The following is a 71,695-nucleotide window of genomic DNA, read 5'->3' on the forward strand; positions in this document are numbered from 1 at the left end:
TAATATTTGCATTTTAAATATTAGTTATGTTGTCTATAGCACATCAATTTTTTATTTTTTTTATATTAATGGCCTGTATATCAAGAGAAATGACAAAAATGAAAAGGAATGTGTAATTAATTTTCATTTCAACAAAAATAGAGAAAATTAAATTATGATTTTTAGAATTTAGTGTGAATTGAATCCACATCATTTTATTAATTTTTTATTTTCTTTGATAAAATTAAATTATGATTTTTATTTTCTTTCAAAATTGCTTGGGTTTGGAAAAGTTTTCATGAAACCACGTGGGTTTGGACAAAAATTATGTTTTTGTAATTATTTTTATGTCCCACTGTACTGTAATTTTCCCTTTTTATTATTTTTATATTGTAACAGTGATAATGTTGAGTGACCCTTGAAATTGCATTTTTAACATGCAATTTCAAGGCGTCTCTCTGACTTACTCTAGCGACTTTAAAGTACACTGTTTGCAAAGCTAACTTGTTGCTTTTCAATTGTTACCCGTGACTTGCTTCATTGATTACAAAGTACATTGTTTGCAGTAGATTTGTGTGAAATTGAATCTTTATGATAGTGATTTAACCTAGTTCTACCTCAAACTCTGAAATCATATTCTCAACATGTGACTTCATTGATAACATTGAATTCTTATCAATGTCAAATCGTGAGTGTAAGCACAAAATAAATAACGTAAAATAAACAATTTTATTTAAAAATGTTGACAATATTATTTTTTCATCTATATAACTAAAAAAATTATTAATGAAAATTAAGTATGATGCAAATTAAAATAAGGAAACTTAATGTAATTGTATTAAAATTATAGCATTTACTATATTACGTTAAGGGAGTCCTTATCTTTTTTCAAAATTCACTTCAATATATAGGAAGGGGGAAAAAATGTTGAAATGAAAGGATTTTCAATCTGCCAAGTAATTGCTGAATTTCAATTTCAAATGTCATTTTCAGAATGCGTTTTATAATTGCGTAACTTTAAATTACATTTTCAAAATGCAAGTTTATACTGAAATTGCATGTTGAAAATGCAATTTCAATTTGCCACTCCAGTGCAACAGAAGCCATGTCAACTTGAAATCGCATTTTCAACATGCGATTTCAACTTGCCACATTAGCGCGTCGTAATCCATGTCGACCTAAAATCGCATTTTGAATAGGCGATTTCAAATTAACATTATATGTTGAAAATACAATTTCAAAAGTGAGTTAGTTTCTCAAATAGTTTGAAAAGTGGGTCAATTCTCTATATTGTTTTTTTAAGAATATTCAAAAAAAAAAAAACAACTCCATGTGTGTTAATTATTTTCTTTATGTACTATTTCTTATTGTGTTTTTTCAATATAATTTTTTATTTTGTTGCTACCATTTAGTTATTTTTGAGTAAATTGGTGAAAAGTTCGTTCCTATGGGGGTATGACTTATATGCTGATTTTTTTTTAAACTTATTACAAAAATACGTGTACAAAAATAAAGAGGTGATTTAACTCAAATAAGCCAATAAATCAATAAGTAGCTTATTTGTTGTTAAATGAGACCTAAGTCTATCATTTAATCTTTTTTGGTGATAAGGATACAAGTTGAAAAGTTGTTGAAAAATTGGTCGAAAAGTCAGCGATTGTTACTGGTAGTGAGTTGGGCAAATAGGTGATGTTGAACAAATAGGTAAGATAGATGACACATGTATACATTTGAATAGAGAGTTGGACAGATAGGTAACACGTGTATAAATTAGATACATTAGAATAGCTAAGTGACTTTTGAACAAACATATAGATGGTTAAGCTTTTGAGCAAATAACATGTCCTTTTGATTCAAAAAAATATAAGCTTAGGCCTATTGACCTAATAGATTTAGAAATAAATCTCAGACACTGAGTGTCTATTATTTTTTTAAAGAGTCTTAATTTAAAGTTTTAGTATACAACTAACACTAAAGTCTTATTTGAGAACCTTCAAAAAAAAAAAAAAAACCCAAAAAACTAAACCCATTCTTTTTTATTTATTTTTTACAGCTTTTTTTTTTTGTAAAAAAATTAATAAATCACCAAAAAAACCCCCCAAAATCTCCTACTAAACGTTTATATAAGTGTCAGCCGCATATGAGTGTGCCACCACGATATGATATTTGGTAAAAATTTTCTATCCTTATCATTGCTAAAAAACAATTCCCAAACTTCACATAACGACATTAATTTAAGGATAAATCATAAATATATCTTTTAAAATTTACTTAAATATGAATTTTTTTATGTAGTTTAAAAAATTATAAATGTTTCATTTTAAAATTGTTTTATTTAATAGAATTAACAAAAAAAAAAAAATTTCCTTACTGCTCTTGTAACTAGGAATGGCAACGGGGCGGGGCGGGGCGGGGCGGGGCCGGGGATCACCCTCCCCGTCCCCGATCCCCGATGGTGGAAACTCCCCCCGTCCCCGGTCCCGACCTCGACGGGGAGCTCATCACTACCCCTGTCCTCGCCCCTAAACGGGGATCGGGTTTCCCTGACCCCGAAAAGTCCCCGACCAAAAGAAAAAAAAAAAAATCAGTTCCATGATTTCTTCAAACTACAACAACAACAATTAAACAGATCTATCATCAACAACAACAACAATTATTAACAATGTTGTTCATCACCATTAACAATCTCATGAGCTCAAAAATTTCAGATCTAACAAATGTAAATAATAAAAAAAAATTCTGATCTAACAGATCTGTTGTTCATCACCATTAACAATTTGATGAGCTGAAAAAAAAAAAAAAAAAAAGATCTAACACACACACAGACAGATCATACATACAGACAGATCTAACACACATACAGACAGATCTAACACTGATCACCGTGGTAGTGATGGTGATGTCGCCGTTGGTGAGAGATGGGGGGTCGGGGCCAGCGGTGGTGGTGATGTCGCCGTCGGTGAGAGAGGGGGGGTCGGGGCTAGCGGTGGTGGTGATGTCGCCGTCGGTAAGAGAGGGGGGGTCGGGGCCAACGGTGGTAGTGATGTCGCCATTGGGGGGGTCGGGGCCAGCGGTGGTGGTGATGTCGCTGTCGGTGAGAGAGAGGGGGGGTCGGGGCTCGCTGTCGGTGAGAGAGAGGGGAATCGGGGCCAAAGAGAACAACGAGAGAGTGAGAGAGAGTTGAGATGAGAGTGAGAGTGAGAGTGAGAGTGAGAGAGAGATATATCAGAGAGTGAGTGTGAGAGCAACACAGATTTGGTATATTATATACGGGTTTGGTTTTTTTTATATATATATAAGGGGTATAAAAGTAATTTTACTTCAGGGATGGGGCTGGGGACAGGGATGGGGACGGGGACGGGGATCGGGCCGGGCCGGGGCCTAAACACTGATCACCGTCCCCGGCCTGAAACAGATCGGGGATTGATTTTTAGATACCGTCTTCTCCCCGTCAGGGGTATTTTTTGGGGAAAAACCGCTTAAATCGGGGTCGGGATCGAGGATCCCCGTCGGGTCGGTTTCAAATTGCCATTCCTACTTGTAACAATCCGACACTCTCATATGCTTAAATTTCTTCATTATATGTGTGTTTATGTGTTTGATGTGAAATTCCATGATCGAATGTGTTAATTCCATGTTTATAAATTTGTATCTGTCGGTTATGAGAAAATCTGTTAAAATTGTGACTTTCCGGCTAGAAATTGAAGGCCTTAGAGGCGCGATAAATTGAAATTGACTTTACAGTTATGATTAGCATGATTTTTAGGATATAATATAAAGTTTTGTAAAAATTTGATTCGTAATAAATTAATTTGATTTATAATTACCCTTATTTTGACTCAACAAGCTAAGTGATATAGGATATGTGCTTGAGCCTTGTGAAAAGAACTAAAACTTAGCCTCAGGATATTTTGTTGGAGAGCTTCCAGAGAGGAAAAGAGAGGAAGATGAGAGAATTCAATCTAGGAGATTAGAACTTAGGAATTGAAGGGGAAACCAAAGATCTAGCTCAAGGTAAGTGATAATCAACTCAACTACTTAGAATGTCTCTTCAATTGATGAGAGTCAAGACCTAAGATAAAATTAGGGTTTATGAGTTATGGCTTGTTTGAATGTATTCCATGAAATTGAGCATGTACTCTTTGGAGTTGGTTAGATTCTTGTGTTTTAGGTTGCCTTGAGTTAGATTGTGAGCCATTGCCTTGTTATCTTTAGTTTTTGGCATGCTTTGGACTCATGTATATATGTTTGTATATGTATATATATCTATATCATGAAAATTTGAATAGCATGAAGGCAATATGGAAATTAGAGTTGTATATGCCAAATTAAAATAAGTTGTGGTCTACTTGAGTTTAGGTTTCATGTTTATCATGCTCATGTATCATGTTTTTGAAGTGAAATTGCTTGGATTGAGCCTTGAAAGTGCATACGGAAAGCTTGAGAAATTGATGAATTTTTAGAATGAAAATTTCAACCCAGACCACTAGTGCGGCCGAGTCCACCTCATGAGCGGCCAACCCTGTTTTGGACAATTTTGATTCTGAAGTTTGCTCGCTCGTGCGGCCAAGGCCATCGTACGAGCAGCTAGGCCACTGCACGTGTGGCCAAGACCACCGCACGAGTAGGGTTGATTTTTTCGGTTTTGTTTTCTTTCCTTCTTCTGACTTCCAAGCCTCCAATTACATGGTTTCCAACTATTCTCATGTACATATGTATTGTACAACCACAAGAGAAAGTGAAAGAACGAATGGAACGGATTAAAATTCATTAAAGAAGCTCAGAAAAGAACTAAGTATTTATTAAGTTGTGTGTGTGCCAAGTGTAGGTTACTCGCTGGAAGGGACCATTACGCGATTGAATCACTGTGAGTAGTAGTAATGTAACATTATGTTGAAAGTTACGAATTTTATATTTTTGTCCATAAATGATATGGTTTATACAACTTGTGCTTTGGTTAAACTGGTTGAACACTTGACCACAATGACATATGAAATGGGCCCGAGGCTGTTTTGTTATTATTGGGTCTAAGGCTGTTCTGTTATTTTTGGGCCTGAGGCCATTCTGTTAGTATTGGGCCTGAGGCCGTTTTGTTATTATTAGGCCTGAGGCCGTTCCGAAATGTGTTGATTAAAAGGATATACATGCAATACGTACATATTCTTCAAGACACATGCTTATTTACATGCATTCATACGTTATTATTATTCACTGAGCCTGGCTCATTTCGTATTCATGTATGTTTTGTAGGTGGTCAGCTTGGAGGGCAGCCCTAGGTCAGCTTCAGGAGCCTTTTGTGGACATTTTTGTTAAGTCCTACATTAGAGTCTTTTGTCTCTTAAGGAGCTCAATGCCACATTTTTGTTAAGTTCTTGGTGGCTTTTGTTACACATTTAGTGATTATGTAACTTTTGAGGTTCTTAACTCCTTGTACATACACATTCTTGGATTGTATTTTTATTTGAATGGTGCATGTGAACTTCTCCGTCTACGAGATATGTAATGATCCTGGCATATAGACACTACTTAAGGGACGTTCTATTATTTAATTGCTTTCGCTTTAGGCCCTATTATTGAATAAATTATATTATTTGATGTTGTTTTGAGGCCTTTGTATGGGCCGGTCATGACCTAAACTTTTTGGGGCAGGTCTGGGTCGTGACAGTTGGTATCAGAGCACGAGTAAATATCTCACACACGTGTCCATTGAGCTATAAGGAGTTTAGAAAAGACTTAGGCTACATGCATGATGTTTCTCTCCGTTGTGAATTTCCTTTGAAAGATGACTAATGATCATTGTCTATATACACTTGTGCCTCTTTTTGTGTGTATTATAATCCTTTTATATGTAGATCATGGTGAGGACAAGAATGGATGATATGGAAGACTCTACCTCCGTAAGGCTTGATCGGTTGGAAAGGATAATTGCGCACATGACAGAAACTATGAGACAGCAACAGGAACAACAATAATAATAACCACCGCCGTCACCAGTGCCTATACCATCACTAGTGGTGCAAAACCATCAAGCCGAGGACCGAACCATTGCACTGACAAAAGAGTTCAAGAAGATGAAGCCACTGTCGTTTAAGAGGGGCATTGAACCAATAAAAGCCAAGGCATGGGTACTAGGTATAGAGAAGCTGTTTGAAGTCTTTCCTTGTACCGAGGCATAGAAAGTATAACTTGCAGCTTTTGCTCTCGAGGATGAAGCACAGAGGTGGTGGATGCTCCCTTGAAATGAACATCACCTGGGTTTAATTTTTGGAGCTTTTCTATGATAAGTATTTCCCACAGTGCATGCGGGATAAGAAAGCGATAGAATTTGAGACTTTAAGGCAAAAGAACAAGACGGTAGCAGAGTATGAAGCACAATTTTTAGAGTTAGCCCATTTCACACCACACATTGTAGATATGGACTACAAGAAAGCAAGAAAAATTGAAGGAGGACTCCGGAATGCTATCGTGGATCGGATTAATGTGCTGAAATTGCCTACTTATGTTGATGTGTTGGAAAAGCGATAGTAGCTGAAGGGAATATAGCTGCTCAAAATCAGATCTCTGAGTGGAAGGGGAAAAGACAGAATGCACAAGCACCAAGGCGACCGGTGGCATCGCAGAACAATAAACCGAACTTGGGCACCTTTAGTACTTCTGCCTCTACTCGGGAATCAACACCAGTTTGTCCGGACTGTAGGAGGAGACACCGTGGGACTTGTTATTGAGTAACTAGGGCTTGTTTCAAATGTGGAAAGACGAGACATTTAGTACGAGATTTCCCCTCAGAAAGACCGACATAATGGGAATAGAACTACTACAAGTTCAGCCGGTTCAACTCCAGCTCCAATAGCAACAAAGACTGCTGCCAAAGTTACTGGGACCATAAATGATGTAAGATAGGGACGAGTGTTTGCCCTTATTCCTGGTGATATGCAAAATACAGAGGTTGTGGTATCAGGTACATTTTTTATCGATGGTCACTCCGTTCATGAATTATTTGATTCGGGATCTACCCATTCTTTTGTGTTGGAAACCTTTGCTAGTAATTTGAAAAGACCTAAGGAATCGTTGCCTTATGTGTTATGTGTTTCTTCACCATCGGGGGGCTCCATGTTATGTACGTGTGTTTATCCTGCATGTGAGATCTTGATTGGGGATGTTCAATTATATGTTGACTTGTTGCCTCTTGATATGGATTATTTTGATATAATATTGGGAATGGATTGGCTAAGGAAATACCATGTGACTATTGAGTGTATGTCTAAGCAAGTCATTTTTCGCCCTCCGGAACAATCTGAATTTATTTTTACGAGACATGGGGTAATTCTACCACCGTACTTGATCTCGGCTATGAAAGTATGTAAGCTGTTGCAAAAAGGGTTGTCAGGGGTATTTGTGTAGTATTTTGAATAGACAACCAATGAATGTATGTGTTGATAATATTCTAATTGTTCATGAATTCCCAGATGTTTTTTCAAAAGCGTTGCCAGGAGAGCTAGTGGACGTGAAATTGAATTTGTAATTGATCTAGTGCCAGGAACTCATCCAATGTCAAAAACTCCGTATAGAATGTCACTGGCTGAAATGAAGGAATTGAAGGCACAACTGCAAGACTTGCTAGACAAAGGGTTCATTCGCCCGAGTACCTCTCCTTGGGGGGCACCGATTCTTTTCGTAAAGAAGAAAGATGGGACGCTGCGGTTATATGTTGACTACATGGAGCTCAATAAAGTAACTATAAAGAATAAGTGTCCCTTGCCTAGAATCGATGATTTATTTGATCAACTACAAGGTGCGCAAGTCTTTTCAAAAATAGATTTGAGGTTCGGATATCATCAATTAAAGGTGAAAGATGAAGACATTGAAAAGATTGCCTTCCGAACCAGATACGGGCATTACGAGTTTTTGGTTATGCCATTCGGGGTTACTAATGCACCGACGGCCTTTTATGGATTTGATGAACCGTGTTTTTAAACCTTATTTGGATGACTTTGTGGTTATGTATATTGACGACATACTCATTTATTCGAAAAGTACGGAAGCTCATGAGAACAATTTACGAGTAATTCTTCAAACATTGAGAGAGAGAGAAAATTATATGCGAAATTGAAGAAGTGTGAATTTTGGTAGCATGAAGTGATATTCTTAGGGCATGCTATTAATATGGAGGGTGTCTCTATTGATCCACACAAGATAGAAGCCATAGTGAATTGGCCCACTCCGACGAATGTGACAGAAGTTCATAGCTTCTTGGGTCTAGCAGGATACTATCAGAGGTTTGTTAGAGACTTTTCCAAGATAGCAATGTCGCTTACCGAATTGACCCATAAGGGTGTTCCATTTGAGTGGACTGAACAAAGAGAATCTGCTTTCCAAGAGTTGAAAACAAGGTTAACTGCAGCACCAGTTCTTGCTTTACCAACCGGTACCGAGGGGTTTGTTATCTACAATGACGCTTCTTACAAGGGATTGGGCTGTGTACTCATATAGAATGGAAGGGTCATTGCCTACGTTTCTCGCCAACTCAAGCCTCATGAAAAGAATTATCCCACACACGACTTAGAGCTAGCTGCCGTGGTGTACGCTTTGAAGATATGACGGCATTATGTGTATGGTACCACATGTGAGGTTTATGTCAACCATAAGAGCTTAAAGTACTTCTTTACCCAAAAAGAGTTAAACATGAGACAAAGACGATGGTTAGAGCTTATTAAAGATTATGACCTGCAAATCCATTATCACCCCGGCAAAGCTAATATAGTTACAGATGCTTTTAGTAGAAAAGTTATAGGGAACTTGGCAAGCTTGCTCATAGGGCAAAAGAGTTGCTATTTGAACTGGAAAGAATGGATATGGAAATCGTGCTACATGGTCAAGATGCAATATTAGCAGCAATGTCAGCTCAACTGGCACTTATTGAAGAAATCAAACAAAAACAAATGGAAGATAGGTTCCTAAAGAAAATTTGTGATGAAATAGAAACAAAGCCAAGGCCCAAGTTCATTCTTGAAAGTTTAGTGTTGAAATTTAAAGACAGATTGTGTATTCTGAATGTTCCAGAAATTAAGAGAAGGATTATGAAGGAAGCACATAAGTCTAAGTTTTCACTGCATCCCGGCAATAATAAAATGTAACAAGACCTGAAGCAAAATTTTTGGTGGCCAAGTATGAATAAGGAAATTGCAGAATTTGTTTCCAAATGTTTGTAATGTCAGCAAGTAAAAGTGGAGCACCAACGACCGGCGGGTTTACTTCAACCCCTCCCAATCCCAGAGTGGAAATGAGAACATTTGACTATGGATTTTATTGTTGGCTTACCCCGAACACCTTGAGGTATGAATTCCATATGGGTTATTGTTGATAAATTAACTAAATCTGCCCATTTCTTGGCCGTGAAAACTCAATATAATGCGGATAAACTTGCTACTGTGTATATGAATGAAATTGTGTGGCTACGTGGTGATCCAGTTTCAATTGTATCCAGTAGAGATGCAAAATTTGTATTTAGGCTTTGGCAGAGTTTACTGGATGCTATGGGAACATAATTAAAATTTAGTACGGCATTCCACCCCCAAACTGATGGTCAATCAGAGAGAACAAAACAAACATTAGAGGATGTGCTTCAGATGTGTTTGCATACAACAATAGTTTCCACTCAAGCATAGGAATGGCACCAGATGAAGCTTTGTACGGAAAGAAATGTCGCTCTCCAGTGTGTTGGACTGAAGTTGGTGATAGATCATTGTTTGGACTTGAAATTATACAATTGATGACAGAGAAGATTAAAATCATTCAGAAAAGATTGAAAACCGCCCAAAGTAGGCAAAAGATTTATGCAAATCACCTACGAAGAGATTTGGAATTTGAGGTTGGTAATTATGTTTTCGTGAAAGTCACTCTGATGAAAGGGCACACTAGCTTTGGCAAGAAAGGGAAATTAGCACACCGGTACATTGGTCCATTTCAAATTCTGGAAAGAGTGGGTCCAGTGGCTTATCGGGTTGCCCTTCCACCAAGTATGGACCAAATACATAATGTTTTTCATGTATCCATGTTACGGGGTTACCTCCAAGATCCGTCCCATATTATAGATTGCCATCAGATTGCTTTAGATGACAACTTGATCTATGAAGAGAAACCGACACAGATTTTGGATCGACAAGTGAAACAATTTCAGAACAAGGCAATACCAATGGTGAAAGTTGAATGGCATGAACACTACGGGAAAGAAGCAACTTAGGAAAGAGAAGAGGAAATGAAACAGCCACTACTACAAAAATAGTTAAAAATCACAATTTGACAAATGAAAATATCTCACTTTTATTGAAAGTGTGATAAAAAAAATTAGATTGATATTTTAATCACACTTGATTTCATTAAGTGTGATAATATTTATTTTTATGTCACTTTTCAATTAAGTGTGATTATATATATATATATGTATATATATTTTAATCACACCTTCTAATTAACATGTGATTAAAGATTATATAAGAAGGATTAAAAATATCTCACTTTTATTAGAAGTGTGATTAAAAAAACTAAAATGATTTTTAATCACATTTAATTTAATGAGTGAGATAATATTTTTTTTAATCACACGTTTTAAATAAGTGTGATTATATATTTTTATTTTACTTCTCTCACATACACACAATCAATTCCCAAATTAAACCCTAACACGCCCACCCCTCATCTTATCGTATTCAACATTTGTCTCACATGCATCTCTTGCTTCTCCACTACGCTGCACTCATCTCTTGCTCTGTCACTACGTTGATCACCATCGCCGTCACCTCTAGTAGCCTTGCCGGTCGCCACCATCGTTAGTAGCCTTGCCGATCACCGTTGCATCTTCTCTGCTCACTGATGTTTTGATAACAACTCTGTGAGTTCTGTTTTGTTTGTTTGTTTGTTTGTTTGTTTGTTTTAGTTTGCTTGTTTTTTCAGATATTGGTAGATTTTCCCTTTCTCTTTCTCATTTTGGTAGATTTTGCTTCTTATTTGCATTCCTATTAAATTCTATTTACTTTATGTGAGCCTTTTGATAATGGTTGGCCCCTGGTTTCACTCTCTCTTATTCTCTGTTTAGGGAATAAATTCTTCTTTTATTGTAAAGTAAAATTTTGAGTATGCTGGAGATGTCTAACACAAGTATTTGGCTCATTTGAGTCGAGTTTTTCCTACTATCAAAGCAGATCTACCAAAATGAAAAAATTACCTATTTCAATATGCCTAGAAAATTACTCATTTACAGTCTCTGTTTAGGGAAAAAATGCCCAGAAAATTACCCATTTCAGTGTGCTATCATTATGTCAAATTTAGCATGATGCTATCCATATCATTGTATTTTTAATATAAATTCAATAACTTAATTTAATTTTTTTTATAAAGATAACTGTTATATTAAATATTTAGAATTTGAAAGAATTCCATCGGCAAATACCTATTATTAAATTTTATTTAATGCAAGTATGAATAAAGCTAAATGAATTGAAGTTCTAGATATATGCAATCCCAGCCACCATTCTCAAGGTTCCTCTTTCAATGTCATTGGATACAATCCTGAGGCTGGAAGGTTAGTTTCACTTGACAAGGCTTACATTTTGTTCTTCCTTGTATATTATATATATATATATATATATTATTTTCCTTCAAATATGTCTTTGATTTGAACAAGTTGTCACCATTTGTACCAATATTTGTATCAACTACTCAGCAATTTAACTCAGTTTTTTCATAGATTAGTTATCCAGCAACTGCAATCTTCACTAGTACTTTCAAATAAACACCCATACCCAACACAAACTGTTAGATCACCAGTAGTGCCAAAAACATAAGTTGATAAGAAATGGGCCCAACATTGTATATCAAGCTATCCAATATAAACATCTTAATGTTGTATTAATCTCTATCATTGCCTTGTATCTTAGGTTCTTTCACCAGTTCCTTCTATTTTTTGAGGTACACTTAGTAGCAACATCCATGTTTCGTTTCTTAGCATCTATCTTCTACATCGTGGTTGCTTCTAACATAACTGGGAGTATGTTGATATTGTTTGTCTTTTTATTTAGTGGCTTCCTTATCCTAAAATGTAAGGCTTCGGTAACTCTTTTCCAATTTATTTTTTTATAGTTGTTTGGGAAGATGAACTTAAACCGAATTGGTTAAAGTGGGGATTTTGGCTTTCCCCGATGACATATGGTGAGATAGGCCTTGCTTTAAATGAATTTCTTGCTCCAAGATGGCAAAAGGTGAGTATCTAAAAGCCAGAGTTGTTGCTTTCTCTAACTAACACAATATTCAAGTTGCTTTTTGTGGCACTATACAAATTCTATGAGTTTCATGCTGATACAGCAGCTCACTAGCAAGGGCTAGATGAGGACCACTTCTAAAACAATAATGTTAGAACACTAATTATATAGGATATCATTCTTTATATCAGTTACCATTAGCAACAAAATCTCTCAGTTTATTGGTTAGACAACACGAATCCCATCCAGTTGATCATCCTCACAAGAACCACATTTCTTTAGCATGAACTCCACCTATTTTGACCAATGCTCTAATGCTTGGAATTTTTACCATGAACTTATCATTTTTCCAATACCTCATTGCTCATTTTTTATTTGCCCAAGCATAACCTCTGTACTTTGTACCTTCTCTTCCAGATATCATGGGATGTTCAGAATTCTAATTAAGTTGTCTAGTATTTTTTCCATAAAATTGTATTCATTTGGGCGCTGCACATCTTATTGATATGTCAATCCTTGTTGGCAATATGCTGCTTACTGTTTATTTTAGTTGGAGTTACGTGTCTCTTTCTGTCATTTTTCTTTCTTTTCCAGATAATATGATATTTTACCCTTTTATGGTAATCATAATTTGTAGATTAGATGCTTGTGATGATCTTTTAAGCTGTGTTTAGATCATGAATTTTGACAATGATTTAAAGAAAGAAAGGGAAATGGAGAAAAAATCTAAAAATATTTCATTGACATTTCACCCACATTTTCCCTTTTCCTTTCCAAATCCCTACCAAGATCCATGATCCAAACACAGCCTTAAAGTTTAATATATGAGTCGGTGCACAGACTTCTGGATCTATGATATTTAACAAACGTTTTGGGACTGATTGTTATTTAGCCAATAATGTTACTTACAGTTTATTTAGTAATCAAGTAAAATAGATGGCCATAATCTGCTTATTCATTCTATGCTCTTCATTATTTTGTCTAGGCATTGACAGCAAATACTACCATAGGGCAAGAAACACTTGAAAGCCGTGGATTGTGCTTTCACGAATACTTATTTTGGATATCACTTGGTGCTTTACTTGGGTTTATAATAATTTTCAACATTGGATTTACCTTGGCCTTGACGTTCTTAAACCGTAAGTTTATCTTTTGATTATATAAAGTCAACATAAGAATTGCAGAGTGACATATGCTTATTTCATTTTATAATGAATTCAGCTCTTGGTTCTCGTGCTATTATTTCAAATGAAAAGCTTTCCCAAATTTAAGGATCTGAAGATTCCTTCAGTGTTGCTAATGCAGAAGCAAAATCTACAAATTCTCCTAACTATACTACAAAATCTCATAAAAGGTCGTGTATTTTTAGATTTTTCTTCATTCTCTTATAATTATTGAAACCATTGCTTCACATGATTCTTTTCCTTTATTTATCGTCTTATAAGTTTATCCCTGTTTCATTTAATAAGGGTGGGTAATATTATTTTACAAGTCGAGTGGTTTTACCTTTTGAACCCCAACTCTGGTGTTTCAAAATGTGCAATACTATGTTGACATCCCTGCGGTAATCATATAAACAAATCTCTTATAAATATTATGTACCTGTTAAATATTTAGAACTAATTGGATCAAATTACATTGGTTAATTGTGCCATTTTTCTTTGATTTCTGGCAATGAGAGAAAGGGGGTTCACTCAGAAAAAACTCCAACTTCTTTGTGATATTACATGTGCATTTAGGCCTGGTGTTCTTACAGCATTGATGGGTGTCAGTGGAGCTGGGAAAACAACTCTTATAAATGTTCTTGCACGAAGAAAAGCTAGTGGCACTATTGAAGGAGATATTAGAATTTGAGGGTTTCCCAAGGTTCAGGAGACGTTTGCTACGATTTTGGGTTACTGTGAGCAAACCGACATACATTCTCCACAAATTACAAAAGAAGAATCAGTGGTTTCTTCTACTTGGCTGCGTTTGCATCCTGAAATTGATTCAAAAACTAAATTTGTATGACCTATATATAAGGAAGTTAAATTTACTCTTTAATCTACAACAATAGTTTAAACATTATTTTACTTTTGTTGCTACTGCACATCTTTACAGGAATTTGTGAAAGAAGTCCTTGAGATCATTGAGCTTGATGAAATCAAAGATTGCTTGGTTGGCATGCTTGGTGTTACTAAGCGGAGATAGTGGCTTACGATATCTGTGGAGCTTCTATTATTTTCATGGATGAACCTACAACTAGATTGGATGCAAGAGCAGCTGCAATTGTTATGCGAGCAGTGAAGAATGTGGCTGAAACAACAAGAATTTTGGTCTTGAGTATGACCTGGATCTCTTCAATATTGTTGCTGTTCTAGATTTTAACATGTAAGTCTCAACATATTCAATGTTTCTCATGTATATCATTTTCCTTAATATTTGATGTGCTTTGTGATTTTCCCCTTTTAAATGACTAATTATTTCATGCATTTGTTTCAGGCTAGCCATGGAAAGTAAGAGCTTGAATGAATGCTTCGTGAAATTTTTTTTGACTCTTTATTTCCATCTATCGTGCATTTCATTTGATTGGAGTTTGTCTGACTTGGTTATTGATACAGATTCCATTCTAAGCTTGTTTTGGCATCTCTAGAAACTGCTACAGATGCAAATTATGCTGCAATTTTAGGAGTTATTGGCCATGAGGTTTGTCATTTATCTTATAAGAAATAAGAAACTTAGATATTTGTTTTTAATTTGTATTAATTTGGGTCTTATTTCTGGTGTATATTGTAGTATTTTCTTGTGTATATTGTAGAACTCCAAAAGCACACTGATGAGGCTGCTGCCAAAGTTAATGTTGTACTAGCGAGAACTGAAGAACAAGGGCAGATGATCGAATCACTTCACACCTCTGTAAGCATTCCTTAAGACTTAGACTTGCACACAAGCACTGCTTGGGCTTATATCATTTCTAATACCATGTGATATATGTATATATATATATATATATAATATTGAAACAATAGTTGGCTTTTATTTCGGTTTTATGACTTTAAAATATCTGGCCATGCACTAAAGATTTTCATTTTGGATTTATTGATTCTATGCCTATGTCATATCTATATGGTAATCCAAACATTTATACTAGTAACGATCAAATAGTTATTCCTTTTCTATTGATGCAGGAGATGAAGAGTCAGTGTGATGAGAAAAAGTCCGACTTTATCTTTTGTAAGGCTAGAACAATCTTTACAAATAGTTAGTTTGCTCATTTGCTTCTAGTGGTTTTTGAATTAATTTGTGTTTTCATTTTTCAGGTCAGAAATTTCTTGGAGAGATGTAAAATATGGTCAAAGAATTCAAGAACTTAGTTTTTCAAGTTTTTTTCATTTTTTAATATATGTAAGCACAGTTTAAAACTTTTTATTTAATTCCTTTGTGTGTACTTTTGAACATATTTAACTTTCATTTATGAAATATATGATGTTATTCCATTCAATATGTGGTTGTGATTCAAAGTATAGTATATAGTGTGTATTAAATTCTTCAAATGTGCGTACAAAAATAATATTGATTATTTTTCAAATATGTCGAATTCTTTTTTTATCACACGCATTAACTGTGATGAGAAATGCATATAACGTATGATCTTATCTCATTATTAATCACATATTTTATTAGATATTAATCACACTTAAAATCTGTGATCTAAATGTTTATTATCACATGTTTTATTAGTTATTAATCACACTTAAAAGATGTGATCTAAATGTTTATTATCACATGTTTTATTAGTTATTAATCACACTTAAAAGATGTGATCTAAATATTTATTATCACAGGTTTTATTAGTTATTAATCACACTTAAAAGATGTAATCTAAATGTTATTAATCACACTTAAAACGTGTGATTAAAAATGACCATTTTTAATCACACTCCCAAAGATCACACTTTGACAAAACTTAAAAAGTGTGATTAAATAATATAGATTACACAAAAAAAGTGTGATCTTTATCTGTTTTTGTAGTAGTAAGCGGTATTTAAAATTGTTTGCATCTTGAGGTTAACTAAGTTTCAGGGACTAAACTTTTTTAAGAGAGGAAGATTGTAATAACCCGACCCTCTCATATGCTTAAATTTCTTCATTATATGTGTGTTTATGTGTTTGATGTGAAATTCCATGTTCGAATGTGTTAATTCCATGTTTATAAATTTGTATCTGTCGGTTATGAGAAAATTTGTTGAAATAGTGACTTTCCAGCTAGAAATTGAAGGCCTTAGAGGTGAGATAAATCGAAATCGACTTTTCAGTTATGATTAGCATGATTTTTAGGATATAATATAAAGTTTTGTAAAAATTTGATTCGTAATGAATTAATTTGATTTATTTAAGCTAAACTTGTAATTACCCTTATTTTGCCTCAACAAGCTAAGTGATATAGGATATGTGCTTGAGCCTTGTGAAAAGAACTAAAACTTAGCCTCAGGATATTTTGTTGGAGAGCTTCCAGAGAGGAAAAGAGAGGAAGATGAGAGAATTCAATCTAGGAGATTAGAACTTGGGAATTGAAGGGGAAACCAAGGATCTAGCTCAAGGTAAGTGATAATCAACTCAACTACTTAGAATGTCTTTTCAATTGATGAGAATCAAGACCTAAGATGAAATTAGGGTTTATGAGTTATGGCTTGTTTGAATGTATTCCATGAAATTGAGCATGTACTCTTTGGAGTTGGTTGGATTCTTGTGTTTTGGGTTGTCTTGAGTTAGATTGTGAGCCATTGTCTTGTTATCTTTAGTTTTTGGCATGCTTTGGACTCATGTATATATGTTTGTATATGTATATATACCTATATCATGAAAATTTGAAGAGCATGAAGGCAATATGGAAATTAGAGTTGTATATGCCAAATTAAAATAAGTTGTGGTCTACTTGAGTTTAGGTTTCATGTTTATTATGCTCATGCATCATGTTTTTGAAGTGAAATTGCTTGGATTGAGCCTTGGAAGTGCCTATGGAAAGCTTGAGAAATTGATGAATTTTCAGAATGAAAATTTCAACCCAGACCACTAGTGCGGCGGGGTCCACCTCATAAGCGGCCAACCCTGTTTTGGACAATTTCGATTCTGAAGTTTGCTCGCTCGTGTGGCCAAGGCCATCGTACGAGTAGCTAGGCCACTGCACGTGTGGCCAAGACCACCGCACGAGCAGGGCTGATTTTTTCGATTTTGTTTTCTTTCCTTCTTCTGACTTCCGGGCCTCCAATTATATGGTTTCCAACTATTCTCATGTGCATATGTATTGTACAACCACAAGAGAAAGTGAAAGAACGAATAGAACTGATTAAAATTCATTAAAGAAGCTCAGAAAAGAACTAAGTATTTATTAAGTTGTGTGTGTGCCATGTGTAGGTTACTCGCTGGAAGAGACCATTATGTGACCGAATCACTGTGAGTAATAGTAATGTAACACTATGTTGAAAGTTACAAATTTTATATTTTTGTTCATGAATGATATGGTTTATAAAACTTGTATTTTGGTTCATCTGGTTGAACACTTGACCGCAATGACATGTGAAATGGGCCCGAGGCCGTTTTGTTATTATTGGGCCTGAGGTCGTTCTATTATTATTGGGTCCGAGGCCGTTCTGTTAGTATTGGGGCTGAGGTCGTTTTGTTATTATTGAGCCCGAGGCCGTTCTGTTATTATTGGGCCTAAGGCCATTCCAGAATGTGTTGATGAAAATGACATACATGTAATACGTGCATATTCTTTAAGACACATGCTTATTTACATACCTTCATATGTTATTATTATTCACTGAGCCTGGCTCATTCCGTATTCATGTATGTTTTGTAGGTGGTCAGCTTGGAGGCCAACCCTAGGTTAGCTTCAGGAGCCTTTTGTGGACATTTTTGTTAAGTCCTACGTTGGATTCTTTTGTCTCTTAAGGAGTTCAATGCCACATTTTTGTTAAGTTCTTGGTGGCATTTGTTACATATTTAGTGATTATGTAACTTTTCAGGTTCTTAACTCCTTGTACATACACATGCTTGGATTGTATTTTTTTTTTTGAATGGTACATGTGAACTTCTCCGTTTACGAGATGTGTAATGATCCTAGTATATAGACACTGCTCAAGTGACGTTCTATTATTTAATTGCTTCCGCTTTAGGCCCCATTATTGAATAAATTATGTTATTTGATGTTGTTTTGAGGCCATTGTACGGGCCGGTCATGACCTAAACTTTTGAGGATAGGTCTGGGTCGTGGCAACTCTACTATATAATAATAAAATTATTTGAATTATTAATTAAAATATATTTATAACATCATTAAAAATAATTAATTGGTTGATAATTATTAATAAAAGGGTTCATTTCTTGTTGACAAAAGAAATTTTTTTTAAATTACTATTCTGTAATCAAATAGTAAATTGAAACAGCCTAAATTACAATCAGTGTGTTTGGTTTGAGTTTTTTAAATTAAGGCCTTGTTTGGTTTGTGTTTCAAAATCAATTTTTGAGAGAAAAAAGTACAAAAACGTGTTTGGCAAAAATATTTCTGAAATATTCTCTGAAGACTCATCTTAGAGAAAAAAAGATGGTTCCCAACACAAGTTATAGGCATCTTTTGTCATTCACTTCTCTCTCTCAAAAGAACCTTTCTGACCTCCATCTCTCTAATATAAAAAATCCTTTAGAGGCAGTCCAACGGCTCTCTCTCGGTTGTGTCAAGGAAGACGATTCACACCTGTAGGCCAAGATCTATACTTGTCCAAGTGCTTTCGAAGAAACCCACTTGTCTTACCTCCATCAGTACGCTGTTGAAGATTTGAGAAATCTTGCGTCATAGATGCACTGATGCTATTTCTTACCTCCTTCATCTCTGTGTCACACAGGCTTAAGGCAATAGGGGGCATCTACTCATACGGGTCCTCTTTGAACAGCCACAACTTATCTTCGTCACAGATTTCTCCAAATCTTGCCCTAGCTTTTGTCTCAATCAAACTGAGTTAAATCTTCACACAATCTGGACTTGTAACATCAATGTCCATCATTTTTTTGTCGTGGGCTCTATAAAATGCAAACCAACCAGCTTCAAACCCCACCAAGACGAAGCATAACTTCATCATTCGCTGCAAAAATGGAGAGGATGTGCTCAGGTCTTCGTTAAGGACGGTGGGATTTGAGGGCCACCAAAAGCAGGCAAGCAAGAGGTACAATTTGTGTTGAACGAATAATTTTTTTTTTTTTTGAAATTTCATTGTATACATGAGTTTTGAACAATCTGTTGACTGATTTTGGTTTACAAAGTTCCCATGGCTTATCTTTTCGTCACTGCCTTTGGGTTTGTCAGATTGTGGTGAAATTTCCCAATCGGTAAATTTTTAGTAGCACTGTCTAGTTTTTTTTCTCAAGCTGAGCATTGTTGGATTGTTTCTCAATGGCAAATAATTTTATCAGTTATGTTAATTCAGTTGGTGCTAAAAACTTCGTCTGAAGTTGCAGTACTTGTGGTGGTGAAGTGGTCGAAATATATTTGAAACTATGTCCAACTGATTGTTATTTGAAGTATAATGCAACTTTTTATGTGGTTACTTGTTTCATTGAATGGCTGTTGTTATGAGGTAATATCCAACTTGTTGTAGCTATTAAATAATGATGACAGAATTTTGTTTGAACAAATTTGGGCGTGTTGCAATTAAACAAATTTGTTAATTTGAAGGCCTTGAATTTTTTTTTTGGGTACATAACTTTGAATATTTGGATTGGATAGAAGTTTGAAATGATTGTCTATTTCTAAAACCATCATCATTCTCTACATTCATTGAAACATAATTCATCTTGTCTATGTTGAAACTATCTGATTGGAATAGTTGATATTAGCAAAAGTTTGAATTTGTTTTTCTTATATGTGCCTCTAGGAGGAGTACCTTGAAATACTTGCTAAGCTGAAGGTAAAAATCTTTATGGTCAATTGCTTCTTCAAGCCCACATGATTTTAAAAGTCCTTTTTTTTTATTTTTTTAAATAATGATCATGGAAATCCCTTTTTGATAAAATAAGAAATCCATATGCGTAACATAACTATACATGATAAGGGTAGTCAAAAGGGGTAAAGGAAGTATTATTAAATATTAACTAATTTAACTTTCACATTTTTGCATTTACTTACTTCTTTGAAAGGTTGTCATTTACTTGTCTGACACCATACTTCACAAATTTTACTGAGTTGTTTGTCATAATGTTGATCTAAACTTTATTCAATATAAGAAGCTAATTTTGCATGCATATTTCTGCAAATAATACCTTCTTTTCTACAAAACAGAACCACATATTGAGGAGATAGTGCATATGCCACGACTCTCTTAAACTTTGGCTTGACCATTATTTCTTTCTCCAAATCAACATTTAATTAAGTTTTCAGCTCCTTTATGCATAAATATTTGTACTTACTTGTGGAGTTTATCTACCTGTGGAGTTTGTATATGACATTATGCATAAATATTTTTACTTACTTTGTTTAAAGAAAAAAATGTAGAATGGTTAACAAAAATAAAAGCAAACAAAAAACTTAATTGGAAAAGATAATGAGCAATGACAATCCAATGAAGGTCGACAGGTTTGTGTATTTGGCTGCTTTCCAAGTCATTTGTCAAATAAAATGTTGCATTATATACATAATGTCATATACAAGTTGACATGTTCATTGTTGGTAATAATGGCGAGAAACTGTTTTATTTTGTTTTGTTTCCTATTTAAACTATTTTTTTGCAATGTTTCAAGCCAACTACGTACTCCTCGGTCATTGTTCAATACACCAAAAAATAAGAGGAAGAGATCTCCTCAACCATCAGTCAATTCTTCCACTACTAAAAATGATTGTCCTTATCCAATAAACTTTTGCATGCCGAAGCTCATATTAAATATTGGTAATGGCCCATATAGTGATGCTTAGCAGTTGTGGATTTTGGTAATAATGGCTTACTAATTTAAGTTTGCATTTTTTGTTCATGGACACTGGACTGCCACAGATTTATTCCCTTCTCTTATGCATGTACTTCATTTCACTTATTGCCAAACACAATGCTATGTGGAACTCACTACACCAGATTTTTTAAAATAAGTTGTTCATATACTACAATTCACTTACTCCATAAGTCAGTGGTTTAAGGTGCATAACTGAATTGTGTTGCTACCAGATTTGTGTATAACTGAATTGTGTATAACTGAATTCATATACTACCAGATTTTTTTAATTGTGTTGCAATTGGTTTAAGTTGTATAACTGAATTGAACTTGCTAACTTTCCAACTAACTATAAACGTACATTTGTTGCACTTGTATTAGGCTAGAATGGCTAACGATGTTGACGACTTTAAGATGTGGAGGTCCGAAAATGTAAAGATATTTTTAAAAATCTTGTTGGACGAAGTTAAGAAAGAGGGTCCCTGCATGTCAAAGAAAGATATAAGTTTTTACCCAAAGCAGTGGCAAACAACTGATGAGGAGATGACTAAAAAGCTTGGAAAAAATTTTGGGCTAAAAAAATTGAAGGGTAAGTTTGCGCGTTTGAAGGCGAACTACAAAGAGTTTGTTGCTCTAAAAAACCACACGGGATTGGGCTGGGATCCAATAACTCAAACAGTGATAGCCCCATATGATGTTTGGGAAAATTATGTTTAGGTAATTGTTTTGGTACATACATTTACCAGAACCATGTGTATAGAGAATTTTTTTTTTAATGATTAATTAATGTTTACAACTTGTAGGCACACTCAAATGCAAAACAATTCCAAACCAAAGGCCTTGAACATTATGAGCTAATGTCAGAAATATTTTCCAAGTCATTTGCCACTAGAGCTTTTGCCCGTTCCTTTCGTCAGGGTGCACCCACATCTGATGACGAGCGAGAAATGGATAAATGCTTTCTTGCATATGCATCGGGGAAAGGCGTAGTAGATGAATCTTACACTTCCGGAAGTAAGCATAAGTTTGGTGGGCAGGGTCAGTCCAGCAAGAACCCAAGAATGGATGATGCACTGCAATCATGGCAACATTCATGTGACGTACGTGAACGGTTTTACCTTTGAGCAGAGGCAAACGTTGGGACAGCTAATGTGTACTTCTTTTCAGCCTATATGGCCATCCTAAAATCAATGGCCCTGGATCCGACCTTATTTTTGAAGGCCATGAACATGTTTACATCACTAGAATGGCGAACCATGTTTATGACCATGGAACCCGAAATGAGGTATCTTTGGATCCTCAATTTGTGAGAAGCTTGGTCATCCCACAGTTCGATTTGAGGTGAAGGTCGACATACTTTGTGACAAGGCTGGGTGCTTTCAGAATTGTTTGGGTTTATTTATTTTTTTTACAACTTGCTTTTGTTTTTTTTGTTTTCATTTTTTTTTTTTACATTTGTATTAGACTATGTTGGGCGTTGCTCCAATTTCTTATTTCCTGCTTTCTATTTGCTTTTGATTTAGACTGAGCACTATGTTGTCCTAATTTGTTTTTTCCCTTCTTTGTTGTTGCAATACTATCATTAATTACGCATGCCAATGTTTCTTATTTCGTACTATTCTGACCATGCTCTTTTACATGTGCTTGTTAAAATTTTAGTACTATACTCATATCATTAAAGTTAATACCTTGATTATTTTACACTTTCCGATTTAGATGTCGTCGTCACGACCCAATGGAAGGCAACCAAACAATATGTACGATCCATATAGTGACGATGACAATGATGTGATGGACTACCACATGGTTTGTCAACTAACAAGTGACATTCCTACGAGACAACTGAAACGTAATTGTCCATACACCGGTGATCAATACATAAAATTCTTACTGAGTGGAAATCCGAAATCAATTTGTAACCAATTGCGTATGGAAGTCATGACATTTATGGAATTGGTTAAAGAGATTGTCCGTAGAAATGTTGTAGACTGGTCAAACACGAGATTGTCACTTGAAGAGTCGTTGGCTATGTTTTTATTTATTTGTGGTCAAATCACATACAAGAAATGTTGGAGATCGATTGCAGCACTCAAAAGAGACAATTCATTGACATTTCGTACTTATGATGTGGGCGTTGGGAAATCTTGCGCCATTTATAATCCAACCACCAAACATGGCTGTAACGCCTCCTGAAATTCGAAATAACAGACGCTACTGGCCATGGTTTAAGGTAACATAAATGCCAATTTATTTGAATTATTTTATATGGCTTGAAGATTAAATGCATGCATAGATTATATGCATGAATTATTTTGATAAATTAATTCAAAGTTATGGGTAAATGAATATGTTTATGATCTAATATAGCTGTGACAATAACTACAGTACATTACATGCATGAATACACCAAAGGATCAAAAGGTTGGCCAATTTTTTTTCCTTCAAAACATTCAAAATTTATGTCATGTAGGACCGTGTAGGGGCCATAGATGGCACACATATTGCTACTGTGGCACGAGAAGCTGACCAAATGCCATATCGAGGTAGAAAAGTGAATACTACTCAAAATATGATGGCTGCATGTTCATTTGACATGAAGGTTACATTTGTATACACTGGTTGGGAAGGTAGTGCACATGATTCGAGAATTATTTTAGAAGCACTTATCACAACTACCACTAATTTTCCACACCCGACACCTAGTAAATGTAGTTTTTTTTTTTACATAATTTTTTTTTTGGTGAACACCAAATATGCCATGATTTGTTCTTATTGAAAGTGCTTTACTGTAGACAAGTATTATCTCGTTGACATCGGATATACAAATATGCCCGGGTACGTAGCTCCATATCGTGGGCAAAAATATCATTTGCAGGAGTTCAATACACGGCGTCGCTATCATGGTCCAAAGGAGTTGTTCAACCATAGACATTATTATTTGAGGAATGTAATAGAAAGAACCTTTGGAGTGTTGAAGCAACGGTTTTCATTATTGAAACACATGCCACGGTATGATATGGTACGGCAAGGGCCAATTGTTATGGCATGTTGTGTTCTCCACAATTGGATCCATACGGTGCAAGAGCAAGATGAATTTTTCGATGTAGAAGAATCAAGTGAAGAAGATGAAGATGACGATGACGATGACGATGAAGACGAAGATGAAGGTGAAGGTGGAGGTGAAGGTAAAGGTGAAGGTGAAGGTGCAAGTGAAGTTCAAGGTGAAGTTGGAGTTGAAAATGTCCATGGAAATGAAGATGGAGTACCAGCTATGCAACAACACTACCATGTCAACATGTCAAGTGAACACTATTGCAGATGGGACAATGGTGAGATGAGCTTGCAACATCTATGTGGGAAGCATACAATAATAGGTAGATTACAACTAGGTAGATACTTTTTGATAATTGAAAAAAATGGACCACATAATCAAAGTAGGTTAATCAATGTGGTTGTACAGTAAACACTTTTTATGTATTTAAACTTCACATTATAAATTGTTTTATTTTATATACTTGAGAATGGGATTGCTAATTTGACGCCATATGCAGATGAAAGTGACACCAAATTGTTCATGTGGTGCTGGTCCAATGTTGGTGATTATGGCTTGCACTAAAGCAAACAATGGTCGTTACTTTTTCCGTTGTCCTAATTAGGATAATCATAGGGGCTCCTTCTACTGGGTAGATGACTATGATGGTGGGGTACATCATCTTAGACCTGCTCAAGTGCCTCGCTCTGGCGGGAAGTGGTTGTTTTGGGTTTGTTGTGGATGCAACGCTTTTCTTTGTTTTACTATTATGATCCTTTTGTTGGTACTTTTCTTTGTCTTTCTACTTAAGTAGGATGTCAGTAACCGTGGTTGCCCACAATGCTTGTACTTGAAGTTTTATTATGTTAGCTCAACCATCGGTACTAATTATGTTGTAATATTTTGTTTTTTATTATTTTTAAACAGATTGTGGTAGTTTTTTTAATGTTTGTTAGTTCATGTATGGTTTTTTTAATGTTTGTTTTGAATGTATGGTTCATGTATCGGTATCATAGTTGAATTTTTTTTAATGTTTGTTTGTTCATGTGTGGCTTTTTTAAACCATGTGGTAGTTGTTTTAAACCTTGATATGTTAATTACTGGTGAAATATGGTTACGAGGAGATGACTAAAAAGTTTTTGTAGTTTTTTTTTTTATTTTTTTTATGGCATATTATGTAGTATGTATACAAATGGAAATATCCAAGTATGTATAAAAAAAAATTTACTCCAAGTATGTTTTTTGCAGATTTTTTTGGCAACATTTTTTTTTTTTGTAATTTTTTTTCCAGATATATATATATATATATATATTTCAAAATTTAATTACGAAAAAATCCGAGTACGTATAAAAATGGAAATTTCGAATTATGTATAAAATTGGAATTTATTTTATATCTCATTTTTTTTTTTCTTCTAAACTTTGCAGATTTTTTTTTTAAATGGGAGTGTTTACATTTTTTTTCCTTAAAAAAACCAACTAAACAAAATTCTGAGAATTTTTTTTGAAAATGTGTTTGGAAACATGTTTAAAAGTGATCCTGGAAAAAGTCAACCAAACACATTTCTAAGAATTTTTTTAGAAAAATTTGTTTAGTTTTATTACTTTCAAAAATGTGTTTGTAGAGCACATTTCAAAATTTTTTTTCTCAAATACAAACCAAACAAGGCCTAAGTTTTTTTATTTTTGTTTTTAGTGAATATTTTTAAATTTTTAAAATTTTAAACATTTTTTAAACTTTTTTAGATGCACCTCACTTAGATGTATTTAAAAAATAAAAAATTTGTGAAAAAATATCTTAAAAAATTAATAAATACGTAAAAATACAAAAAATATACTAAATTCTTATATATATATATATTTTATATTTTTGATATTTAGTGAATTTTTTAAAAAAAATTTCACAAATTTTTTACTTTTTAAATATATTTATGTTAAATATGTCTAAAAATTACTTAAAATATTAAAAAAATTCAATAAAAATAAAAAAATACGAAAAATAAGAAAGTAAATTTTTTTTAAAAATATTTTTAAAATATTCTAAAAAAGCATAGTGAATTTGATTATTTACTAATCCGTCCTTCCTAATTTGATTTATAATTTTACGTCCAAATCATAATAAACCACACTGACAAGCGTTCGTAAACCAAAAAAAAAAAAAAAAAAACCACAAAAAATGTGTGTCCTTCCCTCGATTGGTGTTTCCTCCTCACTCTAGGGTTTCTGATCGACCAGTAAACTCTCTCTCTCTCTCTCTCTCTCTCTCTCTCGCTCTCTCTACATATACAAATACGTATATACACGCATATATTTTTAGTGAAGTCGATTATCAGCAACCTGTAACTTTCAATTTTATGTTATTGTACTTTCTTTCTCTCTCGATTTTGAACTCTATAGGCTCTACTCTCAGTGTCCGACTGGTGATCGAACTGAGAAAAAAACTAACTTTTAAAGATAATTTGTATTTAGTCGTGGAATTTCTGGATAAAGGTTAGTGGGTTTTACCTTTTTCTGGCTCTTTAGTTTCTCTTTTTTTCCATTTCTTGTGCTTACTCTTGTTCTTGTGTGCATTCTTTGCATAAATGTTAATCTTTTGTTGAATTCTATTCATTGAATTACTTTTGTTAAAATTTGTGATACTGTGGTATGTATTCTTACTACTTTAAATTAGTGTTTGGACAACGTGCATTGTATTTTGATAGTTTTGAGGTAGTTTTCTGCTGTTGTGAAGTGATGGAATGTTGCTGCGGAGGTGATTGTAGGAGCATTTTTGAAAGAGTTTGGTGGATAAATGTGGTGATGATGTTGGAATCTGGAGTTTTGAGAAGCAAGGAGGTTTGGGTTGATTCATTTTCAGTCTCCTGTTTATTCTAGAATTTGGATAATGTGGACTCCAATGGGCTTTCTCTAGTGTGTATGGATTCCAATGGGCTTCTTTATGACCTTCTTTTAAAGATGTTGAGGGATGGTAAGGAGATGTGTTGGTAGTTGTGCAAAGATTTTTATGAATTGGGGACATTTGTGAAGAGCTTGAATGCATCATTTATGGTATTGGTTTCCAAGAAAGGGGCGGTAGTGAATATTAGGGATTTTAGACCTATCAACCTGGTTGGGGAGAAGTTGTTTGATAAAAGTCCAACCTACCCTGTGGTGGTGTGCCAACCTAATAATAAGGGGATATATGATCATCTTTTCAAAAAAAAAAAAGGGACCAAATGGCCATGTGTAAGTAAGAAAGTTGATGAGGAACTTCCTTTGTTGTAGATTAAGGGATGAGTTCACGTCATCTAGTGGAGTGGAAGGAAGTTATTGTTCAGAGAGGGGGAATGGGTTGGGCCAAAGTTTTTAAAGGCGAATGCATAACTTGAGGCGTTTTACCTCTCATGAAGAGAGGCATAAGCCTTAAGGTGTTGATGCGTAAGCATTTCAAATTTTAAATTTCAGTATTTAGCATATAAATTAAATATTTAAAATAGTGAAAAAACAAATAAAAATTAAATAAGAAGGTATAAATACTTTTCTCCTCAAGGCATCGAACATTTCATTACAGAGAATGAAGCTTGCCTTCATTGAAAGTGAAATTGACATTCTTTGCTTCAGTGATTGAGCTTCTCACTTGAGCATTAACTCTGTATTTTTTGTTCGTTGTTTGTTTTATTTATTTTTTCTATAAAATATAGTCACAAAAGGGGTTCTTTTTTAATTTTTGGCTTTTTGATGTTTAAACTATCTACTAAATTAAAGTTTAACAAGAATCTAAGGCAACCTTTTCATATGCGTGCTCGTCATAGGCTTATGCGAAATAGGCATACAAGGCGCACCTATGGTGCATGCCTCAAATTTTGATGTGCAAGCCTTTAGGGAGTATAGCTAAAAAATCAAAGGTTTGACACGTTTTACTTTAGCTTCGAGGCGAGTCTCAGTAAAGCCTTTGAAAACTTTGGATTGGGTATAAAAAATATGGGTTTGTTTATTAAGGCCTTGTTAGGAAAACGGTTGTGGAGATTTTCTTTGGAGAGAGTTTGTGGAGGAGGATGTTGGTTAAGTATGGTTATGAATTGTGAAAGGGAGAGTGGACTATGGAGTTCATTAGAGAGTCCTATGGAGTAGGGGTCTACAAAGGGTATTATGAAGGTTTAGGATGACTTCTATGAGCTCATCTCTTTCAAGGTGCATAATGGGTGTCGTGAGATTTTGGTAGGACATTATAGGCCTCCAAAGGAAGCTTTCCTAGAACTCTTCAGGATTGCAGTGAACAAGGAGGTCTTTGTGCAAGATTATAGGACTTTAGATAAAAGGGGTGGGGTTTGAACACCGTTAGACGGTCCAGTGGCTTGCCATGTTTAGGGTTTGTTGTTTTCAGTGTTTGGTATATCATAGGTGATGCCATAGTTGGTGAAAGATCTTTTTGCATGTTGGCATAGAGGTTCTCCAAGAACTAGTAATAGAAAGGCTCCGAAGGGAGTTGGCTCCTTGATCTTTAACCATAGCATAGTATTAAATAACAATATCGAGATATGCATTAATGTTGGCAATACGGTCATATATTAGTCGATATCGGATAGTATTGGGTGATATATCAGTAAATAACGATATCGGAAGTCCAAAATTTCATTACATAATGAACGATACGTGATACAACAATATTTAGAACCCTATACCATACCAACTCTTAGATCCAATGACAGTATAGTATGCAAACCATCACATCCCTAATTCTTCTTCAAATTGACAATAAAGTGCTTTCTCTTTTCACTCCATTATGTGGACCAGATGATTCCAAGTTTACTATTTATGTAAAGTTTGTTAGAATAGTAGAGAGAGAGAGAGAGAGAGAGAGAGAGAGAGAGAAAATAATATGTATGGTATTGAATGAATTGTATTGAATGATTTGTCCTATACAATAGAAGGCCTATATATATAGGCTGAGAAAGAGTATCCTACTAGAAATCTAACTATGAGAAAGAGTATTCTATAAGAGACCTAACTGTGGCAATACTTAATATATCTAGGAAATCAATACTTAATATATGTAGGAATATATACTATATATACATTAACATCTCTCCTCAAACTCAAGGAGGATAAACATCTTGAGTTTGGAGAGAGAAACTAAAACATGAAATAAAACTAAATAAAATAAAAGGCAAATAGATTGCAAAATCTGAAATGGAGCGCAAGGGCGCTTGAAATAGATCAGAGGCCGGAACTAAAGCCAGGAGACAATTCATTGTCTTTGTAACCAAACGCGGCTTCTAGATCGAGATCTACCCCTTGGGAGCTTCGATTTCATCCAGAAAAGTCCACTGATCAACTGGTTCAACAACGCTTTTCCTCGGAGGAGCAACTATTGTATCTCTGTTTTCAACGATTTCTGGGTTTTCTTTACCCATTGAAAATCTTTGTCCTGCTGACACAATGTTCATCCTGCCTAATATTTTGGGTGACTTATGATGAAACAAATTAGATTCACCATTCTTTTCAGCATCCTGGAAGATTTGTGGATGGACAACCTCCTTAACTCTTTTTGATCCTTGCATAAAGACGCTTTGCCTTCTAGGAGTTGGTGTGGATTTCACCCTATTTCGAGAGATGTCGTCAAGTTTTTTCAAGGAGTGGGTTTCCCGTTTGTGGGCTTCTCCAATTCCTGATTTGCAAACTGACTTGCAAATATTGGACATGATATTGGATTTCTCAATGGATGCTCTTATTTCTTCAAACAGATCAACCTTAGTGCTTTGGTTGTTGTCCAAAGAGAAGTCATCACTATCTAATGTAGATTTTGAGTCTACATATCTCCACCTACACAGATCTTCTTGAATTACGGGTAATAGGTGAGCTTCAGCCTTCTCAAATCCTTTATTTATAATAAACAACTCTTTTGGATCTAGAACTCCTGCACTGGTGAAAAAAGCACTATCCCAAGGTAAACTTTTACTTAAGTTGCTTGCTCTTTCCAATTCAGTGGATTCATAAAATAAGAGCTTTTGCTCCCTTTGCTCGAGTATTTCTACTGCATATTCAGGTTCTCGAGAATCTGTGGTCCCAAACAGCTTGAAACCTTCTTGCTCATCTATTTTCTCCAACACTACCAAAACTTCGTTTAGTTTTGGAATTTATTGGAAATTTGAAACTTGTATAACAATTGTATATAACTGAGATAAACAAACCTGAAAAGAATGATGAATCTAATTCGTTTCCTCATAAGTCACCCAAGATATTAGACATAGACATTGGTGCCAATCAGAAGTGAAGAAATAAACACATGATGGCAGTCATTGTTGACAATCTTGTTCTTGAGATCATATTATACTTGCCTCTGAAATTTGCAGTTCAATGCAAAGTTCTTCTCGACAGTTAATTTCTGCATTTTCTCGTGTTGGCGAGGGGAATACAAACAAAACATCTTCTCCAAAGCTTCCACGATCGGTCTCAAGATCAAGAGGCAAAAACTACAGAATCAAGGATTGGGGATAGAGCAATTGTTGTGGTGTTGCATCAAATAAGCATCACCGAATCAAGAATTTAATCAGTAAATCTTCACGGGATTTGACTTTTAAATCTGGATGTGGAAGTAAAACCATTGCTGCCGCAAAGTCAGCCCACTTGGAAATTGCAAAATCGAAGGTTAACAAAGTTGTGCATTCTAATGCCACGAGGCTACATAGAGTCAATGCACAAGATTCTGTGACTGGTGCTACAAAAGCCATGAGGCTACGTAGAGTCAATGCACAAGATTTTGTGACTGGTGCTACAAAAGCAAATGACAAAGTGGGAGTCAACAAGTATAATAGACTTGGAAATGGTAAAGAGAATGTTATGAGTTAGAGACCCAACACCGGAGCTGGAGGAACGGTTCAGCAGGTTCAGATAGTGACAAAGCAAAAGAGTATTGTTCCAAAGGATGCTGAAAAGAATGGTGAATCTAATTCATTTCCTCATAGGTCACCCAAGATATTAGACAGGATGAGCATGGTGTCAGCAGGACAAAGAAAAAAGATTTCCTTAGGTGCGGACCTTGTCAAAATGGGAAATAAAGTTGTAACCCTTGGATCTGCCTTGAAGAAACTTGATGACATCTCTCGAAATAGGGTGAAATCCACACCAACTTCTAGAAGGCAAAACGTCTATATGCAAGGATAAAAAAGAGATAAGGAGGTTTGTCCATCCACAAGTCGTCCAGGATGCTGAAAAGAATGGTGAATCTAATTCGTTTCCTCATAAGTCACCCAAGATATTAGGCAGGATGAACATGGTGTTGGCGGGACAAAGATTTTCAATCGGTAAAGAAGACCCAGAAATCGCCGAAAACAGAGATACAGTAGTTGCTCCTCCGAGGAAGAGTATTGTTGAACCAGTCAATCAGTGCGCTTTTCTGGATGAAATCGAAGCTCCCATGTGGGTAGATCTCGATCTAGAAGTCGTGTCTAGTTACAAAGACAATGATGATAACTGGTTCAAAATAAGCTATTAGTTCTAGCCAGTTTCTATATCAGTCCGGCACGACCTTAAACTGTCCTGGCATTAGTTCTAGCTAGTTCCTACAATGGTCCGATACGACTATAAACTGTCTCTTGGCATTAGTTCCAGCTAGTTTTTATATTGGTCTGGCGCAACCTTAAATTGTTCTGGCATTAGTTTCAACCAGTTCCTACAATAGTTTGGAGAGATAAACTAAAACATGAAATAAAACTAAATAAAATAAAAGGCAAATAGATTACAAAATCCAAATGGGAGCGTAAGGGCGCTTGAAATAGATCAGAGGCCGGAACTAAAGCCGGGAGACAGTTTATGGTCATGTCGGACCATTGTAGGAACTGGCTGAAACTAATGCCAGGATAGTTTAAACAAGAATTTCAATGCTCTCAAGTCCGATCATCACTTTGCTGTGAAACACGTAATCCAATCACCTTCTTGAAACTTCACTACTCTCTTTCATTGCTCTTATAAATATCCTAAAATCTGAACGGGAGCTCAAGGGCGCTTGAAATAGATCAGAGACCGGAACTAAAGCCGGGAGACAGTTTATGGTCATGTCGGACCATTGTAGGAACTGGCTGAAACTAATGCCAGGACAATTTAAGGTCGCGCCGGACCGATATAGAAATTGGCTGGAACTAATGCCGAGAGACAGTTTATGGTCGTGTTGGACCATTGTAGGAACTGGCTAGAATTAATGCCAGGGCAATTTAAGGTCGTGCCGGACCGATATAGAAACTGGCTGGGACTAATTGCTTATTTTGAACCAGTTATCATCATTGTCTTTGTAACCAGACGCGGCTTCTAGATCGAGATCTATCCACATTGGAGCTTCGATTTCATCTAGAAAAGCCCACTGATCGACTGGTTCAACAACGCTCTTCCTTGGAGGAGCAACTACTGTATCTCTGTTTTCGGCGATTTCTGGATCTTCTTTACCCATTGAAAATCTTTGTCTTGCTGACACCATGTTCATCCTGCCTAATATCTTGGGTGACTAATGAGTAAACGAATTAGATTCACTATTCTTTTCAGCATCCTGGACGATATGTTAGAATAGTAGAGAGAGAGAGAAAATAATATGTATGGTATTGAATGATTTGTCCTATACAATAGAAGGCCTATATATATAGGCTGAGAAAGAGTATCCTACTAGAAATCTAACTATGATAAAAAGTATCCTATAAGAGATCTAACTGTGGCAATACTTAATATTATCTAGGAAATCAATACCTAATATATGTAGGAATATATACCATATATACATTAACAAAGTTATCCTTCTTCACCCAATATTTTGTTTTTAACCTTATGAAGCTGGTGGTTTCTCAGATAGAACCACATTCCTTTTGCATGCGGCTATAGCTAAGTGTCTAACTCTATTTGTCCTAGCTTCCTTCTGTTGCGGCTAGTGCTTGTTAATTAAGTTGATTGCCCTTGAGACGTTATAGCTTTTGGCATTGGGCATTGTCTTGAGGTGCTGTTGAACTTGTTAAATTTGCATAAGAGAAAGAAAAGATCGAAAGGAAGAAGAAAAAGAGAGGACGACTGAGTTTATTAACACACTAATAATCTTAGGGTTCTCCCCTCTTATACATATTTATAATAAAGACTAAAAAAACTAAGGACATAACTACCCTTAGACACTAATACTTAACACTCTCCCCCAAGTTGATGTAAATATATTTCTCGTGCCCAGCTTAGTAAATACATCAGCTAATTGGTCTTCAAACTTCACAAAAGGCATGCATATTAAACCCTTATTCAATTTCTCCTTAATGAAATGTCTGTCGATCTCAATATGCTTTGTTCTGTCATGCCGAACATGATTGTGAGTAATACTAGTGGCAACTTTGTTGTCACAATGCAGAGTTAAGGGTGTGAGAATAATATTAGTATAGTATATATTATGTGAATATTGTTTCCTATTTAGGATTGCTTTAGGTTTATTTGTTTCCTATTTAGGATTGGTTTAGGTTTATTCTTGTTTCCTATTTATGATTAGGTCTAGAATTGCTATATATATTAGATGTACACATTGTATTAAAACAATTATATATACAGTTTTATTTAGAAAACTAACATGGTATCAAAGCTTGGTTCGAAACCTGAAGGACTTGAAACCCTAGTAGCCATCTCTAATTCTAATCTCTGGTCTCACGAAGTCGACCCATCTGAGTTGGGTACTTCGTCTGGTTGTTTCGTCTGGTTCGTCTAGTCATTGTAGTTCATCATCGCAATTTGTCTGGATCTTTAGTGTTTGTTTTGCTGCCATTGGGTGTTCATTGAAGTCGTATTTGTCACTAGAATTGCAACTTGACAACACGTTGACCCATCTGGTTCGTGCGAGGGATCTCTCTCTCTCTCGTTTTGGTTCGCGAAGGTCTCTCTCTCTCTCTCGCACCTCTGTCTGACCTTGTTCTTCTCGCTCGACTTCTGGTTCTCTCTCTTTCTGGCTGTGTCGATTGAAGCTCTTCGTCATTGGTCTCTAGTTCTCTGCTTCGACTTGCTGGACTTTACCTCAACGTTTGGTTCTTTTGTTGGTTTCAACCCCTTAGCTTTCTGGTTATTATGATGTCTCTAGCTCCGGATGAGTGTGCCTTCTGCCATCAGAGGGGCCATGTGAAGTGTCACTATCCCAAGAAGGGATGTCTATCTGGCTCGTATTCTCAGCAGTCTCGGACCCAGTTTTGCCCTTCTTCTCCGAGTAATTTTCAGGCTTCTGTTGGTTCTATTGTATCTACTCCAGCTCCTGATCCTGACTAGGCTTCCTTGAGTGCTCAGATTAGTCAGCTTCAGCATGCATTGTCTACCTTCCAGCCATTCCCGTCTACTTCCATTGTTTCCTTTCTTCATTCTGGTTTGCTTGGGTCTTCTTCAAGTATCTCTTCATCTATCTGGATTTTTGACTCTGGTGCCTTTCATAATATGACTCCCCATCTCTTCTTACTTCAAAATTGTACTCTCCCTCCTTTTCCTATTACTGTTAATACTGCTAATGGGTCTAGTATGTCTATTATATCTGTTGGGTCTGTCTTATCGTCTGCTATGTCTGCTGTCCTTATTCCATCTGTCCTTTATGTTTCTCAGTTATCTGTCAGTTTATTATCTATCAGTCATCTTGATGCCTCTGATTTTAATATTATCTTTTCTTCTTTTATCTATTCTGTGCAGGATGTCCAAGCAGTAGATTGGGATTGGCCGTAGAGTTGGAGACCTCTATGTGGTGGAGAGCTTGCATCTACCTATGACAACTTCTCCAACAACTTTTTCCTCTTTTCAATTAGATTCTCTGTCCACTCCTTTCTACTTGTGGCATTCTAGATTAGGCATTTGTTTGCTGACTGCTTATGGTCTTTAGCTCAGTCAGGTATATTGGGTAAAGTTTTTCCTACTGAACTTACTGAATGCCGGGGGTGTAAACTTGTCAAAATGATAGCCTTACCTTTTCGTAAAAGTATTTCTATATCTGATACATCGTTTTCTTTAGTTCATATTGATGTTTGGGGCCCTTCTCCTATTCTCACCAAAGGGGGTTTTGCATACTATGTGTCATTTGTTGATGACTGCACTCGTTACACTTGGGTTTATCTTATGACTCATAAGTCTGATTTCTATCAAATATACCGTACCTTTCAGTCTATGATTATTACTTAGTTTGGGTCTACAATTAAAGTGTTACGTTCTGACTTGGGTGGGGAATATTTTAAAAATGAGTTCTATGAGTATTTGGCTAATTTGGGTACCATTCACCAAACTTACTGTACAGATACACCTGCCCAAAATGGTTGAGTCAAGCGTAAACACCGTCATCTCCTTGAGACAGTAAGGTCTCTTCTTCTCTCTGCCTTAGTTCCGGCTCTATTTTGGGAGGAGGCAGTTCTTACTGCTGCTTTTCTTCTCAACCGCATGCTTACTCCCTTTCTTTTTGGTCGGTCTCCTTATGAGGCTTTGTTCTCGCAAATTCGTAACTACTCCCTCTTTCGTGGGTTTTGGGTCTGCCTGTTTTGTCCTTCTTTCCCGCAAAGATAGGACCAAACGTAGTGCCCGGTCTGTCCTCTGTGTCTTTTTGGGTTATAGTTCTACTCAGAAAGGTTATCGGTGTTACGACCCTGTTTCTCGTCGTCTTTATGTCTCCCGTCATATTTCTTTTCTCGAACGTCTATCTTACTTTTAGCTTCCTCCTCTCACCGCCCCAGTTTCCAAAGAGGATTTGGTTCATATTGATCCGTTTCTTTCTGAGGTCCCGTCTAATGAGTACATCTCTACAGTTCCTCCTGAGCTTGTTCCATCTTCTCGTGCTTCTCCTCCGGCTGCTTCTCCTTCTTCGGTTTCTTCTCCTCCTCCATTGTTAGTTTATTCTCGTTGCAAGGCTCCTCCTCTACCGGTTGTCTCTGCCCTTGTTGCTGATCTTCCTGCTTCTGACTACTCTGATCCTGCTGCACACTGATATCCTACTTGAGTGCGTCATCCTCCAAACAGATTGGGTTGGTCTAATACATGTTTTTCTACTTCCTATCATATTTTTGTCTGCTATTCACTCTTTTTCAGAACTTTAGTCTTACAAGGAGGCCTGTCAGGTAGGAATGGCAACGGGGGTGGGGCGGGGCGGGGCCGGGGATCACACTCCCCGTCCTAGATCTCCGATGCTCGAATTTTCCCCGGCCTCGGCCCCGATCCTCGACGGGGAATCTGTCACTATCCCCACCCCCGCCCCCAACAGGGATCGAGTTTCCCCGACCCTGAGCATTCCCCGGCTAAAATTTCAGAAAATTTCATCATCAACAACAAGAAGTTCATCATCTAAAAAAAGTTTCAGAAAATACAACTCATCATCAACAACAACAACAACAAGTTCATCATCTAAAAACAGATCTGAAACAAAAAAAATTTCAGAAAAGTTTCAGAAAATTTCATCATCAACAACAAGCTCATCATCTAAAAAAAGTTTCAGAAAATACAACTCATCATCAACAACAACAAGAAGTTTATCATCTAAAAACAGATCTGAAACAAAAAAAATTTCAGAAAAGTTTCAGAAATTTTTAGAAAATTTCATCATCAACAACAAGTTCATCATCTAAAAAATATATATATATATATAGAGAGAGAGAGCGCTTCACGGTTCACTCCATGAATCATGATCTAAGGGCTGATTCACGATCTGTTGGCTGATTTACGATCTGATTCCGAGAGTGATTCACGATCTGTTGGTGATCGGCGATGTGGTGATTCAAGATCTGTTAGTGATTCACGGGGTGTGATCAAATCTGAGAGAGAAAGCGTGAGACCGAGAGGGACAGAGGAGAAGAGAGAAGAGAGTGGTTCTTCCATTGACGATTGGTGTTGGTCGGTGACAAGGCAGTAATGGAGGTGAGGAGAAGAGTGAGAGAAAGAGAGAGAGAGAGAGAGAGTAATGTGGAGAAGAATGGATTTTGTGAAATCCGTGAATAGATGAGGGTAGATAGTGAATAGGAAAGTATATATACGGGGATAAGTTTGGGGATAAACTGGGCCGGGGAACGGGGACGGGGCCGGGCCAGGTACGGGGCTGAAACACTTATCCCTGTCCCCGGCCCAAATCTGTTCGGGGATTAATTTTTAAATACCATCCCTATCCCCGTGGGGGTATTTTTCGGGAAAAACCCGCTCAATTCGGGGTCGGGGGTCGGGTCCCCATCGGGCCGGTTTCAAATTGCCATCCCTACTATCAAGATCCTCATTGGGTTCAAGCTAAGGAGGATGGGTTGTCTGCTTTACAGAAAACTAGTACTTGGGAGTTGGTTCCTTTGCCTGTTGTAAGAATTTAGTTGGTTACAAATGAGTTTACAAAATCAAGACTCATTCTGATGGTTTTCTTGAGGGCTACAAAGCTCGTCTAATTGCCAAACGTTTCTCACAGGAGTATGGTATTGATTATGAGGAGACCTTTGCTCCTGTTGACAACTACTGTTCGTACTTTGATCTCTGTCGTTGTTGTTCGTTGTTAGCCTCTTTATTAGATGGATGTTTAGAATGCTTTTCTTAATGGTCATCTCATTGAGGAGGTTTACATGCGTCCTTTCCTTGGCGTTCACCATTCTTCTGGACAGGTTTGTCGCTTTCGGCGTGCTCTATATGGTCTGAAGCAATCTCCTCGTGCTTAGTATGATCGCTTTTAGACTACTGTTACTGAGCTTGGGTTTCATCGTTGTGCCTAAGACTGCTTTATTTCTTCTCCAAACCTCTACTGGATTTGTTGCGTTATTACTGTATATGGATGATATGATCATCACTGGTTCTGACTCTTCTGTTATATTTGAGGTCAAGCAGCATCTTTTCCGCACCTTTGAAATGAAGAATCTGGGCCCATTGCAGTATTTTCTTAGTATTAAGGTAGTTTTTTCTCCTAAGGACTGCTTTTTCTCCAAAGGGCTACTTTCTCTCTTAGGCTAAGTATGCCAATGAGGTTATTCATCGTGCCGGTCTTATTGACTTTAAGATTTCTGATACCCTTATTGAGCTTAATGTAAAGCTCAACACTATTGATGGTGTTCTTCTGAATGATCCTACTTTATATCGAGAGCTCGTGGATTGCTTAGTCTATTTAACAGTTACTCATTCTGATCTTGCTTATGCTGTTCATGTGGTTAGCCAGTTTGTCTGTACTCCTCGCTTCACACATTGGGTTGCCTTGGTTCGAATTCTTCGCTATCTTCGAGGTATTATATTTCAGGGTTTACTATTGTCCTCTACTTCGTCTCTAGATTTGGTGGCCTATGCTGATTCTAATTGGGCTGGTGATGTTACTGATTGCAAGTCCACGTCTGGTTTCTGTATGTTTCTTGGCGATTCCTTGATCTCTTGGAAAAGCAAGAAACAAACTGTTGTTGCTCGTTCTACTGCCTAAGCTAAGTATCGTGCTATGGCTTATGCTACTGCTGAAGTTGTCTGGCTTTGTTGTCTTCTTTCTGACTTGGGTGTCCCTCAGTCTTCTCCGACCTCCCTCTATTGTGACAACCGCAGTGCTATTGAGATTGCACATAACACTCTCTTCCATGAGCGGACCAAGCACAATCAAATTGATTGTGACTTTGTTCGTCAGCATCTGCAGTCTGGTTCTATCTCGTTTCCTTTTGTCTCTTCGGCTTTGCAGCTTGCTGACTTCTTTACCAAAGACTCACACTGCTGCTCAGTTTTAGTTTCTTCTTGGCAAAGTCTCAGTGTTTTTTGCCCAAACACCTTGAGTTTGAGTGGGGTGTGAGAATAATATTAGTATAATATATATTATGTGAATATTGTTTCTTATTTAGGATTGGTTTAGGTTTATTTGTTTCCTATTTAGGATTGGTTTAGGTTTATTCTTGTTTCCTATTTAGAATTAGTTTAGGTTTATTTTTGTTTCCTATTTAGGATTAGGTTTAGAATTGCTATATATATTAGATGTACACATTGTATTAAAACAATTATATATACATGTACTGAAAGGGGTTTAGGAATACTTTTTGATCCAGACAAACTTTCCTGATCCTTGAAATGGTACCTGAAAGAGGAACAAACGCTCTGGATGGGGGTGCCAGAATTAGCCCTCCAACAAGCAAGTTAGTCCTTTTGTCTTTGTGTTTACTTTTCTTGTAAGTTATCTGTTACTTTCTCACATACCTGTCCTTGATCGAGGCTCCTCCTTTTATACTACTTCAGGGCCCATGGTTGGGCCCACACTTGATCCTTAAAGTAATTAATTAGTCGGCTCTCTAGCTTGGTCCTTTGGCTTCCATTCAGCTCTTTTCATGGCAGATTTGCATACGTTGCTACGTGGGCTTCTGGGTAGGGCTGATTTGTATACGGCCCCATTCTCTAATGGGCCTACTGTTGAGCTTTCAATCACATTGATTAAATTCGGCCCCCACAATTGCCCCTCGAACATCGGACTAGTCCTATTCAGTTGGCGTGCTCGGTTCGTGCAGACATTTCATTTGGCTTGCAGATGGAAAAGTTATTGAAAGTAAAAATACAGCGCTCGCGCTCCTTTCAATACTGAATCGTCAGAATGAACACGATCATAAATCATTACAACTTCCGCCCCTTCGTACTTGACATTCATCTAATGCGATTTGAAAACGCGCTGTCCCTTCGTGTTTTTTGAATTGAAAGGTTTTTGGGTTGTTTTCAGTATTCCTTCTCACTTTTCCTTCAAGACCTCTGCAATTTTCGCCTGCTCCCTATCGTTCTTCTCTCTCTGACCTGTAAGTCCTCCTTTCTTTTGTATTGCTGCCTCATTCCAGCTCCCAGACGACATCCATTTGTCCCTTGTGGCAGACAGCGTGGTTGACATAGAGAGGACTGATGCGAGCATGATCATCTTTCCTCTTCTGTCAATCGTTGAGGGCGGAGTCCATTTTCCCCTTCATCCTTTTTTGAGGGTCGTTCTATATTATTTTGGGGTTTTATCCCTTCCCAACCAAACGTAAACTTTTATCGAATTATAATGGGCATATTAGAATTGAATCGCTGACTTAGGCTTAACCTAGGAATCCCTGCTATTCGACACTGCTATGTCTTGGCGAAATCATTCGGTCGGCAAAGACGTTACTTTCTTAGAGCCAAGGACACAAATCACCAGTTGGTGACTATGCTTGCTAGTTTTGGCAAGCGAGTTGCCGACGTCATGGTTGTTGTCCAAGGCAACTGGGAATTCGCAATGGTGAAGATCGCCTGGACAAAAAGGCGAGCCAGGTGGCTGTATAGACCCATTTTTTGTTTCTCTCTGTAAATTCATTCGGCTTTGCTTCCTTATCTTTTCATCTGCATGCACGTAACGATCTAAAAAAGCCCTTACTTTGGCCGATGACGCTGTGCTTGCGCAAGTCAAAACTACACTTGAATACTTTGGTCGTCCAAACCTTCAAAAGCAAGGGCGCGCCACCCATGTGCTATTGAAATACGACCCAACGTATTCAACTTTTTTGGTTGCTGACCACATCCCAATTCCAAGATGTGAACGACATCTCACGACACTCATTTTCCTAAGCTTCAAGAGCCTAAGGGACATTGGTCTTGAGGGTTCAGCCTCGGACGACCAGGGTGGTGAAGTCGGCTCGGACGACCAGGGTAGTGAAGTCGGCGATCAGATTGCTGAGCAGCCAAGCCAGTCCAACTCGGACGGGTCTGAGGATCGTTTGGGAGAGGAAGTTGATAGAGCGCTCAATTTGGCCTTTGAAGAAGTCGGCTTTAATCCTCCTTTCACTTCAGGCCGAATAGATCCGTCTCCCTTAGAGGACAACATTTTCACCGACTTGGGAGACTTACCCGGCACAGACCCTGAGAACATGGCTGGAGAATTACTTGCACAATTTGCAAGGAGAAGAAACGTCGAGAGGATGGAGGCCAAAAGGAGGGCTGAAAGCATTGGAACTCAAGAACCTCCACCGGCGGCTCCTGTTGAGGAAACGGAGTGAGAGATTGTTGTGGCCGACTTAGTGCTTGAACAACAATCAGAAGTAGGTGTTGAACAAAGGGGGGGAAAAATGCCCCGTCGAAATAGAAGCCAGGTCATCCGAAGAACCAAGCGATAAACGGCCCAGAGTGGAAGAGACGTCCCAAGACCTAGTCGCGCCGTTTATCGTTCAACCTAGAATGAAGCATGCGCCGGTTGCCACCGATGCGTCGGTTATTAAAGACCTTGCTGTGGCCCTAAGTGTGGCTTCGGCAATTTCATTGCCAGTAAACAAGATCACGTTTCGTGTAGAGTCGGACGTGGTTTCAATAGCATTGGCTGCCCAGTCGGCTGTATTGGTACATAATACTTGATGGAAATTTACTTTTACATGTTGAATGTTCCTTTACACGCCAACTAATGTGCCTGTGTTTTGTTTCAGGCAGCGGGGAGAATCGCAAAAATTGGCTGTCGTCATTGCGACGCTGTGGAGCAAATCGGTGTACTCAAAGTCGAGATTGAGATAGAAAAGGCGAGGCTAAAGAAGCGTTAGCTGAGTTGGCGGTGGCATCGATAAGAGCCGATGCTAATGCCGATGCTGATGCCGAAGCCGAAGTCGAAGCCGAAGCGCAGAAGGCGACAGAGGAGTGCTCGAAGGTCGATGCTGAAGAGCAGAAAGCTAAGCATGCTGACCAGCTTCCTCTGGCCACTGAGGAAAGGGCAAACGTAAGTGACGACGCACTAAAGTTGCCCAAAAAGGTGATCAATCAGTTGGAGGCCGACTTGGTGGAGGCGAAGAAGGCAAAGGATCTTGCCGAGTCAGAGGCGTCCAAGGCGTTCGACGTTGGAGAGCTGGCGGCCACTGAGAAGTATACGGATGAGGCCTTAAAATTTGAAAACCGCGGCTTCAAGCATGACTAGCTCAAAGCTCTGGCGGCCGCAAAGGTGACGTTGGATTAGTTGATTCCCTATGAGCAACTAGAAGTTGAGTCGCTGGAGTCTGATCCTGAAGAACTATAAAGTCAGGCGAATCAATGTGAAGTGGTTTTTAGTTTTGTTTTTTGTAAGTTTGCCTGATGTTAGTTTTTCCATACATTTTTTGTAGTTTTGCTCATGTTGTTTAGAGGTCACTTTTAGGGTTGTTTTCATGTATAAAGGGAAGTCTGTATTCACTCAGTTTATTAATGAAAATGGTTTGTGTTGTGTGAATCAATAGGGAAGCTTTTTGAATAAACAAGCCAAAAAATTGATAAGCTCACGTTAGTGGCCAAGTGGGGCAGTGTAATGTAATTCGGTACTAACATAAGTGGCCGAATAGATTCATTTATTTGCCCTTGCCCCAGTTGGACACGTCGTGCCAGCGCCGATTAAAACAGATTGCCCAACATTGATCAGCTCACGTTAGTGGCCAAGTGAGGTAGTGTAACGTAATTCGGCACTAACATAAGTGGCCGAATAGATTCATATAGTTGCCCTTGCCCCAGTTGGACACGTCGTGCCAATGCCGATAAAACAGATTGCCCAACATTTATCAGCTCGTGTTATTGGCCAAGTGGGGTAGTGTAACGTAATTCGACACTAATATAAGTGGTCAAATAGATTCATTTATCTGCTCTTGCCCTAGTTGGACACGACGTGACAGCGCCGATTAAAACAGATTGCCCAACATTGCTCAGCTCACGTTAGTGGCCAAGTGGTGCAGCGTAACGTAATTCAGCACTAACATAAGTGGTCGAATAGATTCATTTATTTGCCCTTGCCCTAGTTGAACACGTCGTGCCAGTGCCGATTAAAATAGATTGCCCTTGCCCCAGTGCGGTGGCGGTTGTGGGTTGCATCGAAAACATTGCATCCGTAATTAATGAATAGGATACACAGTATTTATGAGGCTTTAGGCATCGGTAAATAGATTTGGCACAAACAAGGAAAGTGGTAGTCGCTGATTAGAGAGTAAGCAGCGAAGATAGTGTCGATGGTGGTCGTACTGCGTCATCATGAGCAGTCATATGTCTGGGAGGCTATTTTTCAACAATAAAGGAGAAGGAAGGAGCTTAGCAGAGTTGGACGCAGAAATGCATCGCAGATTTGATAGCGAATCTCAGAGAACAGGAAACGTCGCAGCGGAGGTGTGAGAGAGACGTTGGTCACCCAGACGTCGAAGTAGGTCATCCAGAAAGGTTGAAGTAGAGAAATCCCCCAGAGATGGGTTATAGCAGCGATGGAGCATGAGGACGGTGAATGGGTAGCCATTGTGCGAAACGAGTTGAGTAGGCCGCCTCGCCCCCTGAATTTTTCTGTCTTTATTGGGAACAGACCGATGACTGAAGCGGACTCCATCATTCGTGATCCGAATGTGGCGTTGGTGTTTACTCAGCAAATATTCCCACTGAAAGTGCAGCAATCGCTTGTCGGCAAGAGTGATTATGAAGTCTTCAGGGAAGGCCTCCATGGGGCGATTAGAGGACTCTATAGCTCGTATGAGATCGGCATGCGCCTTCGTGTCGCGTAAAGAGAAATGGAGCAGAAGGATAGACGCATTCGGAACTTAGAGCGTCATGTAGAAAAGGCCGAGGATGAGGTGCGAAGAGCAAAGGCTACAGAGACTCAGTCGGCTGGCGCGGCGAATTTGGTTGTGGTTGACAGGGTGAATCAACGCTTGATAGATCATGCTATAGCCGATCGTGAGACGGTCAGTGTTTTTGCAAGGGAAGCGATACGAACACGGGCCTATGAGGAGGGTTTCTTTGACAGTCGGAAAATCGGCATCTAAAAGACCAGGGGGAAGTTGGCCGACGACGTTTGCTGATGTGAGAACTGTGGCTTTAAGCATGGATGAATTAAGGCCCTGCAAGCCGCCGTTGTTGACTCGGCGTTGCCGCTATATAATGATTACAAGGTTCCGTTTGAGGCCTAAGATGTTGAGAAGACGGATGTTGAAGCGGAACTGGACAAGGCTTGAAAATGAATTTGCAAGATGTAGTCCAATGAGACTGTTATAAGAGATACCGCCGTCTTGTTTGTAATAAATATTGACTTTTATTTTGTTTCAAAGACGAATATCTGTGACTAATGAAACTGTCATGGTATGGCTAATTTTGATATTGTCAATCTCAAAATTTAGAACCTAGAACTTGTAATAATGGTCATTCGTGAAACACAAAAGATGCTCCAAATTTGGAGTCTTTATTTGGCCATTTGTGTTGAATGTAAAGGGCGCTCCGAATTCGGAGGCTTTATTCAGCTTATGTTGGCGAATACAATGGGCACTCCGAATTCGGAATCTTCGTAATAGCTAATCGCGCATAAGCATGAAAGGTGCTTCGAATTCGGAGGCTTTGTAATGGCCAACCACGCACAAGTACGAAGGGTGCTCCGAATTTGGAGGTTTTATAATGGCCAAACGTGATCAAGAACGAAGGGCGCTCCGAATTTGGAGGCTTTATAATGGCACAAACGTGATCAAGCACAAAGGGCGTTTTGAATTTGGAGGCTTATTCGGCCAATCGTGCCAAGCACGAAGGGCGCTCCAAATTCGGAGGCTTTATAATGGCCAAACGTGATCAAGCACGAAGGGCGCTCCGAATTCGGAGGTTTATTCAGCCAATCGTGCCGAGCATGAAGGGCGCTTTGAATTCAGAGGCTTTTAACAATCGGTCATTTAAAATGAGAAAGGCATACTGTATTACTAAGTAACTACATAGATGCGTACACGTTTGCATAGCAGCAAAAATAAAAACGAACTAGCACATTATACCAGTTGGTTTAATGATAAAATTTACGCAAGTGAGTCGAATTCCAGGGTCATGATAAACTTCTGCCAGCCATGTCTAAAAGGCGATACGCCCCTGTGCCGGCAATCAAATCAATATAATAGGGCCGTTCTAGTTGGAGCCTAGTTTTTCGTCTGCCGGGTTTTTAGTCGTATGAAGCACTTTCTTGAGGACTAATTCTCCAGGTGCATAACGGCGCAGCTGTACACGCTGGTTATATGATTTAGTGAGCTGTTGCTGGTATCGCGCCATGCGCGTAAGAGCTCGATCTCGGTGTTCCTCAAGCAAATTCAGACCCAAGGCCAACATTATGTCATTATGCCTTGTGTCAAAAGCCTTCGTTTTCAAAGTGGGTAGGCCGATTTCAAGAGGGATGATGGCCTCTGTCCCAAAGCACAAGGCGAACGGTGTTTCTCCGGTGGGTCGCCTTGGAGTGGTGCGGTTAGCCCACAATACGCTGGGCAGCTCTTCAGCCCACTTGCCCTTGGCCTTCTTCAATCGTTTCTTTATTTCGTCCAGGATCACTTTATTAGAGGCCTCGGTCTGACCGTTGCTTTGTGGGTACGCTGGTGAGGAAAAATGGGGCTGGATACCATATGTGTTACATAGTTCCCGATAATTGGGTGCCATTGTTGGATACAAGTGTTATGGGTATGTCGAATCGGGTTATAATGCTTTTCCACACAAAGTGTTTAACATCGACATCTCGAATATGTGCCAGTGATTCTGTTTCGACCCATTTTGTGTAATAGTCTATTGCAACGATTAAGAATCGTTTGTTTCCCGGAGCTCGCAGTAGTGGTCCGACGATGTTAAGGCCCCATTGAGCAAACGGCTAAGGACTAGTAATAGAATTTAATTCTTCGACGGGCAGGTGAGTTAATGGGGAGAACTTATGGCATTGTTCACACTTCTTTACGTAGTTCTTGGCATCTGTACGCATGGTCGGCCAATAATATCCCTGCGTTACGGCTCGGTGGGCCAATGAGCGCCCTCTAGAATGGGCACTGCAACTGCCTTCGTGTATTTTAGCCAAGAAGTCCTTGACTCTGCCTGGGTGAACACATTCCAAATATGGCACTGAGGGAGATTTTTTGTAAAGCTTTCCCTGGGAATCCAGGTAATATCGCAGGGCTTTATTCCGCAGCTTATGGGCTTTGTTGGCAGATGTTCTGAGGAAAGAAATGCGGCTATGAGATCCATCCAACTCGGTCCCGAGTCAATGATGTTGATCTGAATAGGTTCAGGGGAATTAATACTCGGCTCTGTGATGAATCCCACTTCGATGGTTCGTTTGATTTCCGAGTTAATGGCAGAAGCCAAGCAAGCAAGGGCATCCGCATGTGTGTTCTGGTCTTGGGTTATCTGATTTAGCTTGTAGTGGAACTTTCTGAGCAAAGAATTTGCCGTTTTCATATCGGCTGCCATTCGGTTGTTCTTAGCCACATATTCCATTTTCAACTGGTTGATGACTAATTTTGAGTCACAGAAAACCTGTAGTCGTTTGGCGCCTAGGTGAAGCACATTACGGAGGCCGGTTAGCAACGCTTCGTATTCGGCCTCATTATTTGAGGCATCGAAACCCAATTTGACTGCCTGCTCGATTATTGCCCTTTCGGGGGTCATGATTACTACGTTTGCCTTGTTGCCACGTTGGTTAGATGATCCATCACAATACATCTGCCAAATGTCTTTATCATATATTCGCCAGTTTGGTTAAGGTTGAGGTTGAGGGGCGAGTTGGTCAGACTTGAAGTCAGCGTGGCATCTTGTAAACTCGGCTACGAAGTCGGCTAACACCTGTCCCTTGATGGCTGTTCTGGGCAAAAATTGGACGTCATACTGGTAGAGTTCTAATGCCCATTTAGAGACTTGCACTAATGCTTCCGCGCTACAGAGCGCTTCCCGGAGAGGATAGTCCGTTAGTACCGCTATAGTATATGAGCCTGAAAGTAGTGCATTAGCTTTCTAGTAGCCACCACAAGAGTCAGGATAAGCTTTTCCAGCAGCAGGTATCGTGTCTCGGCATCGACCACCGCCTTGCTTACATAATAGATTAGTTGCTGCTCCCCAAGTTCCTTTTTTAATAACACGGCGTTGATCGCCCGATCGGATACTGCTAGATACAAAATGAGCGGATCGCCTGGCAATGGGGTTGCCAAGAGTGGCAATGAACGGAGATATGTTTTCAATCCGTCTAGCGCGGCCTGGCACTTGGGGGTCCACTGAAATGCTTTGCCCTGCCGAAGTGTGAAAAAATGGTCGGCAGCGATCCGAAGAATGACTGATAAACCTATTGAGAGCGGTGGCCATTCCCATCAACTTCTGAACTTCTTTGGCCGACTGAGGTGAGCCGAGTTCCATAATGGCCGTGATTTGCCTGGGGTTGGCCTCTATTCCGCGATGGTTCACGATATAGCCGAGAAACTTGCCAGATCCGATGTCGAATACACACTTCGAAGCATTGAGTTTCATTTTGTACTTTCGGAGAATGCCGAAAGTCGTGGCTAAGTTGGCTAGATGAGCATGCTTTTCTTTGGATTTCACCACCATGTCATCAATGTATACTTCCATGGTGAGCCAAGTTCTGTAAACATAGTGGTGACCAACCTCTGGTACGTTGCCCCCGCATTCTTTAGTCCGAACGGCATGACCTCGTAGCAATAGGTTTCCCGTGGGGTGCGGAATGCGGTCTTTTCCTTGTCTTCCAGATGCATGGCAGTTTGCTGGTAACTTTTGTAAGCATCCAAGAAACTCATGCTTTGGTGGTGCGCAGTTGTGTCCACAAGTTGGTCGATTCGGGAAGAGGAAAACAATCCTTGGGATAGGCCCTGTTCAAGTCCGTGAAGTCCACATAAACATGCCAAGATCCATTTTTCTTCTTTACAACCACGGTATTGGACATCCACGTGGGATAAGTTACTTCACGAATTGCCCCGGCTTCTAACAGCTTGTTGATTTCGTCAACAATGGCTGAAGTATGCTTTGCGGCCGACCGTTGACTTTTTTGAATGATTGGTTTAACTTTTGGGTCGATGTTGGAACGGTGTTGGGCCACTCTCGGATCCACCCCTAGCATCTCATATGGTGTCCAGGCAAATACGTCGATGTTGCCGAGTAAGAAGGAAACCAACTCTTGTCGTTCAGTTGCGTCTAGGGAAGTGCCGATCATGAAGAACTCATCAGGTTCCCCTTTGATTCCGATCCGATCAAGGTCTTCGGTGGCCTTATCACTGGGGGTTTTTCCAACGCCTCAAGGCTTTCTCGATCCGGAATTTCAATCGAGTTCACTTCCAGCTCCTTCAGCTTCTTTGCCGAAGCAGTAAGATAGCATGCCTTTGTCGATTTTTTAGAACCTCGAATTTGCTTATTGCCATGTTACGTTGGGAATCGGAGTAGCTGATGGTAGGTACTTGGTACAGCCTGCATTGTGTGCAACTAGGTTCTCCCCATGATGAGATTGTATGGTGATGGAAGTTTGACGACCAGAAACTCCACGTCGACTGATTTGGTACCTGCACGTACTGATAGTGTGATCTTGCCCAAAGGGTACTCGGGGTTAGCGTTGAAGACAAACAGGGGATATGCGGCCGATAGCTAGTTTGAATCGATGAAGCTGAGTTTAATTGATGTCTTGTGATACATTATTTTCAAGGTGCTCCCCTGATCGATCAGAACGCGTTCGATGACGAATCTGTTTACGCGCAACTCGACAAGGGCATCATCGTGGGGGAGCGTTACCCTTTCAAGATCGGCGTCGTCGAAGCTGATTTTGTCGGTCTCATGAGGTCGTTTGGCTGGTGTGAACGACTTGGATGGGCTGGGTTGTAGCTGGATCGTATGTACCTGAGTTGGCGGTGGTAGACTATATCATGTGAATCACACCAAGTAGAGGTGAATTCGAGCGTAGAGCTATTGTGTTTGGTGGATTACCCTTACGGACATGCTGTGCCAGTCGGCCATCTTGCACCAACTCCTCCAAATAGTCTTTCAGTGCATAACAGCTGTCAGTCTCATGGCCATGGTCCTTGTGATATTCACGCCGCCTATCCCTTTGTCTAGTGTTAGGGGGTCTAATCATCTTGGACGGCCACTTAAAGAACGGTAGATGCTGGACTTTGGATAGGATCTTGCTGATCGGCTTTGCCAATTCAGTATACTTCTTGTCCGAACGTCTGGGGCGCTTGCTATCCACTTGATACTGCTCATTTGAACGGCGCGAACATTGTTCACTTGACCGGCTCGAATCCCTCCGATTGTCTTGTTTTGCCCGGCCCCGCGGTTTAGGGCTTCCTGGTGATACGACGCTTATCGGCTGAACTAGACTCGATGGTGCCGATGTCACGACTTCTTGTCCGGCCTTGATGCAAAGGGCATCGTCTTCCACCTTGTAATACTTCTCAACTTTCTTTATTAGCGCCCAAACTGTTTTGGGAGGCTGTCTAGTCAACGAGCTTTTGAGGGAACTATCGCGATGCAATCTCATTTTAAAGGCAGTGATGGCCATGGAGTCATTGCAAGCATCGTCTACCAAGTTGAAACATTCCCAGTAGTGCGCCGAATATTCACGGAGGGTCTCTTTTGGTTTAGTTTGCATTACCCAGAGAGAGTCGGCTTGCTTTGGCTGGACCTCGTTGGTGATGAATCTTGCCCTGAAGGATTTTTGGAGTTGATGAAAACTTTTTATTGAGGCCAGCTCCAGTTTATAATACTATCTAACGGCCAATGGTTCTAGGCTGCTTGGAAACATTCGGCACATGAGTGCTTTATCATTAGCATGCAATGTCATCGCTTATTTGTAATGACGAATATGATCTGTAGGGTCTGACTTACCGTCATATAGGGTGAATGTTGGTGCTTTAAACTTTTTAGGCAGTGCAGCCCTTGCAATGCGTTGTACGAAAGGATCGTGTTTATCCTCTTCATTCGAACCATCTTTTTTTCCTCGTCTGTGCCGTACATACAGACTTCCCTCGGATGAGCTGGACATCTCAACTCGCCCCTTCTTCCTGGGTTCCTGAGATGACGAGTCGGACGCATTGCTACTATGATGTTTCCAATGCCGACGCCGTTGATCATCCTTCTTCTCTGGTGACCGACCCTGGTCATGACGTGGTGCTGTTTGTTGGGATTTGGCTAACTCAAGGGCCAACTCTGTACGTAAATGTTCGTTATTAGCTGCTAGTTCTTCTAGACGACGTTCATATCGTTTTGCTTGATCCATGATCGTCTGCATGGTTTCCTACATCGAGGTGAAAGGCGAAGTTTGAGCCACTAGGCCGAAGTTCAGGTCCCTTCGCGTGGTGATATTCTCCGGACCAAGCATGGTTCTTGGTGTGACATTATCTCTTGGTATACCATCGTCAGCAACGAGCGAAGGATCATCAGTTACGTCTGCCATGAATGCGTTTGAGTTTTCCCACAGACGGTGCCAATTGTGGTGAAAGGGGTTTAGGAATACTCTTTGATCCAGAGAGACCTTCCTAGTCCTTGAAATGGTACCTGAAAGAGGAACAAATGCTTCGGATGGGGGTGCCGGAATTAGCCCTCAGACGAGCAAGCTAGTCCTTTTGTCTCTGTGTTTACTTTTCTTGTAAGTTATCTACTACTTTCTCACATACCAGTCCTTGATCGGGGCTCTTCCTTTTATACTGCTTTGGGGCCCATGGTTGGGCCCACACTCGACAAGTAATTAATTAGTCGACTCTCCAGCTTGGTCCTTTGGCTTCCATTCGGCTCTTTTCATGGCCGATTTGCATACGTTGCTACGTGGGCTTCTGGGTAGGGCCGATTTGTATACGGCCCCATTCTCTAATGGGCCTGCTGTCGGGCTTTCTATCACGTTGATTAAATTTGGCCCCCACAATACAGTTTTATTCAGAAAACTAACAAAGGGTTCACTGCAAACAAACCCTATATCACTGAACAAGGGCTGGAGCCACATCAGTTCACGTGTACCATACGCCAGGGGTATTTTGCCTTTGCATTAGATCTGGACACCACTGCTTGCTTCTTACTACGCTAGGTGACTAAATTTCCCCTACAAATGCACAGTAATTGGAGGTAGATTGTCTGTCATCTATAGAACCAGCCCAATCTGTATCTTTGAATGCCTGTAATCTCAAGTGATCATGATTGGAAAATAAAATTCTTTTTCAAGAAGCAGATTTAAGATACCTTGAAATGCGATACACTACATCTAAATGAGTTGCACGCGGATCATGCATAAATTGACTCACTATCCCAACTGCATAGGCAATATCTAGATGAGTGTGGGATTAGTGTTTTAAGCACGCGCCTAAGCATGCTTTGAACAGGTCGAGGCGAGGCGCAAAACGCAAGGTGCAGCTTAGGCGTTGAGGCGAGGGCTTTTTTTTGAGGCGCGAAGCGTGGGCTTCATGGGCTTTCCCTATTTTTCTATTTCAATTATTGATGAAGTACTTTTTTTGTACGCATACCCAAAGGGAATCAAAACTCTTCAATATAAAATGACCAAACGTGGTCAAAAGAGAGTAGAAAGTGATTAAAAAAAAAATCACTAGGTGGAGAAGATTAAAAAAAGCGATCGGAAAGTGAGAAGACGACATGACTCTGGCTTCTTCTTTATGTTCTTCTCTTATTCTTCGCTAGTACTCTTTTTCTCTTCTTCAATGGGTTCACTTGGTTGGGTTATCTCTCTGCCTTTATTTTTTCTCTTCTTCTTCTTTTCTTATATTCTTTTTCTCTTCTTTGATGGGTTCTCTTCGTTGGGTCTGCCTCAGTTTTTTCATTTTTTTATTTTTCTTCTCTTCTTCTTCTCTTGTTTCTTCTCTGTGTTATCTCTTTGTTTTTTTTTCTATGTTATGCTTGTGAAGTTGTGCATGCAAAAGGGTGGCTTGTTTCTCCTTTGTTTCTTTTAATGCAACTAGTGTTGGTTCCTCTGTTTCTTTTTATGTGGATGATCTTAAAACTTGAGATTTTTGGTGGATGTGAACGTGATACTTAATAACTTTTGTTGGATATTATATTTTTAGTTTTTAAAAGATTGAATGTTATGTTTGTGGAATTCTATATATATTTGTTATGTTAAAAATTTTGCCTATTTTTATAATTTTACTTTTCTTCTGCTGCTTGAGCCTCTCTTTGGTAAGGTGTGCACCTCGCTTCGCGCTTAGGCTATAGGAGACCTTATCGCTTCAGTGCGCCCAGAACCTTTTAAAACAGTGTGTGGGATAGATATATAGGCCTTCCCACAAGTCTTTGGTACCTTTCCTTCTCCACAAGATCACCAACGCCACTACAAAGATGGTGATTAGCCTCAATTAGCGAATCCGTAGGTTTGCAGCCTAACATGTCAGTTTCCTCAAGAAGATCTAGGATATATTTCCTCTCAGAAATAAAGATGCCTTTGTTAGATTTGACAACTTCAATACCAAGAAAGTACCTCAACGGACCAAGGTCATTGATTTCAAATTTCTTGGCTAACATCTTAAGATGTGTCACTTCTTTCTCATCATTACCTGTTAACTATGTCATCCACATATACTATAAGCACAGTTACCTTATTTGCATTGCGTTTGACAAACGTTGTATGATCTGCATTGCTTTGTTTATACATGAATTTCAACATAGCCTTTAGAAATCTATCAAACTAAGCTTGAGGAGATTGTTTCAAACCATATAAAGCCTTTTTCAACCTACAAACTTTCCCAACTGTAGACTAAGATGAGAATCCTGGTGGTGCATCCATATATACCTCCTCCTTCAAATCACCATGGAGAAATGCATTCTTCACATCTAACTGCAATATAGGCCATCCCAAATTAGCCTCACATGAGAGAATAGCTCGAATGAAATTTATCTTCGCTACAGGAGCAAAGGTTTCTTGATAAGCAATTCCATATGTCTGAGTAAATCCCTTGGCTACTAGTCGTGCTTTGTACCGTTCAATTGTTCCATTTGCTTTTTGTTTAATAGTGAACACCCACTTATATGCTACCTATGAAGCATGGGTACTTTGACAAACATGCTATACCCGTACCAAGTACGTACCGGGTATATACCCAAGCCGTACTGTATCTCAGTCGAGACAATATTTTCTTAAAACTATAGACGTAAAATTCATTTCACTAGATTTCTTTTTTATTTGTAGTTTTATACTTAGTATGATTTTAAAATTAAATAATGATTTTTAAGTTACTTAATATAACAACATTTAATTTTAGTTTATACATTTACTTTTGGCATTAAATGTTAATTGTAGGTTGGATATTAACAAATTAATAGATTTAATCAATTTTTGCATTACTTCAAATTAAAAATAAATATTTTTTTATAAACATACGAAAGCCGTACCCATATCGTACTTTTTTTTTTATAAAAATTTTACGATATTGATGTACCCGTATCATACCAGTACTAGTACTCATACTCGTACCCGTACCTGTACCTGGGCTTCATAGTATCAACTCGCAAGTGTTATTCTTGCTCAAACCTTGCTTCTCTTCTACCATAGCTATTTTCCACTTAGGATCATTGATAGCTTCTTTCCAACCCTAGGGAATATACACAGAAGACAGAGATGAAATAAAAACACGATATGTAGAGGACAATGAATCATATGACACAAATTTAGAAATGAAATGTTGAATATAAGCCCTAACCCCTTTTTTAAGAGCAATAGAAAGACTCAAATCATCAACGACAGGACTATCAACCACAAGTAGAGGAATAGACTGGGGTGCATTACCTTTAGAATCGTTGGAACAGGATTTGGAACCCAGCATGAGGGACGATGATTGGTCTGCTGGCACAAGGGAAGTCTACTCTTTCGGATGTCGAGAATAAGTCTTAAGATCAACCCTGTCCAAATGACCACCGATGTCAGGCTCCACATCAAGAGAACTATTAGGCTCCCGCTTGCCACAAATAACAATCTGCTGGCTAAGAAGGAAAAATGATAACTCATGTTGATGTGCCATTTCCTCATTTGCAATCTCATCCATAACACTCTTCCCTTGCGGAGATAGCGGAGAAGTAAAGAAGGACTCAGATTCACTAAAAGTGACATCATACTAACATACACTTTACGAGTGTGAGGATCATAATATTTGTATCACTTTTGAGTAGCAGAATAGCCAATAAAGACAAAAAGCACAACCTTAGGATCAAGTTTCCCACGAGTACGAGGTTGTAGATGAACAAAATAGACACACCTAAAAACCCAAGAGGTGAGATGTGCCACAGGAAGAAGTTGAAGAGGAATATGAAATTAGAGGACACTGGAAGGCACACGGTTGATAAGGTAAGTAGTGGTAAGAACAACATCACTCTAAAAAGACTTAGGGACATTCATGGTAAATAAGAAAGAGCGAGCAATTTCAAGGGGATGGCCATCTTGCGTTCAACAACTTCATTTTGATGAGGAGTACCAACACAACTAGTCTGATATAGGATGCCATGCTCCTCTAGGTATGCCAAAGCTCCATCAACATACTTAGTCTCATTATCACTTCGAAATTTTTTGATTTGAGCATTAAAAAGATTGGTCACCATTTTATGAAAAGTTTGGAAACAAGAAAATACGTCACTCTTAGTTCAAAGTAAGTAAATCCGAGTCTCACAGGAATAACAATTAATAAATGTACCAAACCATCGATACCCAGAAGTGGAAACCACAGGGAAAGGGCCCTACACATCGGTATGAATAAGCATAAAAGGAAAATATTTCTTTTATTAATTAAAGGATAACATGTACGTTTATGCTTTGCTAGTTCACAAACATCACAACCAAAATTATTCTTATGACAATCACGAACTAAATAAGGAAAAAGTTTCTCTAAAATGCTAAATGAAGGATGATCCAAACGATGATGCTACTGATGGAAGAGATGGAGAGAGGAGCCGGTAGTGCACTTAAGAGGCTAAGATGGGACAACAGAAGGAGCGACATCCAGAAAGTACAATCCATCATGTTTTTTACCACTGCCAATCATTTACTCCGTAGCCAGTTCCTGAAAGACACAATGAATAGAGAAAAAGGTCACCGAGCAATATAAAGAAGTAGTAAGGTTACTAACAGGAAGCAGGTTAGTGGAAAATAAGGAATATGAAACACAGATGAGAGAGAAAGTAATGATGAACAATGAACCGAACCTTTGCCAAAGATAAAGGATAAAGTGCCATCAGTTACTCTAACCTTATCTCGGCCAAATCAAGGAGAATAAGAATAGAAAAGACTAGAGGCACTTGTCATATGGTCGGTGGCACTAGAATCAATAATCCAAGAAGGCGATAAGGATGTACTAAGAGCACTATTAGGAGTACCTGCGTGGACAAAATTGGAAGAAGTAGAAGTGGAAGAAACTATGGTAAATGGAGAATCAAGTTAAGCCATCAAACGCTTGAGTGTGTGTAACTGTAACTCATCCTAGGAAAGAGTACTAGGCTCACAAGAAGTATTAGCAGCAATCTCAGACACATGAGCTTGGGGGCGAGCTATACTACGACGGCCATGGCCCCAAGTAGGACGGCCATTCAGTTTTCAACAATGCTCTCGATCATGCCTGTCTTTCCCATAGTAGTCACACTTAAATCGATCTCAATCAACCAGTGTACCATGTCTACCAGATTGAACAGGAATAGGCCTAGTAGCTCGAGTGGAACGAGCAACAACCAAAGTGGAACGATCCTGAATAAAGGAATGAACCATAACACTACGTCGACTCTCCTCTTGCTAGACAAGAGCATAAGCCTCGCGTAGGGTGGGAAAAGGTGAACAACCCAACACCTGGATGCGAATTTGATCATACTCCAAATTAAGGCTAGCAAGAAAGTCACACACACCGTTCCTTTTCTACGGTTTGTTGAAACAAAGTGGCATCTCTAGAACAAACAGCATGGAAACTCTGGTAATAATCTAGTTCCTGCCACAAACTACTCAACTTAGCATAGTAGATCGCGAGTGACCTATCCTTTTGATCCAAGCCCCAAAGCTGCTTCTTCAACTCATACGTCTATGCATCATTACCCTGGTAGGAGTACATCTGGGTTGTAGCTGTCCAAATTTTATGAGCAGTATCCAATAAGAGGAAGCTCCGACTAATGGCTGGCTGCATATTAGCCAAGTCATAACTAGAGCAATCTCAGAAATCCTTTGAGTACGCAAGGAGTCATCATCAAACTGTGTAGGAAGAGAGCCAGTATAGGAAGAGAGCCAGTAATGTAGTCAGTCAAATGGCGAGCAGCAATAGCGAGGCTACAAGAGTGTGATCAAATCAGATAGTTGGAATCATCCAGTTTGACAGGATTGATTTGAAGAGAGGGACTGTCGTTAAGAGTAATAACACGATACAGCCCACCACCTTTACTAACTGTAGACGTACCACCCACTTCACTAACCTTAGGATCCTTAAGTCTCACCTTGAACCATTGAAAATTAAAGCCACACAACAGAAAACCACACACCAGCCCAGGAAACAGCAAAAACAAAGAGAGGCAAATCCACAAACCGAACTTAGGAACAATAGGTTACCTCTAGAGACAAAAACAGAGCCGAAACATGGGCTGGAGAAGCCGAAACTGACAGAAACTGGGAAAAAACTTGCCAAAACTGAGAAACTGGCAGAAACAAAGAGGAGCCTTGCCAAATCATCAAAACCAGGACTCCTAGCCCTCCAACAGATCCAGTCGGCTCCCAAGGTAGAGGGAGGAAGCGAAAAATCAGGCCAAAAACAGCCCCAGCAAGGATTGCTGAAAATCAACCAGTTTTTCCCAAAAAAAAAAACAACAAAAAATGGAAAAACACTCAAATAATCTTCAAAAAATAAAAATAAAATTTTAGGCTGAAAACCCATCACATTTTGACCGTGGAGGAATTTTTTTTATTTCTTATTTTTTTGGTGCAGTGTACAGGAAAAGACGAAGAAAAAGAATAAAAGAAATCTTCAAGGAGGAAGATGAAGATTTGATCCCATGTTAGATTTGCATAAGAGAAAGAAAGATTAAAAGGAAGAAGAAAAAGAGAGTATGGCTGAGTTTATATACTTAACAGAACTTCAGGTCTTAGTTTGATTGGATGAGGTAGTATGAATTTTAAGAAACAAAACGTAACTTGCCGTTACTTGGTTTATCATGCAATGCTGAACCATCAAATACTATGGCCTTGTTTGGTTTGTTTTTTTTAAAAAATTTTGGAAAAAATTCTCTACAAATAATTTTTCAAAAGTAATAAAACCAAACAAATTTTTCCAAATTTTTTTTCCAAAACTTGTTTGGTTTACAAGTTTTCCAAACAAATCTCTCTCTCATACACATCAAATCATTCACTTTTTCCAAAACTCTCTCTCAAAATAATTTTTCAAAACATCTTTTGAAAAAAAATCAAACCAAACAAATTTTCGTACTTTTTATCTCAAAACATGTTTCTCAAATACAAACTAAACAAGCCCTATGTCTCTAATAATTTTACTCTTTTTTTTTTTTTTTTAAGTTGTGTTGGATTTTGACTGCTGAGTTGAGTAATTATTATACTTGATACTGGACTCATTCACCATATGTCAGACACATTGATACTCTTTCTTTTCTTTTCTTTGTGGAACATTGATATGCTACCTTATATTGTTTTGATACTTCTAGGGGCTAAGGTATGATTTAGATTAAAAAAGAAAAGAGTTCCCCTAATTATGAAGATGCTTACATGTGATTTCATATTCTCATTTAGATGGCATTCAGAATAACTGGAAGAGATAAACTAGAAATTGAGCCTGACCCTGCAACATGGACTGCCTTGGAGGAGAAACTTTTTATTCAGCTAATGGTTAGAGAGGTTCACGAAGGAAATAGATCTGCAACAACCTTTTCAAGGAAAGGTTGGAAACATATTGAACAAGAATTCTGTGAGAAAACTAACAAGAGGTACAACAATTCTCAGTTCAGAAATAAATTTAACCAGCTGAGGACCCGTTATCTAGATTTTAGTAGGCTGTTGAAAGAACCTGGGTTTAGTTGGGACCCTGTGCTGAATACCCTAACTGCAACTGATGCTCTTTGGGAATCATACATAAAGGTGAGCACTTATTATTTTAATTGAAGTTGAAGACACTTTTATTTCAAGAGCTTCATTAGATCATTGCTGTGTATTCTCTAATGTAGGGAAACAAAAATATAAAAAGATTCCGGAAAAAAGGGTGCCCAATGTTTACTGAGTTAGGGATCATATTTGGTGACCTAACAGCAAGTTACAAAGATGTGTTTCCGTTAACTCAGTATCCAATGGTCGGTGAATATAAATTGGATGTGGAAGATGAATCAACAAACGCTACTCCATCTGCTTTCCCAAGTGACGGTAGCAATGGTAGAGATTATCCCTCACAAAGTACTAGACGACGGCGTCAAAAATCTCCCTCTCCGACAAGCCGTCTTAGAGTAAAGAGGGAAGCAAGAACAAAAGTTGCGGGTGAGGCATTGAAGGAATGGACTGAAGCTTCAGTCCCCTCAGGGACATCTGATGGAAAATGGGTTGAAATTATGAAGGCGACGATCCCAACCTTCCATGGACTTGAGGCATCTCCTCAAGCTTGTCCATTCTCGATTACCAATTGTGTCAAGTGTCTAGAAGCAATTGAAGGGGTGGATGGAAGTACCTATTTAAAGGCAATCAAGATGTTCAAGGATGTAGATTGGAGGGAGATGTTTATGGCAATGTCTGCTGAAAGGAGATTGGTTTGGTTGGCTAACTTGGATTAATTTTCCTTTTGCTATCATGTAAGACCTTTATCCTCTCTTTTTTCAGCCCCATGTTGTCTTGAGCTTGGTTGCTTTTCTTTGTAGCCTATTACTTGTAATATTGAACCTGTTATGATGTTTGGTTGTTAATGTAAATATATTCAGTACTGGCGCGCATACTTGCAGTGTTTGTTTTGCACATAATTCTGCATCTGGTAGAACAAGTCACTATTCCGTGTTCTTAGATCACCATGTCTTTTTTTTTTCCCCCGCAGTTATTTGTGGTCTGTGACCTCAAATAAAGTTAGACCCAAGGTCCTTACTTTTCACATCCTAGGTTGGACTTTGGGTTTTATTTTATTTATAGTGGCTAACTATCGTGGCTGAAACAAAAAAAATGACAAGGTGATCCTGAATGGTGGAATATGAATGGTGGAATACCTTTGAGAATTGACTATTTTAATTGATATTTTGATTTTTTTATGAAAAAATATGTAAAAAGTAAAAGAAAGTAATGCGACAATTTATAGTGATTTTTTTGCTATAAACTTAAATCTCCAAATAGGGTTTTAAATCTAGATTTGAACTAAAAAATAAGATGAAAATTTCAAAAAAGCTTTGATCGATGTTTTAAAAATATACCATTATTAGTAATAAAATAAAAATACGTATGATAGTGTCATGGAGCTTTCATGGTGAAGTGGTGGTTAAAGTCACATTTTGTCCTGATTGTAGGCCCTGCAATAAGTGATCAATTTAATGGTGTAGCTTGATCAGTAGAAGGTTTTGACTGTGTTGAAAAATAATTTTGCCTCCGTTTGGGAAGTGGGTTGATTTTTTGGCTTTTTGACTTTTTGGTTTTTTTAGCCTGGGCTTAAAAGCTTGGTTTGGGAAGAGATTTTTGGCTTTTTGACTTTTTTGAGTTTTTTTGTGAGAGAAGAATGTAATGATTATGGGTTGGATGTGATGTTTTGTTTGTTATGACTAAAATAGTCTATTTTGTTTTTTGTGGCTAAAATAGCTAAAAAAGTCCAAACCATGGCTTCCCAAACGAAGTTATTTCCTTTATATTTCTTTTTCCTTTCCCACTTATCTAAAATTCAAACATAATATTGTTGTCATATCATTTCATTTTTGTGAAAAGATAATTTCAAAAAAAAAAAAAAAAAACAATGCTGCGATGATATTTCCTAAAATTTGAGTTATTATAAGAAGAATTTGAGTTAATTTTTCTAAAATAGTTTTGAGAAATAATTTGTCAAATAAGTTTTTTTTTTTTTCAAATGATTTTTGAATCTACCAAAAATATTACTAACATAAAACTATTAGACCAATTGAAATGGCATGTTATTCAATAAAGTGTTTTGGTTTTGGACACTAACGAGCACGCCAATATATTGTAAGGATTTAATTGTTTGAGTAAATTTCATAAATTCTTACGTAAGTTAATTGGGATACTAACAGTTAAAAACTTTGAACTAATTTTGTAAATTCCCGCGGAAGTTCGTTAGGACACTAATCATTGAATCAAAAACCAAAAAATTTAAAGCCAACGTCATAAATTTTTACATAAATTGATCGGAACACTAACCGTTGAATTAAAAAAAAAAAAAAGAGTTGGCGCAGACCCCCAGTGAGGGGTCGCACCCCCAGTGAGGTGGCGAGCCTCCACTCCACTGGCTGAAACTCAAAAAAAAAAAAATAAATAAATAAAATAACTTTTTTTTTATCTAATCACGACGCACTATGAGGTCGACCCCGGTAGAGGTCCGAAGCATTTTTCATTCCCCGAACAAGTTGGTCAGGACACCAGATGAATAAAAAAATATATATATCTATACTATTATAAAGTGAACACCTCTTATTGTGTCCTGAAACTTTACTCTCCTCATGCCATGTGGCAGTATTTTTTATTTTTTAAAAAAAAAGTTAAACAAAGAGATGGGCAAGGCTTGAACCCATGACCATGGGTTTAAGTACGAGGACTCGTACCACTTAAGCTAAGTACACATTTTAATATTAATTTCATTATTATTTTTTGTTATTCCTATTTATGGTTATGGTTATGACCATGGGTTTATGGTTACATTGATCATGGGGATAGGGGGAGAATCTCAACCAACCAATTGAGCTATCCATCAACAAAATTTCATAAGCAAAATCCTAGCCCTGACATTCCCAAACAATTAAAATAAAAATTTCCCAATTCCCCAAAAAACCTATTGATCATAAACAACACAAGCAATAGCAGCAGCATGTCGGCGTTCAGTTTCTCTCTTCTTGCAGCAACAACAGCGACGTGAACGACATGTTCTCCCAGGCGCCTTCCTTCGGGAACCGATCCAGCTCCGGCGTAGGAGCCGCGGCGGCGGCGGTGGTTGTAAGAGGAGGAGGATTGGGATTGGGATCGGCGGCGGGGAGGTGAGAGGGGTGGATGTGGTGGAGGAGCCAGTCGACGGTCTGGCCGTCGCTGCGGTGGCCGAGTTCGCGGGTGAGTTGGAAGATCCGGGCGGCGCAGAGTGCCGGGACTCGAACTCGATGGCCTCTACCCTCCACCGTATCCTTCTTCGATGGGGATGAACGGCGCCGAGAGAGGAGTTTGCGGGTTTTGGATGAATCGGAACCGAGTTGAGTGGCGGAGACTCGGTTGAGTTGATCAGTTGAGTTCGAACAAGTCGATTGCGATTCCATAATTTTTATTTATTTATTTATTTATTCTTCTTTTGCTGATTTCGAAGATTTCTTTGAGAGCGAGCGAGCGAGAGAGAGAGAGAGAGAGAGAGTGAGTCCCCTTCTGTTTTAGACTAGAGGGTCCCCTCCATTCTGACTGCATGCATCAAGTTTATATATAGATTAAGAGTATTTTTTTTTTAATAAAAAAATAATTTAATTTAATTTTAAAGTTAGTAATATGGACTGAAGTGATTCCCATAACTTGAGTTATTACTTATTTTTGTAATTCATTAAAAATTAAAATAAAAAAAATCTTTTGGTGCATTTAATTAGTCATTATCTTATAGTGGGGCCATGTAGTTAGATCTGTGGGGTTCACTATATAAATATTCTAATTTAGTCAATTAAATCATTTATATTGTAGATTTTTAGATAACTTATCTTCATATAATTTTATTTTTTTAACAAATCTTCTTAGTGACGTGATAAGATTGACAGTAACGTTTTGAGAGAAGAGGGGAGTATAAGAGCGTAAGTCATTAATTTATCTTTTTCTTCTCATCTTATTTAGGAGAATTTTGAGAAAAAAAATTTATGGGAATTAATTTTTTTTTTTTAAAAGCTAAATAGGTAGATTTGTGGAACCCATCATTAATTTTAATTTAGTGAATTAAACCTTTTATTATGTGGGTTTTAGGAAAGGGATTTTTTTTTTAAGGTCCTTGATATTATGATTTTATAGCATAAAGGACATCAAATATTTTTATGATGTCTAAGGTCCATCAACAATATTTTCATAATGTCTAAGGTCCCTCAACCTTGATCCAGAGAAATTTCAGTCCAGAGAAAATTGGTCCAGAGAAATTTCAATCCAGAGAAAATTGGTGCAGAGAAATTTCAGTCCAGAGAAAATTGGTCCAGAGAAATTTCAATCCAGAGAAAATTGGTCCAGAGAAATTTCAATCCAGAGAAAATTGGTGCAGAGAAATTTCAGTCCAGAGAAAATTGGTCCAGAGAAATTTCAGTCCAAATTTCTCTGGAAAATCTAATTATTCTCAGAAAATTTTCAGATCTGCTACTACTTTTAGCATGCAAAATGCCCATGATTTTGTTTGGTATTGATTAGTACTCTTTCTCTCTTGCAGTTTTTCCCCCTTGTCTTAAGTTTATGTCCAGAGAAAATTGGTTCAGAAAAAATTAGTCCAGAAAAAATTCATATCACAGAGAAATTTGGTTCAGAGAAATTCTTCTCTGGACTTTCCAGAGAAATTTTAAAAAAATTTTTGATTTGAGAAAGGAAGGAAAAATTAGAATAGAATGGTTGAGAAGTTAGGTCAAAATTCACGAAGTCAAAAATTTTACAACTTAGCCTAGAGTCAAAAATCTTGGTATGCCGGCGTAATTCAAAGCACATCAACACCACGCCGAAAGTTTTGTTTTCCTTTTTAACGGTAAATAATATGTGAAAAATGAAGGTTACGAAGATGAGTAAGTACCTTACTGGTTGCGACATCGACGCATCTCTTGACGATGTTGAGTTCTTCGGCCATTGGAAGAAGATCTTCGCACGACTTCAAGACAACGACAGCGCCGGAGAGGCTGCTGAGGGCGACTTGGGAGAGAAATTCTTCGGTTCGGCCGGCGAGGTTGCCGTTGGAGTATTTATCTGCCATTTGCAGATACTCAGCGGCGCAACGAAGAGCTGCGACGTTGTGAACTGTGATCTCGAAGTTGACGCCGTAGCAGAACTTGGCCGCTTTCTCGAAGATCTCGGGGCCTCCAGGAATGTCCGAGAGATCGATTCTTGCCAAATCAGGTTCTTTCGATTCTAGTATTAATTTTCTCATGTAGTTACTCTTCGCAACAAGCATGAGCTGTCACACCACAAATGAAATTGGAATTAACGCAAATGAACACGGAGATTAGAAGTTAAACCAGTATATGAACGCTTTTCATACCTTGTGAAGATTATCCGGAAGCTTAATTCTATCACCTGTGTCTAATTTGTTGGGTATGGGGGTGAGGGACCTTAGACTACAAAAGAATATATTGTGGACCTAATCCATTACTAAAAGGTGGATAGGGACCTTAGACCGATTTTCCCTATAGGAAATCTATGATAAAAATTCTATTTATATAATTTTATTATAGTTTTTAGGGTAAATTACACTGATACCTCTTGAGATTTATGTTTATTACAGTTTTTTCCTTATATTTGGAAAATTACATTGCCCCCATTGTCAGTGTAAATATTTGACGGTATTAACTTTTAAGTTAAAATAACATATTTACCCTTAACCTTTACATATACTTTAAAGGGTAAATTACATTGATACCCCCTGATGTTTCAATTTAATACGGATCCCCCTTGACATTTAAAAAATAATAATTTAATAAATATGAAGAAATATATTTAATTTGTAAAAAATTATTTTTAACCACGCGAAAGATAAAAATTATATAAAAATGATAATTATTTTTTATTTTTTATTTCTTAACCAAATTAATTTTTAATTTTTTAAAAAAATTCTAAAAATCAAACAATACATAGCCTAAGAATCTTTTAATAAGTCATTTTTTATGTTTGTAACTTATTTAATTATTTGCTAATCTCACAACATTTTTACCATCTGAGGCCTGTTTGGTGACCATTTCGTTTTCAGTTTTCAATTTATATTTACAAAAATTATTTCTAACCACTCGAAGATAAAAATTATATAAAAATGATAATTATTTTTTATTTCTTAACCAAGTTAATTTTAAATTTTTTAATTTTTTTTTTCTAAAAATCAAACCATACATAGCCTAAGAATCTTTTGATAAGTCATTTCTTACGTTAGTAAGTTATTTAATTATTTGTTAATTTTATGACATTTTTACGATCTAAGGCCTGTTTGGTAACTATTTTGTTTTCAATTTTCAATTTATATTTACAAAAATTTAAAAAACTGTCATAAAAACTTGTTTCATAATTTTTTTGGTTTATAAATGGTTGTCTTAGTTTGTAAATTTGAGGAAAAAACGTAAATTCAAAAAATGAGTTTACGTTGGTTTTTAAACAGAAATTTAAAAATTTAACTAACAAAATTTTTTTTGAATTATTTTTTTTTCCAATTATTTTTTTTTTCAAGGATTTTTTTTTCCAACTAATACTAACCAAGGGAGCAATTGGTAATGTTACTTTAAATCTTGGGGAGGGGATTATAATTTCAAAAATATGAGGGGTGTCAGTGTAATTTACCCAATGAGGGCAAATTGGTATTTTAAAAAATTAAATTGCTGACATCAGCAAAATCTGTTAGTTGACTTAACAGTCAACTAATTGAGGAAGCAATCTGTAATGAAACTTTAAACCTCATGGAGGGGATGTAATTTCCAAAAGGTGGGGGGAACTGTAATAAACATAAACCTCAGGGGGTGTCAATGTAATTTACCCTAGTTTTTAATAAAATAAAAAAAGAATTTTTATTGATAAATCTCATTTAGGCGTGTTCTAACCCATTAAGTCTATCAAGGAAATTTGTAACCTACTTAGTCTCATGTGTTTATATTTTTATTCCATAAAGTCATTTTTCATAATTTACATTATTTTGTTGGACTCTTATATCCTTAGGCTCTGTTTGATTCCAAGATATAAAGGGTGGAATTGGATATTATATCACGTGGGGTCCACACATGCCATGTTTGTAAATTTTTTTCAAAGAGGATATAATATCCCATGGGATTGTATATCCCCCAAAAGTAGAGGATATACAATACCAGCACCACCCCCCCCCCATTATATCATATCCTCTTGGTTGGGATATGATTTAAAAAGTCCAATTTGCCCTTTTGTCTATCGAACATAATATAATTAAATATATTTTTTTAATTTAATATAATATAATATTATTGAATTTAATTTAATATAATTTAATATAATATAATTTAATATAAAATTTTGAATTTAATATAATATAATATTATTGAATTTAATTTAATATAAATATTATTGAATTTAATTGAATTTATATAATATTTTTAATACAAATTTTGAATTTAATATAATATAATATTATTGAATTTAATTTAATATAAATTTTGAATTTAATATAATATAATATTATGAGGGCAATTTTGAAAATTATTTGTTTATATCCCACAATATATTTTGTAAAACAAACATGGATAATATATATCCAGTCTTATATATCAAGTTAACAAACATGAATTGGGGGATATATTATCCAATACCTATATCCTATTCATTATATATCTTGACTAAATCTCACATCATATTATATCTTTCATTTTATATCCAGTGAAACAAACAGGGCCTTATATTTAATGCTGATTATATTATACACAAAAAGATAAACACGTTTGACTATCATTATGTTTTGGTAGTTCCTATGATTTAGGATGTTGATTGTCATCCAGTTTCAATGTTGTTGTGCGTTGATGCGTTGTGTGATTCTTGGTTGTGTTAGGGTTTTGTTGATGTTTGAGGAAAATAAAGAGTGAATAATTCATTTGTGCTCTGTATGTTTACATTATTGCGAAGTCAAAAATTGATCAAAGGAGAGAACAAGTTGTCCTTTTAACGTTAGTATGCAATGGATGCATGTTCATTTATGTTTGGATTTATATATTTATATAAAAGATTGTATGCTCTGTTTTTTGCTTCTAATTTCATTTTCTGTAATTGATGGATATGCAAGTTTTGGTTGCTTGTATGGGGTTATGGGTTTTGGCTGGTCATGTGTTTGAGATACGACTTTGTTTTTTTTAATGTGGTGAATATTCACATCGCATGAACAATGTGAATGTACATAAAGTATTGTACGCTTTGTTTTTTGTTTTCAACATCATTGTCTATATTAGATGGAGATGCAAGTTTTGGTTGGTTGAGTGGTTTTTAGGGTTTGTCAGTTAATGCGTTCAGATATGGCTCTATTTTTTTGCTATGGTGAATGTTCACATTGTTCAACAATGCGAATGTACACATTGTGTGACTATTTGAACGTTCACATAGTATTGGTTATAACATTATGGGAGACGTTTGCATGTTGTTTATTGCCATTATATGGTGGTGTGAATTTGGATTTGTATAATTTATAAAGATGTATAGTTATGGCAATAAAGTGTTCGATTTTGGGATTAGCAATGGAAAATATGGACATAGCTATTTTTTTGCATGATGTGCATGTTCATATATCATTGGTTATAAGCTTTTTTGTGGTATTTGTGTGTTTATAATTTGATTGTTCACTTTTTTGTTTTTATGTTTTTGTAGCAGATGGATACTTTCATGTTGTTGGTGTGCTCATATGTGTGCAGTACTACTGTAATAAATGTGATGCGAGCACTGTCTTATTCATGTTTCGTGGAGTGTGTGTGTGGAAAATGGAGCGAATTATCTGCCGATTGTGTTTTATTGTTCTATTGGCTATCTGAGATTAATAGGTGTAATTTGGACAATGATAATGAGTTTCAAAGTATGTTATTACTTGCCAAATCAATGAGGGTTCAAAATGTAGAGGTTGCTGTTGAATTGAAAAGTGAAGCTAGTTAGTCTAGTAGCTCTAGTTCGTTGCGTGTGAGGGGGGGAGGAGGGTGGGGGGTGGGAAAGAAATGGATGCACTCTAGAGATTTGGTCACCATAAGGAAAAGAAATTGTTGTCAGCCCCTTGAGCCAATGGTATTACACACGTAGGACAGCGGTTTGTAGGAAGTGCTAAAGAATTTAGTGATGTTTTATGCAAGTATGCAATCTAATGTGGGTTCCAATTTAAGAATGTCAAGAATAAGAGAGCGATGGTTACCATGGTATTTGAGTTGCGCAAGGATAGGTGTTGTTCGTGGGCTACACATTGTAGAGCACAACGAGCAAATGGATTTTATTATATTAAGAGGTTGAGTAATGTGTATAGCTATGGTACAGATGTCCGGACGTCAAAGAATTCGAGAGTCAGTTCTGATTTGATATTGACTATTATCTCTAAAATTGTTAGGGATAAGCTATTAACTTGCCCGTGTGAGGTGGTCGGTATTTTGAGGTGGGACTATAGGCTGGATATAAGTTACCATGTTGTGTGGTTGGGCGTGAAGAAAACAAGGAGAGTCATTCACGGGGATCACTCATTGATGAGTTGAGATGGTGCTCGGATGCCATGATGCGTTACAATCCGGGAAGTTATGTTAATATTGACTATAACTCGAACACTCAAAAGTTTAGTTTTTTTTGTATCATTTGTTGCATGTATTTCGGGGTTCAATTTTTGTCGGCCGTTGTTATTCCTTGATAGGACATTTTTGAAAGGAAGGTATAAAGGTCAATTACTTGTCGCAATGGCGAAAGATGGAAACAATGGTTAGTATTTTTTTATTTTTATATGTGTCCGAATGTGGTTGTTCACATTTATGGGGGGGGTATTGTGTATGGGTTGGCATTTGACAGTGTGAATGTTCATAGCACCTGTTTGCTTGACGTTTTTTATTTAATACATTGATGTTAATATTCACATTGCAATATTGCGTTCATTTGTTCGATTTTGTTGTGTTGTATTTGTCGTAGGTTTATTTCTTGTAGCATTTGCGATTGTTGATTCAGAGACCATGACCAATTGGTCGTGGTTGTTGCATGAGTTTAGGAAGGTTGTTGACCGTAGGCGACAAATTACGTTCATTTCTGACTATAATATTGGATTGTTAGAAGCGATGCCGAAAGTGTTTCCATCAGCTCACCACGGTTATTGTTTACAGCACTTGAAGAATAATTTAAGGGACTGGATGAAGGGGATTGATAATGGATTTAGGGACCACTTGGTTAGTAGTTTGGATGATTGTGCGTACAAGCTAACTGTGGTGGGTTTTCATGAAAAACTTGAGAAATTAAAAGAGGAAGGTAAGCAACGAGCACACAATTTCTTCAAGGAGTAGGCACCTGAGTGTAGCTCGACTTTTCGTGCTCCTCTCGAAAGACGATAAGCCCTACAGTTCGGACTCATGTGGTTCTGAATCTGATCTCACAAGTGCAATGTGAAATAAATAAACATCAAAGAGTCTAAATCCGGCAAATCTTTTAGAAAATCGATTTTGAATAAAAATGTCAAAAATGGACTACTTTGCCAGATACAGAGTCGCCACCTAAATATTTTAAAAAAATTTAGGAAACCCATGACTCATGTCAAAGGCCACATGTCTGTCATCACCAAGATTGTCTCGGCTCGGGAACTTAGGTACGAAAGGGCAAGGTCATGAATTGAGCACCCTCCCAATCAAAGATCGGCCTATACTAATATGATGTGAATCTTATTTACATTATATGCTCTTGTTCCGATTATTAGACTAACATTACTAAGTATTGCACACAAGTGTAGACTAATTTGTAAAAATTAAAACATTTGATTTCATGTTTGTTTTGAAAAGAGTTTATGAATTTGCCACTTGAAAAAGTAGGCTCAAATGTACATTAATCAAACTATCCCACTTTAAGCAACTAGCCTTCATCCACAGGCATTCAAGCAGTTCATCACTTAAGCACTTAGCCTCACGGTGAACATGTTTTGGCATGGCAACACTCACACTCATGCAATTTTGCTAAAGCAAATAAAAGCTTACCTAGTACTCCAAGGCGGCAAGCCCAAAAGAAACAAAAAGAGTTAGAAAAAAAAATGCATGTTCCTAGCTATGCGATATGACTAATGCAATACAAGCGATACGCAATTACTAGCCTTGGCTACTAATATGGTATATGAATCAATTTGATAGCATGTGGTCTAAGCATGTATTCAAAGAAGTATTAACTAACAATGCAAGTTTTAGAATAATGTGCCCGAGCTCAATGCATCCAAGACAATGGATGCAAGGCATGATAGATGCTAAGCGAAACATGATGCCTTAAACTAACCATCATAAGCAGGTCAATAAAAAGGAGAAAGACGTGGGGTTGGAAGACATACATATTATTACAATTGTGCCCTCGTGCAGGAAGGTCCGAATAAACTAACTAGCTAAGCTAATTAACTAGCTATTACAAAACGAATTAACTAATTATTACAAACCGAATTAACTAACTATGCTAGCTAATTATTACAAAATCAATTAATTAATTAACTATTCTATGGAACTAACTAATTAATTACAACATGAATACAACATGAAAGAAGTAACTAAGCTAACTAATCAGCCTCGAGAAGCGAGGAATGCTCATGTATGCACGGATTTCCACCCGAAAAGCCCACTGTTCTGCTGCTAGAATGCCTTTGTTGCACAGTTAGAACATCTTTTCACCTCAGCCTCTGCTCTGCTCTGCTTTGCTCCAAAAAGTTGCTGCTCAATTTGACAAAAGTGGCCGGCAAGCTAGAAATAGTGGCCGACCGGCCACAAATGGTAGCCTGCCGTCCAGAATTAGTGCCCTGTCGGCCACTAAAGTCTGGTTCCTCTTGTTGCAACAAAAAAGCATACAGAGTACAAACAGGGTATTCTCAATATATGTTTGTACACCTTACCCCTTCTTATCATCAAACAGCTTAAAGGAGTGGCAAGCTCACTTCACAAGCCATTAATCAATGCAATTTCATTGCATGATGGCCTATGAACCAAAGTGTATAATTTCAATAAATGCACCATAAGAGACTCTCAAACCTCCTCCCTATCATGAATTAATCAAGGGAAGTGGTTGACTTTGGAAACTTGAACCATTTCATCACTAACAAGTATGAAATGTATCAAGCTTCCATGTGTTCAATTAGTGTCCGATTGAACACCCAAATTACTTATTATCTTGCATCGTTTTTAGCCCAAATTTTATTACTTTATTTTAATTACCAACCATTCCTTAGTTCATTAAGTTTAAAATTGAGCCTTAAGTCCTCTAATGGAAAGGAGCATCAAACAAAGAGTTGTTTTAGGCATGAGAGAGACATCATGCCATTGGTAATGAACCCGTAAAGGCATTAAACCATTTAGCATAACAACCTCAATCTCAAGCTTAAAACAACTTTCAAAGCAAAGAAAAAGCCAAGAAATGAGGGAGGTTGCAGAGGTGATTAGAGGTGAATACAAGTATGGAAAACAAGAAATAAATGCTATCAACTCAAATAGGTTGATGGCTAAGGTCTAAACCACCAAACCTATGAGGACCATTACACTACAAGCATGTAATATAAAGCATAAATGACACAACTAGCCCAAAACAGCCCTAAAGTGTTGGAATTTCGGTAAAAAAAGCTAAAATACTAAGCTAAAATAAGGAAGAATTTAAGCTAGTAAACAAGCCAAAGAAGGGGTGGCTAACCCCTCTATTTTTGGGACCTCAAAACTTGATTTGTAGCCTTTGAAAAACTCTAAAATTCAGTGGTAAAAAACTCAAAAAAAGTTGAGAAAAGAATGGGAAACATAAGGGCAAAAGCTTTGAGAACAAAGTTCAAAGAAGGGTGATTAACCCCTCTACCTTTAATAGCCTTAGACCACAAGTTTCAGCCCATAAAAAGTATCCAAAAATAGTTCAAAAATAGTAAGAAAAGATAAGAAAGAAGTAGTGAAAGATGCTCAAAATTATACCTCTTGAAGCAAGGCAACTCTTTTGTTCACAAATCATAGAGCTTACACTCACAATGGCTGAAATTTGGACTCAATAATCTCAGCAATGAGAGCTCCAATATTGGTTTAGGAAGTGTTTGGGTAAGGTGTGTATGTTGCAAGATAAAGATAGAGAGAGAATTTCAAGTTTTGGAGCTTTTGGAATTTTTTCAAACCTAAAACCAAGAGGGTTGGCCTGGTATATATATAAAAATAGCCTTTCAGGTTGGAAATATCTATATAGGAACAGCTGGAGCTTTAGGGGGACAGCTAGCAACAAATATCTGGGTTTTACACAAGTGGTTGGTAGGCCAGAAGTAGTGGCCGGCAGGCCACTAATAATGGATTGCCGGCCAAAAAAATCTGCTTTTATGCCCGACTTCAAATGGGCATATCTCCTTTATCCGGACTCGATTTTAGGTCATTCTTGAGTCTAAATTGAAGCCTCGGAAGTATACTTTCCAATGAAGGTATCCTCATATCTAAATTCTAAGTATGCAAAGAGATATGTCTATTTTGGTGAAGGTTACTCATTTCCATCTTAATCGGATTGATGCCCAACTTCAAACGGCCATATCTCCCTCATCCAAACTCGACTCTAGGAGATTCTTGAGTCTAAATTGAAGCCCTAGAAGTCTACTTTCCAATGGAGGTGGCCTCACAACTAAAGTCTAAGTGTACAAAAAGATAGGCCTGATTTAGTGAAGGTTGCTCAGTTCTCTCTTAACGGTTTCATGCTCAACCATTTCCCGAACTAATTTTCTTCCATCTCCTCCTATTTTCTTCAAATCTAAACCTAAAAATAAGATGTTTTAAAAGATTTTTCAAAGAGTTCACCTCCCTTTCATTTATTTTCACTTTGTTCCTACTC

General features: G+C 37.7%; 5 protein-coding genes and 1 pseudogene across 36 annotated transcripts in view; 4 read left to right on the top strand and 2 right to left on the bottom strand.

Moving 5' to 3' along the window:
- Positions 1 to 9,646: 9,646 nt before the first annotated feature.
- Positions 9,647 to 10,219, top strand: LOC145807099 (uncharacterized). The gene has a single exon (XM_082905029.1). The coding sequence runs from the start codon at positions 9,647 to 9,649 to the stop codon at positions 10,217 to 10,219; it is 573 nt and encodes a 190-aa protein (XP_082761155.1).
- Positions 10,220 to 10,636: 417 nt separating this feature from the next.
- Positions 10,637 to 15,714, top strand: LOC114257026 (pleiotropic drug resistance protein 3). 22 transcript variants are annotated; one of them, XM_082905786.1, is made up of 9 exons: positions 10,874 to 12,022; positions 12,115 to 12,233; positions 13,219 to 13,372; positions 13,455 to 13,587; positions 14,479 to 14,603; positions 14,715 to 14,918; positions 15,031 to 15,128; positions 15,401 to 15,446; positions 15,533 to 15,714. In XM_082905786.1, the coding sequence occupies exons 1-4, from the start codon at positions 11,965 to 11,967 to the stop codon at positions 13,502 to 13,504; spliced, it is 381 nt and encodes a 126-aa protein (XP_082761912.1). In that variant the 5' UTR covers positions 10,874 to 11,964; the 3' UTR covers positions 13,505 to 13,587; positions 14,479 to 14,603; positions 14,715 to 14,918; positions 15,031 to 15,128; positions 15,401 to 15,446; positions 15,533 to 15,714. The 22 variants fall into 22 exon arrangements, 18 of the variants coding, with proteins under 18 accessions (XP_082761902.1, XP_082761912.1, XP_082761915.1 ...); XM_082905789.1 differs by lacking the exon at positions 13,455 to 13,587 and having other exon boundaries at positions 14,715 to 14,742; positions 14,834 to 14,918; XM_082905776.1 differs by adding an exon at positions 10,637 to 10,867 and having other exon boundaries at positions 11,913 to 12,022; positions 13,455 to 14,918.
- Positions 15,715 to 26,323: 10,609 nt separating this feature from the next.
- LOC114257028 (L10-interacting MYB domain-containing protein) lies at positions 26,324 to 58,764 on the top strand. Of its 11 annotated transcripts, none has more exons than XM_082905977.1 (5): positions 26,345 to 26,453; positions 26,617 to 26,709; positions 34,873 to 35,068; positions 57,584 to 57,928; positions 58,015 to 58,764. In XM_082905977.1, the coding sequence occupies exons 4-5, from the start codon at positions 57,584 to 57,586 to the stop codon at positions 58,606 to 58,608; spliced, it is 939 nt and encodes a 312-aa protein (XP_082762103.1). In that variant the 5' UTR covers positions 26,345 to 26,453; positions 26,617 to 26,709; positions 34,873 to 35,068; the 3' UTR covers positions 58,609 to 58,764. The 11 variants fall into 11 exon arrangements, with proteins under 11 accessions (XP_082762100.1, XP_082762096.1, XP_082762101.1 ...); XM_082905968.1 differs by lacking the exon at positions 34,873 to 35,068 and adding an exon at positions 56,769 to 56,943; XM_082905972.1 differs by lacking the exon at positions 34,873 to 35,068 and adding an exon at positions 56,769 to 56,887.
- Positions 44,995 to 45,513, bottom strand: LOC145807100 (uncharacterized). Its single transcript, XM_082905030.1, has one exon. It carries the CDS (start codon positions 45,511 to 45,513, stop codon positions 44,995 to 44,997), a length of 519 nt encoding a protein of 172 aa, XP_082761156.1.
- Positions 58,765 to 62,705: 3,941 nt separating the features above from the next.
- On the bottom strand, positions 62,706 to 63,498 carry LOC145807101 (root phototropism protein 2 pseudogene; annotated as a pseudogene).
- Positions 63,499 to 67,590: 4,092 nt separating this feature from the next.
- The window catches only part of LOC145807102 (uncharacterized), a 4,719-nt gene continuing 614 nt past the window's right edge, over positions 67,591 to 71,695 (top strand). Inside the window, exons 1-2 of the mRNA XM_082905032.1 lie at positions 67,591 to 67,612; positions 67,817 to 68,177. Of these exons, the coding sequence (XP_082761158.1) occupies positions 67,591 to 67,612; positions 67,817 to 68,177 (383 nt within the window). The remainder of the gene's footprint in view (positions 67,613 to 67,816; positions 68,178 to 71,695) is intronic.

This window comes from Camellia sinensis, chromosome 14 (genome assembly GCF_055761805.1).
Source record: "Camellia sinensis isolate YWXY chromosome 14, ASM5576180v1, whole genome shotgun sequence".
Classification (NCBI taxonomy): Eukaryota; Viridiplantae; Streptophyta; class Magnoliopsida; order Ericales; family Theaceae; genus Camellia; species Camellia sinensis.

What these genes read in the sequence shown, in the direction of transcription:
- LOC145807099 (XM_082905029.1), top strand. Translation starts at nt 9,647, where the DNA reads ATGGCACCAGATGAAGCTTTGTACGGAAAGAAATGTCGCTCTCCAGTG.
- LOC145807100 (XM_082905030.1), bottom strand. Translation starts at nt 45,513, where the DNA reads ATGGCACCCAATTATCGGGAACTATGTAACACATATGGTATCCAGCCC.
- LOC114257028 (XM_082905974.1), top strand. Translation starts at nt 57,584, where the DNA reads ATGGCATTCAGAATAACTGGAAGAGATAAACTAGAAATTGAGCCTGAC. An exon ending in TTTGGGAATCATACATAAAG is followed by an intron (nt 57,929 to 58,014) that starts GTGAGCACTTAT and finishes TCTCTAATGTAG; the next exon opens with GGAAACAAAAATATAAAAAG.
- LOC114257026 (XM_082905776.1), top strand. Translation starts at nt 11,965, where the DNA reads ATGTTTCGTTTCTTAGCATCTATCTTCTACATCGTGGTTGCTTCTAAC. An exon ending in TGCTTCTAACATAACTGGGA is followed by an intron (nt 12,023 to 12,114) that starts GTATGTTGATAT and finishes ATTTTTTTATAG; the next exon opens with TTGTTTGGGAAGATGAACTT. An exon ending in TTGCTCCAAGATGGCAAAAG is followed by an intron (nt 12,234 to 13,218) that starts GTGAGTATCTAA and finishes TATTTTGTCTAG; the next exon opens with GCATTGACAGCAAATACTAC.